At 34.6% G+C, this 72,089-nt stretch overlaps 1 protein-coding gene and 3 long non-coding RNA genes across 5 annotated transcripts; all 4 read right to left on the bottom strand.

Moving 5' to 3' along the window:
* Positions 1 to 24,948: 24,948 nt before the first annotated feature.
* LOC146948851 (uncharacterized) lies at positions 24,949 to 25,503 on the bottom strand. Its single transcript, XR_015027052.1, has 2 exons — positions 25,367 to 25,503; positions 24,949 to 25,242 (listed from the first exon to the last, which is right to left on the bottom strand). It is a non-coding gene; the product is annotated as an uncharacterized LOC146948851 (long non-coding RNA).
* Positions 25,504 to 25,964: 461 nt separating this feature from the next.
* On the bottom strand, positions 25,965 to 34,891 carry LOC146948850 (uncharacterized). 2 transcript variants are annotated; one of them, XM_085745039.1, is made up of 4 exons: positions 34,737 to 34,890; positions 34,568 to 34,636; positions 33,381 to 34,406; positions 25,965 to 33,247 (listed from the first exon to the last, which is right to left on the bottom strand). In XM_085745039.1, exon 4 carries the CDS (start codon positions 31,355 to 31,357, stop codon positions 30,149 to 30,151), a length of 1,209 nt encoding a protein of 402 aa, XP_085601165.1. In that variant the 5' UTR covers positions 31,358 to 33,247; positions 33,381 to 34,406; positions 34,568 to 34,636; positions 34,737 to 34,890; the 3' UTR covers positions 25,965 to 30,148. The 2 variants fall into 2 exon arrangements, with proteins under 2 accessions (XP_085601165.1, XP_085601164.1); XM_085745038.1 differs by having other exon boundaries at positions 25,965 to 34,406; positions 34,737 to 34,891.
* Positions 34,892 to 41,758: 6,867 nt separating this feature from the next.
* On the bottom strand, positions 41,759 to 42,973 carry LOC146948849 (uncharacterized). Its single transcript, XR_015027051.1, has 3 exons — positions 42,828 to 42,973; positions 42,650 to 42,727; positions 41,759 to 42,513 (listed from the first exon to the last, which is right to left on the bottom strand). It is a non-coding gene; the product is annotated as an uncharacterized LOC146948849 (long non-coding RNA).
* Positions 42,974 to 61,652: 18,679 nt separating this feature from the next.
* LOC146948848 (uncharacterized) lies at positions 61,653 to 62,404 on the bottom strand. Its single transcript, XR_015027050.1, has 3 exons — positions 62,281 to 62,404; positions 62,134 to 62,175; positions 61,653 to 62,005 (listed from the first exon to the last, which is right to left on the bottom strand). It is a non-coding gene; the product is annotated as an uncharacterized LOC146948848 (long non-coding RNA).
* Between the last annotated feature and the right edge of the window lie 9,685 nt (positions 62,405 to 72,089).

The following is a 72,089-nucleotide window of genomic DNA, read 5'->3' as shown; positions in this document are numbered from 1 at the left end:
ATTTAATTCTTCCTACTACTTTTCCTAAATCGAAATTCGCTATTTCCTTATTAGATTCATACTAACTTGCCCACTTCGTTCTATTTATTTTATACTCCCTCTATTTTCCCTACTAACTTGAATTTTAACTTGCTTGGTACTTTATTTTCTATGTCTCTACCCCCTCCTATGAAGTTAGAACTAAGTCTTCTGCTTCATTTTATTCTTCTATTTGGGTCCATTTTGTCTTCATCCTAACATGTGGCTATTAGTCTAATACTTATGTTTTACTAAGCATTAGTTTAGTTTGCAAAGTAAATGGTGCATAAAAGGGGTTCCCAGGAAAGAGAGGTGGGTCACCTGGACCACTTAAATACCAAGGCTTTCCTTGACAGAATCCCTTTTATGTGACCTTTTAACAATACTACACTTCACTTGTGCCATTGGGTACCTAGGATAGTTAAAGGGTGTTGTAATAATTCTGCTAGTGACAAAGGAATACTTATAGCTATTTTACTCTTGTTATTCTACTGCTAAATGAATTACGTCTTTTACTTAAGTATACTATTCTATTTTTTCTCGCGTTAAAGGGAACTATTTCTTCTACCTATATTTCTTATTCTCTTCTTTCTCATATTAAGTTGTGGCTTAACTCATCTAGTTGAATTGGAACTAACTCGCCCATTATCTTACTTCTTACTCCTCTTACACTCACTCGTCCATCAGAATAGATATGAAATATTGTTGCTGAAATAATAGATTAGCAAAGAATAATAATCAGGCAGTTGGTCGTCCATGTGTATGTACCAAAAATAATCTCCAAAGCAAATGAGGATGTCGATTCATACAACTAATATTTTTTCAAAGACATAAGGCACCAATTTGATTGGATAAATGAGTACTTTTGGATTACCTTAGTCATACAGTTTGTTCTACACTTAATGATCGGGAAGATGAAACCTGATTGTTAATTTCGCTCTTGAGTCTCGAGTGATGTTGCTACGGTTGCACAGTGTTCCCTTGGAGTGTTCATCTGAGTACAAATTAGGTGACTTGAAGCTGACACTTCAGACTTAAAACAGTAGCTTCCAGGTGGTAAAGTCCATTGTTCAGCATTCCTGATCGAAAAATTCATTCGGATGTAATTGGATTCATACGCAGGACGAGCAGCGTCGGCGGCTTCGACCAAATTCTTCCCGGCGAGATGAAAACTGAGGTTCGGGAATCGTTTTATGGGCCATCGTTTGGAGACAGCTGGAGGGGTACCTGAAAACATTACAATCGCGACCTCTCTCGCCCCTGGTGGACGAAATGAGAAAACAACTGCCGTAGTGGGTAGCGATAGTTACTTTGCCATGTATAACTTTGGAGGTGGTTACTCTGTGTGAGAACGAGATGAGGTGTTGACATGCGGCGACGAAGCAACTTCTTATCGCGGCGAGGTTGCTGCCATGCTTTCAAACTGATTTTCATCGAACGACATCGTGACCGGAGGATTGGGTCATCGTGGATATGGCCTGAGAGATTGAGAAAAGGTTTCTCCATCTCAGTGAGGAATGCGATATAGAGTTTATCGTTTGTGTTTTCTAAATAGCGATTAGAATAAGGGTGTGGGCTAGGTTAGTTTTACCGAGGTTCCCACAGACGGCGCCAACTGTACTTGCAGAAAAGTACGGTAAGGAATACTAGGATTCTAGGGTTTAGACTGATGATTAGATGCCTTGAGAATGCTCTCAAGAGTAGTATTTATAGCCTGTCATGGGCTTGGGTTTCGGTTGCTTGGTTCCCAAGCAACAGGGGTATTTATGTATTTTAGGCGGTTTCTAGAGGTTTCTAGAAGCCTAGAAGGGCGGTGCCTCAAGGCGAGCGCGCCAGAGTCTCAGGAGCCCTTCTGGAGGGCGCCTGAGCCATTCTGGAGGTCTTAGAGCAGCCTTTCTGGAGGGCTTCTAAGCCTTTAGGAATATTATGACGGTTCACAGCCCCCCAAGCACGAGTCTTGGGACAAGGCGAAGTGATGATAACATGGGACTGGACCTTCTAGAGGTCATTTAAGTCTTTAGGAAGGTTTTGGTGGTTCAATATATATATATATATATATATATATATATATATATATATATATATATATTTATATATTTGGGAGATGTATGAATTATATTCCGCTGTGACTGTTGAGATATTATATATATATATATATATATATATATATATATATATATATATATATATATATATATATATATATATATATATATATATATACACACACACACATGTATGTTTGGATTTTGAATTTTGTGTTAGACGTAGCGTCTATTTCTTGAATATTCGTTATATTCGCGTGTTTTATCGCTTTAATAGAAATAGGGCGTTACATCTGTAAAGTTCATCTTGCATATAACTTGAGCATCCTTCAAAGGCTTTGCAATGGTAGTCTTCATTCCTAGCACAAAGTTACATAGGAGGTTCCATATCCATTGTTCTTCGCAGAGGTTCTACCTGAGAATATTGACAATTAGTTGATGTCGGCCATAGTTACACGAATAAATCGAGTCGGAACCTCTCAACGTCATAAATTACACCTGCAATTGGAAACCAATATCCATGCAAACTAATCTTCTAGTTTTAATGTCAGAGAATCTTTTGATAATTCATATCAACGTCAAATAATAGCTCTAAAATCTACAAGAATATCTCTATAATAGCTTTCAAGGTTAACTTAGAACAAACATGAAGTCAGTGAATACTGAAGCACTTTAAAAAGGTTAGGAAAGGAACTTTGCACAGGAAAGTGCACATCTTGTGCCCAAAATTGTGTCTCTTAAAGTATGAGGCTGAATTTGGGAAGAATTTGGAAGATATCAAAATGGCTTCTTGCTTAACTATCTGAGGCTCACTAGGTGACAGTTATAAGCTAAGGGTCGTAAAGTAAGTGTCGCAAAATGACAAATTTCTTGTAGTGTAAATTGTATAGGTTTAATAAAGTTTTTCTCTTGTTTATTTTCAAATGGGTTTGGAATTCAATGAAAACTAGCTACAAACCCGTGCTTCGCACGGGGGTTCAGTAACGTATTTGACAAAATATTATATTGGAAGAATAAATTGCGAAATGACCGATAATTATAAACCATAATACAATATTTAGAGTACTCTTGCATTATGGATTACAAAATTAAATCTTCAAAATGGCTTGATCACGAGTAACAAATGAAAACATATTTAGTCAGCGGTAGAAACACTTTTTCAGTAATAATTGATATCTATCTATAAACCAATGAAAACCCTATTACCAAAGCTACCTGATTTATATCATTTTGACTTTCAGCTTCAACATATATAAATCCTTTCACATGATCTACAGCAAAGGCAGATATTAACTACAATTTAGTATCCAGTTCTTTCAGGTGAACAAACTTCTGCATCAGACAGATAGCTGAAAGCCTCTCTACCTAATTTATATCATTTTGTGTTTTAGCTTCAATGTATATAAATCTTTTCACATGATCTACAACAAAGACTAGAGATGTCAATGGATACCCATGGGTACGGATAATATGATATGTTGGAACAAAATGTGTTTAACAATGAACCTTAAAGAGTTTTGATGATAACAAAGTATTAAAAATTGTAAATTGGACTAGCTAATATTTGTTCAAGTGTACAGGACCATAGTTAAAAATTTACATCATATAAAGGTTCTGAAGAACAAATAGAGAGCTATGGACTAAAGAAAAGGAAGCTTGAAAGCATCTGAAAAGAAGTGCATCTGAAGTAATAAGTGCTACTGAAGAATGATGACGTCATCAGAATCTAAAGATCATCAGAAGCTGAAGATCATCAGAAGTTGAAAGTCATCAGAAGCTGAAGGCCATCAGAAGTTGAAGGTCAACAGAAGCAGATAGCCTTCAGAAGCGTATAGCCATCAGAAGCAGATAGTTCAGAAGCAACTTCATCAGAAGCTGAAGCTCATCAGAAGCTGATTATCACCACAAGCTGAAGATTCAAAGATCAACACTTCAAAAGCTATCTATTGGATTCGAAAACACTGCAGAAGATTAGTGGATGGTTGCAACGGTCATTTTGGTGAAGGTTTGAAGGCCTTGGAACCTTATCTTCAAAAAGCGTTGACATTGTACTTTGTACGAACTGTACAACCACCTTCTCCATTTCTCTGTTTTGTGTCCACGCTACAGGACAAGAAAACAGCTCCAGAATAACAGCTATGCCTGTAAAGATGTTCCTTCACAATGGGAATGGATTTCAAATTAGTTCTTCATAGGACAACAACCAAATCAGGCAAAAGATCATTGGTGAAAGATCAAGCTACAACAACGACTCTTTGATGTGCTAGCAATTTCACAACGTCTCGTTCACACCTCTATATAAAGGAATGAAGACTTAGAGAATTGGTAATGCTGAACGAAAGACTCACAACATTTTTACAAGTGCCAAACCTCTGCTGAAATTGTTCTGCATTCACTTAGAGTTTCTGTGTCTCAAAGTTTCATCTTAGAAATTCCTAAGTTATTGAGTCTGTATCTGATTTTTATTGTGAGCACCTCTGATTGTATATCAAGTGTTCAACCTTAAACAATTTTCTGTGTAACTTTGTTTAGTTAGAAGTCTCTTGCAGTTGTGCTTGAGCAGGGAAGTCTCTTGATTGTGTTCTTGAGCAAAGGAAGACTCTTGCAAAGTGTGCTTGAGCAAAGGAAGTCTCTTGCAGGTGTGCTTGAGCAATTGTAATCAGATATTACTCTTAGTGAAATCTCCTTGGAAGTGCAAGGGGGATTGGACTACTTCCGGATTGTGGAAGGAACCAGTATAATTGCTTTGTGTCGTTCTTCTTCTCTCTCTCTCTCTGTTTTACTCCGCTGCATTTAGATTCTGATTACCAGTTCAGAAGCTGTCTCACTTAGCTTCTGACCAGTGTGTTCAGTTTTTAGGAGAAACGAAGAATTTTCCAAAAACACAATTCAACCCCCCTTCTTGTGTTTTTCTCACCTTCAATTGGTATCTAGAGCCTTGGTTCTGTTGATAACACCTAACAGTGTAACAGTCCGAGATCAGAGAAAAACATGTCTGACGAATCTGTTTCTGGAAATGGATCTGGCAACAACAACAAAAGTGTTGCATATGATTACAATGTTGACAAGAAATCCAGTGTTGGAAAGATTCCAAAGTTCAACGGAGATGCTGAAGAATTTTCTTGGTGGAAAACCAACTTCTATAGTTATATCATGAGCTTAGATGAAGAACTATGGGATATTCTAGAAGATGGTGTTAGTGGCTTAGACCTTGATGAAGAAGGAGCTGCTGTGGATAGAAAGAAACATACTCCTGAGTTGAAGAAACTCTACAAGAAGCATCACATTATCAGAGGAGCTCTTGTCACTGCCATACCCAAAGCAGAGTACATGAAGATGAGTGACAAATCCACTGCTAAAGCTATGTTTGCTTCTCTCCGTTCTAACTACGAAGGCAGCAAGAAGGTCAAAGAAGCTAAAGCTCTCATGCTTGTACATCAATACGAGTTATTCAAGATGAAGGATGATGAAACTATTGAGGAGATGTACTCAAGCTTTCAAACCTTAGTCTCTGGGCTACAAATTCTAAAGAAGAGCTATGTTGCTTCTGACCATGTGAGCAAGATACTCAGAAGCTTGCCTGCTAGATGGAGACCAAAGGTGACTGCCATTGAGGAAGCTAAAGATTTAAACACTTTAAGTGTCGAAGATCTTGTTAGTTCTCTCAAAGTTCATGAGCTAAGTCTTAATGAACATGAGTCTACTAAGAAGAGTAAATCAATAGCTCTTCCATCCAAAGGCAAGTCATCTAGAGCTCTCAAAGTGATTGAATCTGAAGAGGAAGAACAATCTAGTTCAGATTCTGAACCAGATGTTGCTGAAATGGCCATGCTCTCAAATAGACTTCAGTATCTGGCCAAGAAGAACAGAAAGTTTCTAACCAAGAGGAGTAACTCTAGAAGCTCAAGGAAAGAAGATCAGAAGGGATGCTTCAACTGTAAGAAGCCTGGACACTTCATTGCTGAATGCCCTGATCTTCAAAGAGAAAAGTCAAAGGACAAGACAAAGAGGTCTACATTCAAACCAAGCAAATTTAAGAAGCAGATCAAGCAGAGTTTAATGGCAACCTGGGATGATTTGGGAAGTGAATCTGGATCTGATAAAGAGGAAGTTGATGAAGATGCAAAGGTAGCAGTTGGGTTGGTTGCCACAGCAACTTCAGAAGCTGGATCAGAATCAGATTCTGAAGATGAAAATGAGGTATATTCTAAGATTCTCAGAGATGAACTTGTTGAGTCACTTAAAGAACTTCTTACACATTTTGAAGTAAGAACCAATGAGTTGAAGGATTTAAAAGAAAAATATGTTGATTTGGTAAAACAGCAAAAATCAACTCTATTGGATCTGAAAGCTTCTAAACAAGGACTTAGGGGCTTTGACTTCATGTGTAAAACTTATGAAGATCAGCTCAGGTTCTTATGTCAGAAGCTACAAGAAAAGTGTAATGAAAAACCTTTAAGCAACCATGAAATTGCTCTTGAAGATTTTATCATATCTGGCATTGACAGAAGCAGAGTGGCTTCTATGATTTATAACATTTACAAGAACAATGGCAGAGGAATTGGTTTTCCAGAAGTGAAACTTCAGAAAACCAATCTTAAATCTTGTTGTGAATGTATCAAGGAAGGTCTGAAAACCTTCTTTGTACCTGAAGGTGTTGAGTTGAAAACTGTTGTTCAATCAGAACCTGAAACTTCTGGCTCTAAGGCTAATATTACTTCAAAGCCAAAGAACTCTAAACCAAAGGCTATGATCAAATCTGAATCCAAGACTTCAAAGATCATGATCCTGAAAAGATCAGAACTTGTTCCTCAGAGTCTGGTGAAACCAAAATCTGAGGTTCTGAAGTCTAAGTTTCAGAAGAAGACAGTTACTGCTTCTGAAGTACCAAAACCTAAGGTGATGGTTAATCAGAAGCAATCCAACTCACAGCACAAGGTACAGGAAGTGAAGAGTAAAGCCTCAAGTACTAACCTTTCAGGACCTATAGGACAATGGGTACCTAAATCTGAAAATGTCAATTATGCAGGTATGTCTAAGAGCAGCACCAAAGCAAAAATCATGGTACCGAGACAGCGGTTGCAAAAGACACATGGCAGGAGAAAAGTCCAGCTTCCTCAGTCTAACAATGAAGGAAGGAGGAAGTGTGAAATTTGGAGGCAACCAATCTGGCAAGATCATAGGTACAGGAACTATTGGTAATTCCTCTACCTCAATTAATAATGTATGGTTGGTAGATGGTCTTGAACATAACCTTTTGAGCATTAGTCAATTTTGTGATAATGGTTATGATGTGCTTTTTGAGAAAACCAACTGTACTGTAATCAACAAGGAAGACAAATTCATTGTGTTCAAGGGGAAGAGAGTTGACAATGTCTACAAAATCAATTTTTCTGAACTGGCTGATCAGAAGGTGATTTGCCTTCTATTAGTGAATGATAAGAAATGGATGTGGCACAGAAGGTTGGGACATGCTAACTGGAGATTAATTTCTAAGCTTAGTAAGTTACAACTTGTCAAAGGCCTACCAGACATTGACTATCATTCAGATGCACTCTGTGGTGCATGTCAGAGAGGGAAAATTGTGAAATCATCTTTTAAAACCAAAGACAGTGTTTCAACCTCCAGACCCTTAGAACTACTCCATATTGATTTATTTGGACCAGTAAGTACTGCATCCTTATATGGAAGTAAATATGGATTAGTCATTGTTGATGATTATAGCAGATTGACTTGGGTGAAATTCCTAAAGAGTAAAGATGTTGCTTGTGATGTATTCAGTAGTTTCTGCACTCAAATTCAATCTGAAAAAGAATCAAAGATTTTGAAAGTCAGAAGTGATCATGGTGGAGAGTTTGAAAATGAACCATTTGAAGCTTTTTGTGAAAAGCATGGAATTGTCCATGAATTCTCTTCTCCTAGATCTCCACAACAAAATGGGGTTGTAGAGAGAAAGAATAGAACTTTACAAGAAATGGCTAGAACCATGATTCATGAAAACAATTTACCAAAACATTTTTGGGCAGAAGCAGTGAATACAACATGTTATGTCCAGAACAGGATCTATATCAGAACTATTTTGGAGAAAACCGCATATGAACTCTTTAAAGGAAGGAAACCCAATATCTCTTACTTTCATCAATTTGGATGTACATGTTACATTCTAAATAACAAGCTCTACCTAAAGAAATTTGATGCCAAGGCCCAAAGAGGAATCTTTTTGGGTTACTCTGAAAGGTCAAAGGCATACAGAGTGTATAATTCATAAATACTTTGTGTTGAAGAATCTATGCACGTTAAATTTGATGACAAAGAGCTTGAAGATAAAACTTCAAAGCAAGGTGAAAGTTTTGCAGAGATACAGGTTCCTGAAGCTACTCCAGAACCTGATCAGATAGCTGAATCTGAAGAAAGTCCAGAAGCTGAACCCACATCAGAAGCGCAAGATGAAGCTGCTTCTGATGAAGCAAAAGATGGCTCACATCAAGCAGATCCTCCCAGAAACACATTCAAGCACAACTCTTCACATCCTGAGGAACTAATCATTGGAAACAAAGATAGTCCAAGAAGAACAAGATCATACTTCAGACAAGAAGAGTCAATGATTGGACTGATCTCAATGATTGAACCTACAACAGTTGATGAAGCACTTTCAGATGATGGATGGATCTTAGCTATGCAAGAAGAGTTGAATCAATTTCAAAGAAATGATGTGTGGATCTAGTACCCAAACCTCAGCACAAGAACATTATTGGAACAAAATGGGTATTCAGAAACAAGTTGAATGAGCAAGGAGAAGTAACAAGAAACAAAGCAAGACTTGTTGCACAAGGGTATAGTCAACAAGAAGGCATTGATTACACTGAAACATTTGCTCCAGTTGCAAGATTGGATGCAATCAGGTTACTTCTGTCTTATGCAGTTAATCATGGCATAATATTATATCAGATGGATGTCAAGAGTGCTTTTCTTAATGGTGTCATTGAAGAAGAAGTATATGTTAAGCAACCTCCTGGATTTGAGGATATTAAATATCCTGACCATGTTTTTAAACTGAAGAAATCACTATATGGCTTGAAACAAGCTCCCAGAGCTTGGTATGATAGACTAAGTAATTTCTTAATCAAAAATGATTTTAAAAGAGGTCAGGTTGATACAACATTCTTCAGAAGGACTCTTGGGAAAGATATTCTTGTTGTGCAGATTTATGTTGATGATATAATATTTGGTTCTACTAATGCATCTCTTTGCAAGGAATTTTCTAAGTTAATGCAGGATGAATTTGAAATGAGCATGATGGGAGAGCTGAAGTTCTTCCTAGGCATTCAAATTAATCAATGCAAAGATGGAGTCTATGTTCATCAATCAAAATATACAAAGGAGCTTCTGAAGAAGTTCAAGCTTGAAGATTGTAAAGTGATGAACATTCCAATGCACCCTACGTGCACCTTAAGCAAAGAAGATGAAGGAGCTAAAGTAGATCAGAAGCTGTACAGAGGTATGATTAGTTCTTTGTTATAGCTCACTGCATCTAGGCCAGATATTTTATTTAGTGTATGCTTGTGTGCAAGATTCCAATCAGATCCTAGAGAATCTCATATGACTGTTGTCAAAAGAATCTTCAGGTATTTGAAAGGAACAACTAATCTTGGACTCCTTTATAGGAAATCCTTAGATTATAAGCTAATTGGATTCTGTGATGCTGATTATTGATGAAAGTTGTTTTTAGCATCAAACAAGATAAGTAAGTATTTGTATCGTCTCCACAGGGATTAGTGCGACATCAACGTCAATTATCATTCCAAGTTAAAAGAGTGGTTGTTTGGTTGTTTCATTTACAACTAGGCTAACTAATATGCAAAAGTAAAAAGATGAGATTATAAGGTTTGAAACTTGTTAAGACTAGAGTTCCTTAACCAAGCATCACACATAACCAAATGATCCATACGAATTCTAGCTATATAACCAACATTATCACAATCACTTCGGTTATCGTTTAAACATTCGTGTCCAAATCCCTTAAACGATAACAAAGTCGATTGGATCACTCAACCGACCGTGTCCAGCCTGACTAAGTGTCCAAAAGCATTAAGTTCATGATTAAAGGTGACTATCAAAGATCTACAAACTTGTCAAGAGTGATATAACCTATGATAGATTGTCATTCTAGCTCTACAATACCCTTCGTGTCCAAAGTGATATCATCATTTCTAAGTTATCTTTCAAGCATTCGTGCCCTAACCATTCAAAAGATAACATAATCGATCGTGTCATAAAACGATATAGTTATTTCTAATGCATCTTTTAAACATTAGTGACCAAATCATTTAAAAGATAACAAAGTCGATCGGATAACTTAATCGACCGTGTCCAGCCTGATTAAGTATCCAAAAGCATTAACAACAAGAATAACAACTATATTGAATATAAATTGCTAGAAACATATTTTGCAAGATCAAAAGGATTACATGTTAGCAAAGATCAAGTACCTCTCATCCCAACAAAGGGTATTTAGCTACACATCATCATGGAAGCCTTGCAAGGATGGATTGAAAAGGAAGGAACCATTACACTTGTGATGTCTCAACAAAGGAATAAAGATCCAACTTCCAAAACCACTCTCACTCTATATGATCTACCTTACTTCTCTCTATAAAAAATCTAAAGCTAAAACCTAAGAGAGAAACTAAGAAAAATATCAAGCTAAGATCCCAACATAAAAATGTTCATGGAAACCAAATTTGTTGTTCCTAAAGTTCATGGAATTCCTACCAAAACGTAGGGTTTCGAAAGATGATGTGCTATCCGTTTCATTTTGGCCACCCTAACGGAAAAAAGCGTCGAGCTAACGACGTTAAACAAGCGCTTGTTGGGAGGCGACCCAATTTTGTAAGTCCATTTAGTGTTTTAATGCATAATTAGATATTAGAGTCATGTGCATGCATTACACCCTTTGTTGGGTGTAAAACTGAATCCAAAAACTGAATCCAAACAGAGAGCAAAAGTTTGAACCAAAAGTACTCGCAACTGCGAGTAAAACAGCTCGCAACTGCGAGCTGAATGGGTTTGACTGCGTTGACTGCCAAAACACTCGCATCTACGAGTAAAGCTCCTCGCACCTGCGAGTAGCTGCAGTTTTGGGCAGTTACGAAACCCAAGGCCATCAACTCCCATTATCTCACTTTAAACTCCCATTATCATCTTTTTTATTTCATTTTTCGGTTTTGCTTTCTCTCTCATCAAAAATTTTCTCCCTTCCTTTGTTGAACTCACGTGAAACACAAACCCTTAAGCTTCAAGGAGTCATTCAAGTCAATCCAAGTCATTTGCATTTCATTTTCATTTCTGCACTTGTATTGCTAAACAATCAGGTTTGTTTGTTTCTTCTCTGTTATCATTCTCTGCATGTTTCAAACCCTAGGGTAGAAGAGTTATGTTTAATCTTAAATCTGTGAAAATGATACCCATTTATATATTGCTATTCTAGCTCTAGATTCAAGAGTTTGTGTCCAAATCATCTTGAATCTTGTTGAAAGCATTAACACAAGAATAACAACAATATTGAATATAAATTGCTAGAATCATATATTGCAAGATCAAAAGGATTACATGTTTAGCAAGATCAAGTACCTCTCATCCCAACAAAGAGTGTTTAGCTACACATCATCATGGAAGCCTTGCAAGGATAGCTTGAAAAGGAAGGATTCATTACACTTGTGATGTCTCAACTAAGGAGTAAGCATCCAACTTCCAAAACCACTCTCACTCTCTGAAGAACTACCTTCTTTCTCTCTATAAAAATATCTAAAGCTAAAACCTAAGAGAGAAACTAAGAAAAATATCAAGCTAAGATCCCAACATAATATGTTCAAGGAATAGCAAGTGGGTGTTTTATAGCCTCTGCCCTGCCTGAACTCACAGATGCGAGCTACATCACTCGCAGATGCGAGTTGCTTCTCTGGACCAATGCAAAGTTGCCACGTCATAAATGAGGAGGTCAAACCGCCCTAACTCGCAGTTGCGAGTAAGGGAGCTCGCAGTTGCGAGTTGCTCGCATCTGCTACTCGCAGTTGCAAGTTTGAGTGCGAGCTGCTTCTCTCCTGGATCAGCTTTTGCCCAAATAGTGTTTTTCCATGGTTTTGGTCTTTAATCAGTGTCTTGAGGCTAATTTCTGCACAAAAGGATAGAGTAAGATATATAAAGCGTAATAAGGCATTTAACACTTATTTCTCGGCTTTTCCTTCAATAACTTGTAAAACAAGTAACAAAAAATGTATGAAATATAACATAAAAATAACACTTCTTGGCACTTATCAATTATGCTGGTGATAGGATTGAAAGAAAGTCAACCAGTGGCAATTGTCAATTTCTGGGTGATAATCTTATATCCTGGGCTAGCAAAAGACAAACAACTATTTCTATGTCTACAGCAGAAGCAGAATACATTTCAGCTGCAAGTTGTTGTACACAACTACTTTGGATGAAACATCAGTTGGAAGACTATCAGATAATTGCTAATAGTATTCCCATTTATTGTGATAATACTGCTGCTATTTGTTTGTCTAAAAATCCAATTTTGCATTCAAGAGCTAAGCACATTGAAATCAAACACCATTTTATTAGAGAATATGTTCAAAAAGGAATTTTAGATATACAATTCATTTATACTGAAAATCAATGAGCTGATATATTTACTAAGCCTTTAACTGTTGAAAGGTTTGATTTTATAAAGAAAAATTTGAACATGCACTTTGTGTCTGATTAAATGTTTGCTTGCTCCTGAATAGGATTTTAGGTTCTGAAGTTAGTTCAGAAGCAGTAGTCCATCAGAAGCTCTTTATTGAGGTTCTGAGGAAAACTCGCTTCTGATGATGACGTCAGCATCTGAAGTCCAGAAGCTGGATTTTATGCTTCTGAATAGTAGAGTTAGTGGAAACGTTGGGAGTTACTTTTTATGGTAACTTCTGTCCCACTAACTTGGTAGTTACTCTTAAAGTTTCTGACGTGGCCTGTCTGTATTGGTGTATAACTAAAAAGGGCAATGATGATTTAATAGCTTTGAAAAGTACTTTCACGAGCCCCCAATTGGTCATTAATGTTATGTTTGTTTGTCTCTTTTGAATTGCAATCGTTTTTACTCTTAACACTTTGACAATTCACACACTACTCACTTCACAAACAAACACTTTGCTTTCAAACCTATACTTGCGAAGTAAGCACATTCTCTCAACCTTAGAACCCTAAAATCATCATCTTCTTCAAATCTTCTTCAATCAATCAAATGGCATCATCAAGCTCAAAAGTTTCGGAATCTACTTCAAGCATGCAAGGCGCATCAGAATCTGGGTCAGTTTACAAAGAAAAGACTATGACTATTCCAATCAACTCTCTGATTGTCCAAATATAATCACCAGTGGACTTTGCTTCACTTAAGAAGTACGATGTGGACATGAAAGGTTTGGTAGATACTCAGAAGTTATCTGAGTACTTCGAGATGCTGAATGGGCCAACTTATGTGAACTTGGTCAAAGACTTCTGGTTAAGGGCTGAAGTCTTCAATGGAAAGCCTGCGAAGGTCGTAGGTAAACAAGCTGGGTCGAAGAAAGGGAAGATGACGGTGGAAAATAATCCCACCTCATTTAGTAGCTTAGAAATAAGGTCTGAAGTGATGGGCATTCCTATAACCATCACTGAGGATGTTATAGCTAAAGCATGTAGAGTGGATGCTGAAGGCAGGTTCCAAGAAATTGTAAAGAAAGATGACATCCTGCTGCAAAGCTACTTCAACTTGCTTCTGGGTGGAAACTCAGAGGGCAAGCCTTCAGAAATGGAAATTCACAACAGGATGTTGGTGAAATTCTGCACTGATTTCTTCTTTCAAAGAGCAGGAGGGTCTGATCAACCCAACAACCAACAGAAGCTAGCAGTCTATTTCATGGCTATGCTTGAAAAGATAAACTTCCCAAGATATGTCATGGATCATCTCTGCTGGGCTATTAATGAAGGCACTGTCAAAGGAAGGAAACAAGTGCCCTATGGAAGATTGTTGTCTGAGATCCTTTATCAGGGAAGAGTGCTGGAATTTCTGAAGAAAACAAGGGATGCTTCTGATAAATGTTTCAAGGCCTCTACTACTGAGAAAACCATCAGTAGCAAAACCTTACATTCTATGCATATTTTCAAGAAAGCCCCTCAAGATGAAAAGTGGTTGGAGATGACCACAGAAGAAACTGAGATTATTAGGGACTTTCCTTGCATCTTTAAGGAAAGTAATCCTGAAATCTTAGCTAAATCAGTAGCTGAGTATGTCTTGGAGGAAGATGCAAGCTCTCAGGAGGAAGCTGCTCATGTTAAAGTGAAGAAAGTCAAGGGTGCTACTGATAAGGGCAAGCAACAGAAGGTTGCTAAGAGAAAGAGAGGGAAAGCTGAAACTGTTTTCCATAAAGAAAAACTGGATGAAGCTCTGGATGAGCTAGAGAAAGAAGAGGCTAAGCCCAAGCTGAAGAAGAAGAAGGCACCTGTACAAATGAAAACCTCTATGGTTGAAATGACTTCTGCGAAGGCCGAAATGGCTAGGGAATATGCTGCTAATGAGATAGCAGATAGAAAGGAGAAGAAGAAAATTGATGTTGCTTCAATTCCTACGAAGAAGAGGAATAGAGAAGAAACTGATGTCAGCAAGAAACAGGTTGCTGCCCTCATCTTTACTCCAATGGTGGAAGTAACTTCTGATATGAAGATGGAGGCTGATGAGCAAGCTGTTCAAATGTTAGCTGAACTGAAAAGAAAGGAAACTCAGTACAATTTGGAGAGGGATCAAAGGCTTAAGGCTTCAGGACTTGAAAAGTGTGATGAATTCTTCAAGGAGAAGTTTGTAGAAGTCAAGGAAGTGGCTCATAAAGCTTCGAAGAAAGTTGGAACTTCAGAAGCAGTCCTAAAAGCACCAGATGCTGCCACTTCAGTAGCTGGAACTTCAGTCAAGGTATGTCAGATTCCAGTCACCTCTACCCCCATCTCACCCTCTTCACCACCAGCACCTGAGCAAGAAGAAGACACTTCTGTCTTGGATAATCTTGTCCAACACTACTCAGGTGAATTACATCTGGTCAAACCTAACTCAGAGAAAGCCTTTGAAACAACCCCAGAAGCAGATGATTCTGAGAAAATTGTTTCAGAAAACCCCCAACAACAAACACCAAAACCACACAAATCCTCATCACCACAACAACAACAACCACCAACTGTTATACCCTAATTTTGGACCTAAAAATACTAGCTCAATTCTTCTTTTCTTGCATTTCAAGTCATTCAAAATATTTTTCTTACATTCCAAGCCATTTGAATTTGTCTCTAATCAATTGCATCTTTCTCTGCATCTTATTTCAATATTGCTTACAAAATTCATAAAAAAGGGTATTTTAGTCATTTTCTGCATCCAAACTCATTTTAGTCCTTAAAAATTGTTTGAGTCTTTTCAAATGGTTTGAATAAGTCTTTATTTCAATTCCATGTCAAAATCCATTCCAAAAATTGCATTTAAAGTCATTTTGAGTCAGTTTAGCCCCTAGGGGCATTTTAGTCCTTTCATGTGTTAAGGCTCTGTTTAATTTCTTAAAATTGTCTTCGAGTCTTTTAATTTGTTTGTATAAACTCTTGCTTTAATCCCATGTCAAAAACCATTTTAAAATTGCATTTGAGTCGTTTTGAGTCGTTTTAGTCCCTAGGGGTATTTTGGTCTTTTCACACGAAATTTTGGCAGAGAGAGGTTACTTTGAAGTACCTCATTTAAGTAGTTGGTTCATTTTAGTCCTTTTTGTGTTATTTATTTTTGTTTCACTTTAAGTTTTTTTTCCAATTATCAAATTTTAATTCATTTTTAATATTAGTCCTCAAGTTTTTAAAAATTGCATTCAAGTCCTTTTTGTTTCAAATTTATTTTTAAGTTTTTTTTTTTTTTACAATTGCAGAGTAGTCCTATTTTGGTCCAGTTCATTTTTTAGTCCTTTTTTTTATTTGCAGATTGGCCCTTTTAATTTTTACAATTGCAGAAAGGCCCCAAGTCCAAATTTCAGTCCAAAGTTTAGTCCAGAGTACGTGGCAAGCACACATTGGCTATCAGGAACACATGTCAAGCTATAAAAGGTCCCAATCATCACAATCCCACTCAGATTGCGCCAACACATCAAAATCACAGAAACAGATCATAACTTTCTCTCTCTTGACAGTTAGATCAAAAATTCAACAAAGCCAAAGAACATTGCTGAAGTTCATCAAGAACTTCATCAATATTCATCATCACCGAACCCTAACCAATTCAATCCTTCACCAAATTCGTCACAAATTACACAAAATCAACACCAAAATCTAAAGATCGAAGCAAAAACACTATCAATTCAACAAAATCTTTTCGAATTTAGCGAAGTTCTCAGTGATTACTTACGTAATCATCATCATTGAACTGCTTCCTTTCTTCTTGCAATTCAAACCCTATGGCGATCACAAGAAGAAGGTTGGGAGAGAGAAGACGAAGAAATCGAAGTTTGAATTCGATCAGTGAAGAAGAAGAGGATCAAGAACTGATTTATTTTCAGTTTCTTTGCAAAACTTACCAGAAGCATCAAGAACACATCCAGGATTCAAGTTTTCCGAAGAATCTCATCTGAAACTCTCATTCAAATCCAGGTAAACATACAAATCCTTCTCGTTTTCACTCTAAATCATCATCGAAGGCTTGAAATTGAAAATGAACGGTGAATCGAAGCGAAAACTTCGAAAAGTTTTGTAAAAGATTGAAAACCGAACCCTAAAATGTAAATTCTCCAAGATTCACCGTTTATTTCATGAATCCAAGTTTATAATCATCATCGGCGTACAAAAATAGGTCGGGTTAGGGTTTAGTTTCGAAGAGATTAGAAAAAGATTTGAAACCCTAGAACGTAAGATTCAAGTGTAGATCTGTTCGAATCCAAGCCTTGTTTCAAAAAACGAGTTTCAAAATCATGAAGAGGAGTCAAAGACGAACACAACGACATAAGATTTTTCGGAAAAGAGTTCAGGTGCGGCGGCGCCACCGGCGAGCCACCGCACCTCCTCCGTTGTGTTCGTCGGAGAAGACGACCAGAGGAGAAGAGAGAAGTGAGAGTTTCTCTCACTAAGATGAGAGAAGAGAGAGAAGTGAACGTAGGAAATGAATTGGACCGGTAGGTTTGGGGTTTTATAGGCCCCTGAACCGGTCCGGTTCATTCTTGGTTCACCTAGCTTTCTTTCGTAGCCACAGGATCTAGGGTTTGATCCGTTTGGATCAATCCAACGCTCCATAGTCTCCCTTGTGATCCAGGATCCATACAGGTTTGGGTTTGGGCTTGGTTTTTTTCGTCTGTGTTGGATTTTTTGCTATGTACACCTGCTGTGTTGCTTCCTGCACCCCTATTCACTCAAAAATTCCATGAAATCTCCCATATGTTTTTGATATTTTTCTTGACCTTTTTGTGATGTTTTTATGTGTTAAAACTTGAGGAAAATATATGTAGTATGTTTTTGCTAATTCTTTACTATTTTTGTTAAAATTTGTGAGGTTTTGCATGTTCTTGAGTCCAAAAATCCTTTAAAAATTCTAAAAATTTTCATATATATTTCTTGATAATTTTGTAGTATTTTTGTGATGATTTTTGCATATTAAAATTTGATAAAAAATAATGTGATGATTTTCTTGCTATTTTGTGATATTTTATATTAAAAAACTTGTGAAAATTTGCTTGATTCTAGTTCCAATTCCTTGATGAATGTTTGTGATCTATACCATAGGATTTTGTGAAGCTTTGACTACTGTTTGTATGAGCTTTTGCTGCATGTATGTGAATTTTGCTTAATTGCTTGGTTTGCAAGTTATGTTTGTAAATAAATAATGCAAATATGTCTAAATTCAATCTAAAAATGTCAAGTTCATCATGTTGTCTTGATCCTCATTCTAAAACCTGAGTTTATGCCTTTAAAAAGTGTGTTGAATTGTGAGGATTATGAGTCATGTGGACCTTGCATTTTGTGGTATGATCTTGGCCATATTTTGCATCATTTTTGCTATGTTTTTGTGGTAATGTCTTTGCTTTTGTTATAGTAATTTTTACTTGCTTTTATTTCTTGACATTGTCATGTTCCACTAACCATTTCATTTCATATTTCATGCATCCCATAAGCTCCTCTCATCTCATATTCATCTCTATTTTTCTTGCAATTTAATTCTTGCCAAGATTTAGCATGTAAAAACTTAGGAACTTTGTAATTTCCTTTTATGCAATTTTTAATTTCTTGCAAGACCATAGAATGTATCTAGGCCAATGATGTAAAGGACAATGGACTCTAATGATGTACACTTACACAAGCACCGACACATGCACACACATCACATAGATATTTTTAGATGTATGACTTGGATATGCATGTTTAGATGTATGTTTAGGGTTTGAATGCTTTAGATGTATGCTTAGGAATTGAAACTTAACAAAAAAATCATTTTCCAAAAAAACATGAACAACGTCACTCAAATCATTTTCTAAATAAACCTTAGGATCAAAATCCCATTGTATTTTCTCTTTATTTTCTTAAATCAAATTTCAATGAAAATTAATCATATTTGACTATTTTCCAAAATCACTAATCAAACTCCACTTTTCTTAAACCTCAATGCTCATGAAGCCTCTCAATCTCCATTCTTCAAAATTCCATCTTCAAACTTAAAATCAACCAACAAAAACAAAAACCTTTTTGGAAGAGAACTACGGTGGATTTGATCCCTTAAAAGGGTACGTAGGCAAGGAACCAATATTCCTTCAATTCAGATAAAATAAAAATTCAAACGCTTTCTTCTCCCCCCAATTCTTCACTTAGAAAACTCTTAGGTGTAAATATCATTTTTCAAATAGCATTTAAAAATAAAGCGCGCGCGTAGAAAGTAAAGACGGTTCCTATAGGATACTATAGTCGTTATGGGTGCCTAACACCTTCCCGTAGCGAAAACAACTCCCGGACCTCGATTCTCAAGGGTTTTGCTTATTTTTTCCCTTCCCAAGAAAAAATGAGATATCACCGGTTAAAAAGGTTCAAACGTAATCAATGTTTGACACCCGAAAACCAAGATAAAACACCAACCAATACTGAAATTGACCCCCAACCCAACATTCAAACTCAACAAACTTCACCACAACAACCACCTCAATCTAACCCACAACCAGAGCATACTGAACCACAAGAAGAACAAACTTTACCCAAACCCACTCCCATGGATATTGACAATCATCAAGTCAATCTCCAAGCCTCAACCTTAACCTCACACATTGCTCCTAACCAACCATCATCCTCAACTCAATCTGAACATCTCACCATTCCAGAATCCAATCCTGTTCAAGACCTTTCCCCTAGTGCTTCTGACCAATCCTCAGACCTAGAAACCCTTGAACTACCACCCCTGGACATCCTGGAATCTGAGTACATTGATGTTGAGTTACTCAAGATCCTCTCAGAGATGCAAGATCTTGTACAGAACAGAAGGATGATTGATCTGCCATCAGCCTATGAGGAACAATGGGAATCCTTGCAGAAGAGAGCTACTGATCTGATAGCATCTGTAAGAAGAAAATGCATCAGAATCAAGACTTTTGCTGTAAGGAAGTTTTTGAAGAATGTGGAGTCAATCAAGAAAGGTCCTAGGCTGCTTCTGACAAATGAGTCATTCTACTCAGAAGCTGACTACATGACTAGAGAGGCCAGGATGTTCAAGCTACTAAGATAGAAGATGGCACAGCAACAGCAGGAAGCTAAAGCAAGGGAACTGGAACTTCTCCAGAGGTAACAAGTTCTTGAAGATCTGTTGAAGAAACAAGCAGAACAAATGGAGACGATGATGAAACAACAACAAACCAAACCTTAGTTGCACACCCTAGTGTTTATTTTTGTTTGTTGTTTGTTTTAACTGTTTCAGTTCTTGCTTCTGAACATCTTTTATTTCTGAATGTTAGTAACTTGCTTAGTTGGTTCTGATCCATCATGCTTGATATTCTGCTCATACATTGCTCTGAATTACTTTATATTCATGATTATATTTTTGATAAGTTTATAGGTTCTGATTATAGTTATACTCTCTTCATGTTTGAGTTTTTCTCAAATCTTTTTGTTTTTATTGCTTATTTGATTTTTTTTGCTAATGACAAAAGGGGGAGTATATGTGATAGTATTTAAAGGCTCTAAGCCCCATTAATAATATTTAAAAATTTTGAAAAAACTTTTATCCTTTCGTTTTACCTAAAAAGGGGTGTATCAAAAAGGGGGAGTATCAAATTTCAAATAAAAATTAATTGAACCATTCTTCTTATCTATATGTTAATTCTTTCAATTTTAAGCTCTGATATTATTATTGCGCGCTAAATGAATTTAATTAACCTGGATAGAACTTAGGGGGAGCTTACAAACCTCACCTTAAAGACTATCAGACTCAGGGGGAGTTTGAGCTTACAAACCTCAGATTCTGAGCTTACAAACCTCAGAACCCCAAAGTTAACTTGTTAATTAGATTAACAACAATTGATCAATTTTAAATACTATTGTTTGTCATCATCAAAAAGGAGGAGATTGTTGGAACAAAATGTGTTTAACAATGAACCTTAAAGAGTTTTGATGATAACAAAGTATTAAAAATTGTAAATTGGACTAGCTAATATTTGTTCAAGTGTACAGGACCATAGTTAAAAATTTACATCATATAAAGGTTCTGAAGAACAAATAGAGAGCTATGGACTAAAGAAAAGGAAGCTTGAAAGCATCTGAAAAGAAGTGCATCTGAAGTCTTAAGTGCTACTAAAGAATGATGACGTCATCAGAAGCTGAAGATCATCAGAAGCTGAAGATCATCAGAAGTTGAAAGTCATCAGAAGCTGAAGGTCATCAGAAGTTGAAGGTCAACAAAAGCAGATAGCCTTCAGAAGCGTATAGCCATCAGAAGCAGATAGTTCAGAAGCTGATTATCACCACAAGCTGAAGATTCAAAGATCAACACTTCAAAAGTTGTCTATTGGATTCGAAAACACTGCAGAAGATTAGTGGATGGTTGCAACGGTCATTTTGGTAAAGATTTGAAGGCCTTGGAACCTTATCTTCAAAAAGCGTTGACATTGTACTTTGTATGAACTGTACAACCACCTTCTCTACTACTCTGTTTTATGTCCACACTACAGGACAATAAAACAGCTCCAGAATAACAGCTATGCCTGTAAAGATGTTCCTTCACAATGGGAATGGATTTCAAATTAGTTCTTCATAGGACAACAACCAAATCAGGCAAAAGATCATTGGTGAAAGATCAAGCTTCAACAACGACTCTTTGATGTGCTGGAAATTTCACAACGTCTCTTTCACACCTCTATATAAAGGAGTGAAGACTTAGAGAATTGGCATTGCTGAACGAAAGACTCACAACATTTTTACAAGTGCCAAACCTCTGCTGAAATTGTTCTGCATTCACTTAGAATTTCTGTGTCTCAAAGTTTCATCTTAGAAATTCCTAAGTTATTGAGTCTGTATCTGATTTGTATTGTGAGCACCTCTGATTGTATATCAAGTGTTCAACCTTAAACAATTTTCTGTGTAATTTTATTTAGTTAGAAGTCTCTTGCAGTTGTGCTTGAGTAGGGAAGTCTCTTGATTGTGTTCTTGAGAAAAGGAAGACTCTTGCAAAGTGTGCTTGAGCAAAGGAAGTCTCTTGCAGGTGTGCTTGAGCAATTGTAATCAGATATTACTCTTAGTGAAATCTTCTTGGAAGTGCAAAGGGGACTGGACTACTTCCGGATTGTGGAAGGAACCAGTATAATCGCTTTGTGTCGTTCTTCTTCTCTCTCTCTGTTTTATTCCGCTGCATTTAGATTCTGATTACCACTTCAGAAGCTGTCTCACTTAGCTTCTGACCAGTGTGTTCAGTTTTTAGGAGAAACGAAGAATTTTCCAAAAACACAATTCAACCCCCCTTCTTGTGTTTTTCTCACCTTCATGATACTCGTCCTCGCCCCGTTGGATAAATATGATACCCGTGCCCGCCCCGTATCTTTGTGGGTACCCACTATACAGGTACCCGTGGGTATTGAGGTATCCATGGGTATCCATGGAGTTTTGAATTTATTTATCTTTTGGTACAAATAATAACTTTTTTTAATTACCAAAAAACTTCAACTTTTAAACATTCATACATAATCCACTTAAAATTTCATAAATAATACATAATTCATAGAAAATTCATGATTCTTATATAATATATATGTTTTATGATGTGAATGAAGTGGCAACGGTGAATTTAATAAGATGAATTAAGAAAATTTAAAATAAAAATAGGTTATTATTGAGGATTTTTAGGTGGGCAGTAAAATTTTCTTAATTATTGAATTACCAAATTGCCCCTCCTAATGGCAAATTTGTAAAAAAATGTTCCGAAGGAAAAATGAACAAATTAATGAATATTGCACAAAAATTATAAATATTTATCAAAATATTTATGAAAGCTTTATCAAGAGCATGAAAACATCATAAATTACATATTAGTTAAAATTATAAAAGTGAGCGCTTGTCATAGAGTTACCAAAAAGGGATTAACACCAATATTTACATGACACAGAATGAACGAAGGAAACACATTAAACTCTTTAGCATCTTGTGTAGGAACTTGGTTATTAATAATTTGACCGTTAAAAAATAAAAAATCTCTTTGATGTCAAAAAAGTAATATCAGCTGAGCAATATTCAGTCTCTTCACATATGCTTAGTAATATTCAGTCTGGAAGATTACATTGAAAGGATAGATGGTAAAATGACGGATAATTGTGAATCATTGTAATATGTCAAAATATAAACCTTAAAAACCATGAACCATCAACTTAGTTTTAAATAGTTAAAAATAAAAAATTGTAAAATAGTTAAAAGTTTTTAAAAATATAAAAATTGGAAAATAGTTAAAAAAAATTGGTGACGTAGCACTCAACCAAGCAACACTAAAAAAATTATATGCATTAGCGTAACCAAAAAACAGACAAACGGACATAAAATATTACTCTAAACGTTAATGTGTGTATATATTCGCGAGGTTGAAGAAAGGAGAGAAAAATATTTGGGATCATTAAATGACAGCGTGAATAAAAATATTTGTGAGATTGTGATGACTAAATGATATTGAAATTAAACATATAAGTGATAAAAAGATAATAAAATTCCTTTGAAAAAAAAGGTAATAAAATTAAATGGAACCTCCTTAAAAAATTAATGGAACGGTTAAAAATAAATAAATTTAAATGGAAGAAAAAAACATATTGAAATATAATATTAAAAAATAAAGAAAGGGTTCCCAGCGTGAGTTGAAAAGAGGTGCTTGTGAAATAAATTGTCGAGAAGTAGTTTTTTAAAGTAACATTCAACAGCTTCTGGTCAAAGCTCATTCCATTCAATTTTATGTGTTCAAAAATAGTACTTTTTTTAGTAAGTACTTAATTGATATTGTAAGAAAAGGTTCCCAGCGTGAGTTGAAAAGAGGTGCTTGTGAAATAAATTGTCGAGAAGTAGTTTTTTAAAGTAACATTCAACAACTTCTGGTCAAAGCTCATTTCATTCAATTTTATGCGTTCAAAAAAAGTACTTTTTTTAGTAAGTACTTAATTGATATTGTATTCGGCCTAACTTCTCCTTAAAATTGTAGAGAAGTTTGAAAAAATCGGGTCAAACGATACCTTAATCTCCCACAACGGTAATGTAGAAACAATTGAATTTGGGAGAAAAAATTGAAAAATAGTTAAAAATATAAAAATTGGAAAATAATTAAAAGTTATTAAAAATTAGAAAATAATTAAAAAAAATTCTTAGGAGCAAAAATGGAAATTCATAGGCCAACCCTAAAAGAAAAAACAAAAACCACACTCCAATAATTGAATTACCAAAATGCCCCTCCTAGAGGCAAATTGGTAAATTCAACGGACATTACCTTTAATATATATATATATATATATATATATATATATATATATATATATATATATATATATATATATATATATATAGTAGATTAAATGAGGAGCTTTTATATCGGATGACGATCTTGTCATATTACGATAAAATTATTATCAATAGAATTTATCTATACAATTTCAACATAACATGTAGAATCCTCCGTAGACAAATTTTCAAATTGACTTGACGACTTGAAGTGATGAAAAAATTGAAATCGCAGGGAAGTAATGAGAAGCAAATATTTTATGGTCTTGCTAACTAGTGCATTCAGAGAAATGGTTAAGGAAACTATAAATAGAAAATTTGTTTTGAAAATATAAGTTTTTGGCTTTTGATTAAGTAATAATTACACTACTTATTTTGGTTTCTTAACCAATGTTTGAGGGCATTGTTTAGCATTCTCCATATTTTATTTATTGAGATTAAATTGAAGTCAATTTCAATAATATTTTTTGCTACCTTATTTTTGGCTTGTTTGTTTGAGATTTTATTAAAAAAACATATTTTTTTAGCCAAAAGTTTTTTTTTGGTAGTATCTGTTTCAAATTTTTAAAAAATGCATTTTGTAAAAAAAACAAAGCTTAGTCTCAAAATGAAAAGCTATTCCTACAACCTTTTTTTAAAAAAAAAATTTCTAAAATTAAAGAACTCAAGTATAAAAGCTTCAAGTATTAAAAAAAATATTTTTATGTAAGTAAGCACACAAAAATGGCTTCATATTTTTTTCAAGTCTCGACAAAAATTTCAAATTCTCTTAAATCAAAATCTAATTTTTTAAAACTGAAACAATCGCTCCCTTTATTTAATTATTATTGTCTTAGAGTACAAAAGCGATACCGACAAGGGAAAAGAAAAGTAAATATAAAATCCATTTATTTCATACCACCACAATAATTAAATGACAATACACACTCATATAATATTCTAGCAGATGGGAAAAACATAGTATCTTTTCCTTCAAAAAAATAAAAATAAAACATAGTATCTTTTTTGATAGTGCAATATCTCATTCATCCCTGTAAAGCGTTTGTGTACTCTGATGAAGCTGGTACTTTTAGGGCGCATCTACACTTAAAACCAATACACTTCTTAGGAAGACCGCACTTTAAACCAATCGCACAATCGGCATCACTAAGACATCCTTTAAATGCTATTATGAAAAAAAAAATATAGAAAATGACGCAATCAAAAGAAGCTTATTGAAAACAAGAAAAAATATAGTGTATAAACAACAACGTAAAAAAGGACAATAAAAGGGTAAACAAATTATTTACCGTCAACTTTTGTTGTAACTACAAATAGGAAAATAAATATAAACATTGTATAAATAAACTTAATGATAGCCATATATATCCCCTCTTTTCTGTTACATGACAGGATAGGTTATTTTTCTTGTTGCATAATAGAACAAGCTTTGGTCATTTTATAGTGGGTAAAAATCCTAATGAAATACAAATATTATTGTCTCTTCAATTAATCAATTTGTTGTTTGTCTCTTCAGCACCTTAGTAAGTAGGTCACGTAAACCATTGTCTGATTATTATTTTTAACAAAGTTTAATTTTTAATTTTTTAACCTAGAGATTAACAGAGATAAATTTTGCAACAAAAATCTTCTTATCATGTCATTCAAAGACATTTGGGTCATACCAAAACTTCTACTTTACCTTTAGCAAATTGAAAATCATAATTCACTAAACTTACTTGTTTGCTATTGATAACGAAAATTAGGAAAATACTTTTTTTAAAGCAAAATTGGGGTTAATGCAATTATTTATATATTTATATATAAGTTTAAAGATATATACAAAGCATTTACCATTTTTACAATTAAACAATAGAATAATGTGGAGTGGCTTAAACTAACTTTTTTTTTTTTTTTTGTCATTGCTACTATCAAAAACCTTATATATACCAGTAAAAAAATAAGCTTCTAAGAAAATTTCATGTCATTGTTTATTAAATTTTTTTTTTTGACCGAAACAAAGTTAACTATTATCATTAATCAACCAATGTTCAATACAAGAAGGATAAGAATCAAAAATACGGTGACTAGCCCAAGAACAGGCCGCCCTAGCTAAACTATGAGCAACCTTGTTCGCTTGTCTCCTAACAAACTTCACCTCGAAGTTGGAATGTAAAGATAACTGATAAATAATACTGGAAACAATAGCAAGAATTCCGAATCACCATGGCCCGGAGACGATAGAGCTTGCACTAGAGTAGATGAGTCAGACTCGAAAACAACTCGATCCCATCTATTCGCATCAGCAAAGTGAAGAGCCTCGAGTAAGGCTACTGCCTCCCCCTCCAAAACTGTCATATTTGCCCGCTGCCATTTCGTTTGAGCCCGAATAAATTGCCCGCAGGAGTCTCTAACACAACACGCAAAAGATGTAATATGGTTACGGTCATGGAACGCGGACTTCAACCATGTCTCGCGTGGTTTCTCCCAAACTGAGCTATTACCTTGCACTCTATTCTGCTCGTGTTGCACAACCGGTTGTGGGGGATGTTTATGAACCTCCTGCCATTGCTGCCATGCATCTAGTGCCATCCTCCCAATGCTTGTTGAAGTATGATGAGTGGCATTCCAAATGACATCATTACGTGCAGCCCAAATTTGCCAAAGAAGTGAAGCCACCCGACCAGCAATGTCTCGGCTTTCAGAACGACATATATCAAAAACAAAATCTGCCAAACTGCTCACAGTTCCAACTCGCGGTTGCAGCACAGTCGAAAGCCCTGCTCAATACCAACTCTCACGTGCCACCGTACAACCCACAAAAGCATGCCAATCATCCTCAACAACCGTATCACACCAGGGACATGTCACCTCACATTGTACATGTCGTGATTGTAGTCGGAGACGGGTCGGAACACACCCTCTGCAAATCCTCCATAACAAATTACGTGCTTTGTGAGGGGAATTCACATTCCAAATTCTATGTCACTCACCTTCAACATGAAACTGATCAGTATGTAACAACTCCATCATAGCAAGTTTATAACCAATCTTAACAGTATACCTCCCGTTACGTTCCATCGTCCACACTATTTTATCATTCTGAACTTCGGCAAAGAGTGGTGTATCGAGAATAGCTTGCACCATATCATCAAGAAACAGAGATTCAAGCTTATCAATATCCCAAACTCGTTCCTCGTCAACTATCAAATCAGACACACGCAAACTATGCACACCCTGAATTTGTGGGGATTGAATCAAACTACCATGAACACCTCGAACCCATGGATCATTCATCACGTTGACCTGCTGCCCATTTCCAATTGTCCACCTACATCCATATAAAAGTAACTGACGCGAATTCCAAATACTCCACCAAGCAAAGCTCGAGTTATGTCCGAGTTTAGCACCCAAAAATGAGGAACGTGGAAAGTACCTCGATTTAAAGACTCTAGCAACCAGAGATTCAGGTTTAGACAGAAAGCTCCATCCTTGCTTAGCTACCATAGCGAGATTAAAAGCTTTGAAATTCCGAAACCCCATTTCACCAAATTCTTTGGGGCATGCCACACGTTCCCATGTCATCCATTTAATCCCTCGGTTGTTACTCCTTCCTCCCCACCAAAACGCATTGATCATCTTTTCAATATCATCTATGATTGAATTCGGCAAAAGATAAATACTCATTATTTATGAAGGAATAGATTGTAACACAGATTTGATCATAACTTCCTTTCCAGCTTTTGATAATGCTTGTCCCCTCCGTGCATTTATTCGTTTCCAAATACGATCCTTGATAAAAGAAAAAACAGACCTCTTATCTCTACCAATCATCGAAGGTATCCCCGAATACTTTCTGGTACCCATCACATGTCGGACACCAATAATGTGTGACAAATCCATCTGCGCCGCCTCACTCATATTGCAACTAAAAAACACCTCAGACTTTGATAAGTTAATTTCTTGTCCAGATGCTACCTCATAAGTGTTAAGAATAGTGAGTAAACGTTGTGCTTCCACCACATTGGCCCTACAAAACAAGAAACAATCGTCTGCAAACAACAGATGGGACACCACTGGTGCGCTGCGACATACTTGTACCCCATGAATATCACCTCTATTAATTGCCTTATGTATTAGAGTCGAGAGGCCCTCAGCCACCAAAATGAATAAATATGGTGATAACGGGTCACCTTGATGCAATCCTCGGCCGGGTACAATAGGTCCCACTCTGTCAAAGTTCATAAGCACCGAATAAGTAACAGAACTAACACACATCATTATCCACTGGATCCATTTCTCACTGAACCCCATTCGCATAAGCACACCACGCAGAAACCCCCAATCCACTCTATCATAAGCCTTGCTAATATCAATCTTGAGAGCCAATTCCCATCTCCATCCCTTCGTCTTCCTCTTCATTAAGTGGATTATCTCGGTAGCAATTAACGCGTTGTCCAGTATAGAGCGGCCCTCAACAAACGCTGACTGCTCCTCTGACACACATTTATCCAAACATCGTTTCAGTCGATTAGCGAGCAACTTTGACACCATTTTATACAACACATTACAAAGAGATATAGGCCTAAGATCTTTCATATTATCCGGGTCTTCGCACTTCGGAATCAAACATATATTTGTTTCTGAAAGGTTTGAAGGGAAGTAACTGCGATCCAACCATGAAACCACTGCCTGAAAAATATCATCACCACACACATGCCAAAATCTCTGATAAAATGCCGGATTAAAACCATCTGGACCTTGGGACTTGTCCGGTTGCATCTGAAAAAAGGGCTTAACGTAATTCTTCTTTTGTAATAGGTGTTGTAAGCATTATATTGTCATCCATCGACACACATTGACTCGTCTAATCCAGTACCGGTTCATGGACACCTGCATTCACAGCAAATAGTTGCTCAAAATAACTTTGTGCCATGGTACACATATCCTGTTGAGACGTAGCAATCCTCCCATCATCCGTTCGGAGCTTACTAACCTTCTTCACTTTGCCACGGGCTATCGCAGATGTATGAAAGAACTTGGTATTCATGTCCCCTTCCTTCAACCAGTTCATTTTCGCTTTTTGCTTCCAAAAGGCCTCCTCCTGTACAAGTAGTCGAGCATGCTTCGCCCGAGTTTCGACATATTGTGTACGCATCATACCATTCGACTGGGCACGAAGCTCCTCTAATATACGAACACACTGGTTAATTTCTTCCTTAAACCGAACTCTCTTCCTCCTACCCCAGCTTTGCAACTTCGTAGAACAATTCACAACTCTATCACCGAGCTCCAACCCCCTAGTACCACCCCAGCCATCCATCACCACATCCTCAATATCGTCCTCTAAGAGCCAACTGTTTTCAAATTTAAAAGAATAATTATACCTATGACGAACCGTAGGTATAGTATCAAGCAGTATTGGAGTGTGATCTGAGTGAAAAGTAAGCAAGTAAGTTTGACTTCTGGAAAACGTTGAAGTCATTCAGAGTTTCCCATAGCCATATCCAATCTTTCTTCCAGCACTCGATTGGTACCCGGACTCTTGATCCACGTAAATGGGTGACCATGCAATTTAATATCGGATAAGGCACAATCTTCAACCGCTTCACGGAAACCCGTACACAACCAATTAGGATAAGGATGAATACCAGCTTTGTCTTGTTGAGACAACAGATCATTAAAGTCTCCAATGATACACCACGGAAGAGATGACATATCCCGCAACTCTCGAAGTAAATCCCAAGCATCACGACGACGCGCATGTTCAGGAAAGCCATAATAACAAGTTAATCTCCAATCACCAGCTTCTCTATCCTCCACAATCAGATTAATGAAATTTCGAGAGTAATTTAACACACGACAATTAGAAACATCTTTCCAAAACACTGCCAGCCCACCGCTCCTTCCTTCCACATCAATTGCTAGGCATGAATCATATCCCAACATGACACGAATATTTTCCATGCTTCGTGTATTAGCCAACGTTTCAGATAGGAAAAGAATGTCTGGTTTGTGTCTTCGAGCCAGGTTTCGAAGATTTGGAACTGCACTCGGGCTGCCAAATCCTCGACAATTCCAACTCAAAATAATCATTGGTCCCGGCAGTTCTGGCTGCCAGGACGTGCCGATAAAAAATGCTGGTTTGTTTGATTTGTGGAATCCTCAACAGGTTGTTTGTCCTCTTGCATACGCTTTCTCTGAAACTGATATTCCATGTCTGCATTATTTTCCTCCTCACTAGGATTGTGCAGCTGGTTGTGGTTATCAATAGTCGAGGGAATGGCTGAACATGATGTACTCGCCCTCATATCATTAGTAAAAGTAAGTAAAGGAGCATTTACATGCCTTAACTCCTTCACGCCATCGTTGGCCCCATCTAAGATAAGCATAGAACCAGTCTGCTTACCCACCAGTACCTGACTTGTTGTCACCCTCTCCACAGAAGTCGGGGACGCCTGCTGCCTATGGGGCTTAGACTGTCCATCTGTTTCGGCTCTTCTCCCTCCCTCCTTTTCCATATCAACCTTAGAACCCCCATCTTCCCGTAACCATTGTGATGTCGCCTTCCCACCCAGCTTCCATGGATCTGCCCTAATAACGTTTGACCATCGTTTTGGAATCGTAACATCTGGCTGAGAGAACCTAACCTCACACTTATTCTCGCTGTGTTCTAGCACCCCACACACAAAACAGAAGGTTCCTAACCTCTCATACTTGAAATTCACCACACACCATTCTCCCCCATTCGCCTTGATCTTCTTGCCTATCTTCAATGGTCGTCTGATATCAAACCTCACCTTTAACCTCATATACTCACGCCAGAAGCTAGAATTGTTATTTCCATCATATTCCAAAAACTCTCCAATATAGTTCCCTAATCCCATTCCAACTTTCTCCTTCATCATACCAGTTGGAAAATTATAAACCCTAACCCAAAGATTCATATAGTTCAATTTTATATCCTTCAACGGCACCCCTATTTGCAGCTTTTCCAGAACCAAAGAGTGATTGTCATATGTCCACGGACCACCCTTCAATACCTCCTCCATATCAAGTTTGTGAAAGAATTGGAACAAGAATATCCCTGGTTGTGCTTCCTTCACCGCCACCCCTTTCACCGGTCGCCACACTTCAGACATCCGTATTTTCATCTCCTTAAGTCGACCAAGACGGTTGACAAGAAAATGGCCTACCAGACATAAGCGAGGATCATTCTCAGAACTCTCTTCCTCCTCAATGTCGAAATATAGTCCTTCATTATCACTTAGTGATAAGTCTTCCAAACTCACGTCTATCATCGTACCCACGCTAGAAAGAAAACTAGCACCGCAAACTCTTACAAGAAGAGAAACACAAAAACTCTCACAACGTCGGAGAGAAAACCTTCAACACTCTGAAACCCTTGCCGAGTGATTGAGAAGAGTGAAAAGCAGTATCACAAACCACACTTGTATGAATCGTAGTTTAGCGTTCTGTTGAGTATCGCATAAGACCCTTATTTTTTATAGTGACCGCAAATAGCTTTATATTTCAGACACAAATAGCGTTTTGATTCAATCGCAAATTAAGGAATCAATTTTAACAAAAGAATGAATTAGAGAGAGAATCGATTGATTTGTTGTTTGATTCTGCAACAGAGTCCATCGTTTGATTTCTAAGGAAACTTCAAAGAATTAATGAGTCGGAGAAATTGTCAACGCAGGGCGTGTTTTCGGAATCGCTTAATCGCATATCATGTTTTCCTGAATCGCTTATCGTGTTAGCTTTTGTTAATCGCAGATGGCGTTTGCTTTTGTTAACCGCATACCGCTTTTGCTTTTGTTAATCGCTCAATCGCTTTTGCTTTATCGTCAAAGTTTTTCAATTGAATGTTAGACACATGCACTCCATCGAATGAAGGAACTTGTTTATTAAATTTTTTATAAAATGAATGGTCTAGAACTAAAGTTGAATATAAAATTCAACTCAAAATTTTTATAGGGGGTGTCCCACATTAAAACCTATTTGAAGAGCCTATAGAATTTATAGGGGGTGTCCCACATAAAAAAATTCCAAGAATATTTTATTGAGTTGAAATTTTTTTCATTGTACTTCTTTTTTTGAAAAAAACAAGGCTAAATATGAGATGTTTTGTCAGATTCTTCAATATTTTACAGCTGCATATGGGCATCAATTATTTTACAACAATAAAAGCTCTAATTTTGTAAAGGACTAAAATTACAATTAAAATTTTATTCTCATCTTCTCAATAATGTCCTTACCTTTTTTATCAGGTATACTAACTTCTTCTTTCTTCCTAAATCTCTGTTGTTTATTTCCTTGCATTCTTACTGCGTCATGATGATGGAAGGGGTGATTATCCTTCATTTTGATAGTTCCTTTTAGAGTTTGTGTGGTGAGGAAGTTGATGAGATGTTTGTCTAATAAGTATGTATTTCTTCAATTCAACATAACACATCTACAATTTTTCATTGTCACTTTCCATCAAAGTCTAAAAGTGAAGGAATTTAAAATAATAATGACATTCTAAAACTAAATTTTAATATAAAAAATTAAACAAATGACATCCAAAAACTAAAAAAAAAACTAGTTCATCATAATGTTCTTACTATCGGGGTATCGTACATTGAGTTTGATCATCACTTTAGACTAAAAGAAACCACGTATGATATTGATACCACATATTCAGCCTAAATCTTAAAACATTAGGTATATTGGTCATATCACTGTTATGTTGCTCAACATCTACTCTTGTTTTCAATGTCAAACTTTTACTCACATTTAACACATGAACATCTCTCCCACTCGCGTTTCCGCTACAATGTCGAACGGGGTAATTGATGATGGGTCGGTCATCTTACGTTATTCTTAGCAAGTTTTTCAGTCATTTTTAGTAGGTTTGACCAGCAAAGCAGAGGAGTATTAGATCAATTGCCTGTGATTTCGAGACATTTGTATTGTTTTCTATATTCGAGTTTGTAATTATATTCTTCCCGAAACATAGCAATTTTAGGGTGTCCTTGATGTAATTCACGAAGAAATCATGTAAATCAGGCAAAACAAGACATCCAAAGATTTATGTGGTCATTGGAAAGTTGAAGAATGAATACTCAAGAGGCCTCAGAACACTTTACAGAGGGAGGAATTATGTTCTCATGTTCCAAGACATCTTACATTGAAGCAAATACCTAAAAATTGTAAACAAATAAAAATTAAAATCTCTAACCCTTAACTCTTTTATTAGTATATCGTCAAACAAAATAAGTTTCGCGAATTGTTTGGACGAAGTGAAAATCCATGAGGATACGATACTTTACTTACACTTTATTACTTGGTATATGATTTGGTAAACTTGCCTTATCCGACCATCAGTTATGCTGCGACCGTTGGGATTTATGGGGGAGCTAAGAGTGGTGTGGATCGATCCATTGGACCCAAAGCGATCATCCAAGTGAGAATGCTACCACATTTTCACCGAATATTTAAGGCATTAAGTACCGGAGTCTTCCAACTTATATGTTGTCCAACATTCACTATTCTTTTTAATATTAGAATGTAAATGACACATGACACATCACAACATTTTCTCTCTCAAGTATGACCAGATTCTAACCAGTGCTTAGCATGGGTATCCATAATAGTACCCTTTATTTAATATACATAGTAGATAGTAGATTATAGATCAACTATTTTAAAATTTACCAAAAATAAATTAGGAAAAGTTATTTTAAAAAAAAAAAAATAGGAATAGTTGTTAAAAAAAACATGTTTATCATCAAGCTAACCATATAATTGAGTCATGCATGAATATATAAACTAGATGAACATATATAAATCTAAAAATAAATGTATAAATAAATTAAAATTGGCCTCCCTACAACAAATAATTGGTTTAGTTTGTTATATGTTGAACCTATAAAAATAGAATCATTATTAAAAATAAAGAAACAATTAATTGGAGGGAAGTTGAATGTATAATAGTGTCATTTGTAAATTGTTGTATTTAGAAAAACCTTACTTTAATACATATAGTAGATAGATAGTAGATTATTGTCTGAGAGTACAAAAGCCATAACGGCAAGGGAAAAGAAAAGTAAATATATGTTTTTTGACAGTGAAAGAAAAGTAAATATAAAATCCATTTATTTGATATCACCACAATAACTAAATGACAATAGACATAGATAATTTTGTTGAAGCTGGTACTCATGAAAACCGAGGCGTCATGCATATACACTTAGTTCCTTCAAAAAATGCATATACACTTAGAATGACGACAAACTCCTCGGCAATTTTCGCCCTGCGGGCACTCCGGATGCTTACAATCGGCATCACTAATACATTCACCTAATTTATGAAAAAGAGGAATAAATTAAATTTGTTAAGCGAAAAAGAGGAATAAAAAAATTATGAAAAAGAAGAATAAATTAAATTTGTTAAGCGAAAAAGAAGAATAAATATTGTTAAAACAAGAAAAATATTGTGTATAAGTGGTGTTGATTTGAAACCTCGTAGAAGTGGTATTGGTTTGGAACCTGGGAGTGTGAAGCTTCTCAGGGTCTCATGTGTGATTATTCCTGATGTCAATTTAAGTGGGTTAATTTAACTTGTTCAAATAATATTGTGTATAAACAACAACTTAAAAAAGAACAATTGAAGGGTAAAAAAATTGTTTACCGTCAATTTTGGTTGGAACTACAAATAGGAAAATAAATAGAAACATTGTATAAATAAACTTAATGATAGCCATATATTTCCCCTCTTTTTATGTAACACACAGGACAGGTTATTTTTCTTGTTGCATTATAGAACAAGATTTGGTCATTTTATAGTGGGTAAAAATCCTAATAAAATACGAATATTATTGTCTCTTCAATTAATCAATTTGTTGTTTGTCTCTTCAGCACCTTAGTAAGTGGGTCACGTAAACAACCGTCTGATTATTATTATTAACAAATTTTAATTGGTTTTTAACCTTGCATAATTGGAAAGGGGGAAAATGTTGGAGGGGAATGATAGATGGTGCGAATGCATTATTGCATCGAATATCGACGAAATGCATTGTAATACATTGGAATACCGTGTTTGTAATACAATGTAATTATATATTTAAGCTATGCTTATCATGTTTTTATCGAGAATGAATCAAAGAATACTCTGTTTTCCCGAAAAATTTCGCAAAATGGAAACCTTGGCAAGAAAAATTTGGATTATATATTTAAATAGCACAGCTGTTCCTACCAAGTTTCACAACATGCTTATTCGAGAACTAGCTGCATTCATTTTTGCATTGGAACGTTTCCTCCAAGCTTCATACGAGGTAGCTATATATTTTACATTGGCTAACTCTAACCAAGCGCACAGTGACGGATCTATATATTTTACATTTGTTGCATAGTGGTATTCAAAAAAATTAAATTATCTTAAAAAATAATAATTTTTATCATGATAAACAACACAAAATAGATAATGATTTTTTTTAATAAAATCTTTAAAAAAATAATATCTAACTTGTTCAATGTAAAAATTATTTTTATTTTAATTCATATTAAACTGGCATAATGAGACAGTTTGTTATAAGTTTTTAAGAAAAAACTATTTTTTTTTTAAAAATCACTTTAAAGAGTATGTATATGTTTCTTACAACTTTTTTTAAAAATTATAATCTACAAAAAAAATCTAGAAACTGTTTCAAATGAAAAGTTGTTACGAGTAGCTTTAAAAAAATGTATTTTTTTAGATGGTTGGGAAAATAAGTGTCAAAAGATTGTTAAATGATAAGATATTAAAAGTAGATTTTCAAAAAAATATCACTTTTTTTAAAAAAAAATCTAAAAACAAATTCAATGAGAAGATATTAAAAGTAGATTTTAAAAATATAGATTTTTTTATTCTTTAAAAAAATATATTTTTTAAGATGAGAGAGAAAATACATGTCAAAAGATTGACGTAATTTTGTAATAAAAAATCTCTTTTATATAGTTGTATCCAAACAAACTAAACTATTTAAAAAATATGAATTTAATTACGATAAACAAACAAAATAAATTCTACTTTTTATAGAATCTCTGAAAAAATAATATCTTAATTTAACGAATATCAAAATCACATTTATTTTTAAGTGTAATAAACGAGCCCTATTCTTTTTTTAAAAAAAAAAGAGATGGTTTTTATCATGATAAATAATCACAAATTTTAAGGGTGATTTAAAGGACAATCTTTATTTAAAAAATTCTTGATGATTTTAAAAGACTGACTAGATTTACAATTTGGATTTCAACAGATTTACATCTTAATATTTTAAAGGATTTGAAATGATTTTATGAATTTATAAGATTAAAAAAAATGAATTTTAAAGACTCATTGAGAAGAAATGATTATAACACATTCTCCTTCACAATATTCTCAATACATAATCTTTTATTTATTTATTTTACAAGAGATAGAGAGTAGAGAGGAAGTGGGAGGGGGATAAGGGTAGAGAGAGAGGAAGAGAGAAAATAAAATCTTAGAAAAAACAATCTTGGAAAATCTCATGTTTTCATGAAAGATTTTTTAATGCTAAAATTTCAATATAAAATCCCACAGAATCCAATTTATTAAACAATTCTTGGAAATTTGAATGGTTTTGAATACAACAAGACTCTTTTTAAGTTGTCCGTGTGAGCATAGCTCAGTTGGTTTGGACAATGCATAATATATGTAAAAGTCCGGGGTTCGAACCCGGCCATCATCAAAAAAAGACTCTTTTTAAGTGATGAAGGTAAAGTCCGGGGTTCGAACCTGGCCATCATCAAAAAAAGACTCTTTTTAAGTGATGAAGAGTCTTGATTGAATACTATAAGACATTTTATAAGACAAAGAGTTGTGATAGAATACCACAAGATTTTTTCATAATAAAAAAGTCTTCTAAAATTCCGTAGAATACACAAAAAAAAATCCCTTAGAATGCTAATTCAATACACCCCTAATATAATTTTTTTATAAAATATATACATTACTGAATGTCAAAATCACTTTTTTTAATCCGTAAACTTTATTCCACATTGTGTTTCTAATAAAAATATTAACAAATACATTTCATTTATGAATAATATAAAATATATGAGAGAAATATTTTTTTTTACCGATACTTAACAAAACATGGGGAAAATGTTTTCACCGAGAAAAAACAAAAGAAAAGAAAAACATATGACTATTTCTCATTGATACATATTTTTGCAACTAAATTTATTCAATTATATCTGATTCAATGATCACAATTAACATAACTTTGGGAGAGTAACAAAATGTTTCTCATTTATAAATTATACAACTACATATCAAAAACTTACACATTTTCAAGATTATTTATTTTGCAAAAATGATTTTCTTACAATTGTTTTATCTCATTGTCATATTATAAAATTATTTTTTTTAATTACTATTCATTATTAATTATTATATATTTCAAAAAAAATTATTAATTATTATATCCTTTCAAAGAATGACTATAAAAAAAAAAGGATAAATGTAAGTCACTAAATCATATTACTATACAATTCATATATGGGACAACAGTGAGTCACAAATTAATTAGTTAAATTGATTTTTTAAAAGTATTATATCCTCTAAATAATAATCAAAGTAATTATAAATTATTAATATAAAAATCATGAACGGAATACATATTTATTATTTATAAATTTATATTTGATATATTTTCAGTTTATCACTCTATAATATCTAGTAACAACTATTCCAATGTTATTAATTAGTTAAATTAAGTATTTCTCATGCGTCTTCTAAATAATAATAATAATAATAATAATAATAATAATAATAATAATAATAATAATAATAGTAATAATAAGATTAATTATCATATAGTAATTACAATTTAAATTAATACAATCATGCACATGATACATACTTATTATTATATTATAAAAAATTGCTAAAACAAATTAAAACGCCTGAGAACAATAGGGCCACATGATCCTAAATGCGTCTCGCTTGATTTTGCATTACCAAATTCAACTTTGCAATCATTTTTAATCAATTCAAGAAAGTTAACAATACTTTAATGATATAATTTAATTTTTTGAAACCTTTGAAAGACAATATTAAAATTAATTTCTCTAGTAAGCCCATTTTCAACTAAAATATAATTTGTTTTGTTATAAAATTATCTCAATTTTCTCAGTAATGATGAAAACGATGACGAGTCTGATGAAAAAAGAAAAAAAAATAATCTCAATTTCTTGGATAATAAATATCACAAATATTTTTATTTAAATGACGCACATTATTACAAACAAAAGGCCCGAAAAATATCACAAATTTCTTCGATAATAAATTTTTTGGCAAATTTTTTTATAGGGTATATGGAAATCTTTGTGATATATGGGGGTATATATAGCAAATCACGCAAAAAGTGCTAAAAACATTAACATGCTTCAGCCCAACATTTCAGCATGTCAATATTTGGGGCCTTTCAGTGAACTTTGCTATATACATCTCCAAAAAAACCAAAAATTTCTATATGCACCCCCACCATAAATTTTTGTTTTAGGGACCCTACCGGCATGGGCCCTAGGCCGTCACACCCCCGCCCTATGCGTAGGGCCGGCCCTGTCATGGTGTGTCTACCGGACATATATATTATAAGTAAATCACTCTCATGAGAAATCACTATCAAACCCTTTTTGATGTATCTACCAGACGTATACATTAATGGTAAAAACTTAATTTTGGGGGGTGTAAAAGATATTGAGATGGCCTAAAAAGAAGTCTTCACAAAAGATTGTGTGAGCGTCGTTGTGGAGGTTGTGATGCCGAGATAGCTTTCAAATCCGTGAATTATTTACGGAATGTTAATGCTCCTATTCATCTCTGGCATGCCCCTATACACGAGTGCGAGCTGTATGAGGAATGTTGATTCTCCTATCCAAATTGAATGCAAAGCCTTCACACTCAACCATTACTTCATCAAATATTCTTTTAGAGAGGTCCATATCATCAAGGGTGTGAGCATAATGACTGAATGTCCGTTATAGTTCTCTAGCTGCCTTTTTGTTATGGTTTTGAGGATGGTCTTGGTAATGTTTTATTCTAGGTAGTTAATAGAAAATTGGTTAGTTATGTTAAATAACCCTAGCTAATCTCTGTCTTGAAATCATCTACAATAGCTACTCTTAAGTTTAGGTATTTCTTACTATTAAAGTTTTCTCAAGACTTTATGTTTTTAAAACACTAGATTCAATTTAGAATGTTTTTAAGAATCTTGATTCGATTCATTGCATTTATCGGGGTTTTCGTTCCAATCGTGTGATTTGATTCTGTTCTGGACCGGCCAAACGACCATTCCCATGGCAACACGTGAACTAAACATACACCGCCTCAAGGCTCGATGCCTGAAGAAACAAGCCAACATCAATGCACCACATCGCATCCAAGCACGCCTCCACGCAACGATCACCCTACATGTGTCCTCTAACCGCTCCCTAATCACAAGCCGCAATTCCCATAGACGGTTATTCTCGCATGAGACTATATATCGGTGCCTTAGTTTCACCCTCAAGGTACAATTCACTTTACACAACATTTTCTACACACTCTTTCTTAGTTCCATTACTGACTTGAGCGTTCGAGTACTAACGTGTCTGCAGACACCTTTCATCCCACCGCGAAGACTCATCGCCACCGTACCGGAGCACAGTCCACCACTGTTGCCTCTCATTCCCAATCTTCTGCAATGCTTAGACGAGTTCAAATCCATTGAACAACTTTTGAAAACTTTAAGTCTTGCATCTTCTGACGAACTGCAGCTTCTGGTGATTTTCAGCTTCTGATGAGGTTGCTTCTGGTGAACTTGCTTCTGATGACGTCATCACTTCTGGAGCACTTTGTCTTCAGGAGCACTTTTGACTTCAGGAGCACTTCTCTTCAGACACTTTAAGCTTCCTTTTTGTTGATTTCTTAGCTCTCTTTTGTTCATCCAGAACCTATTTAAGATGTAAATTTTTGTATATGGTAATGTACACTTGAACAAATGTTAGCTAGTCCAGTTGACAATTTTTAATACCTTGTTATCATCAAAACTCTCAAGGTTCATTGTTAAACACATTTTGTTCCAACAGTTGGTTCGTCGTGGTCTCATGGAGGGAGATTTATGTTTCTTTATTTCATGAGATAACGAAAATTAGTAGAAAAGAGAAAGCATATGAAAAAAGAATTTAAACATGAGAGAAGATAAGGGGAAAACAATAAGTATCATGTGTTTTGTCCTTGAGAGTATAGGGAATAGTTTAAGTTGCCGGTAATTTTATGGGTTTTTTAAAGAAGTTAGATTTTTGGATAACCATTTTACCAAAAATTAGAGTAAATTAAAAAAATGTCATACTTTGAAATGTCTAATAAGCATGTATTTCGTCAATTTAACAAAACACATCTACAATTTTTCATTGTCACTTGCCATCAAAGTCTAAAAGTGAAGGAATTTAAAATAATAATGACATTCTAAAACTAAATTTTAATATAAAAAAAATTAAACAAAAGACATCCAAAAACTAAAAAAAAAAACACTAGTTCATCATAATGTTCTTACTATCGGGGTATCGTACATTGAGTTTGATCATCACTTTAGACTAAAAGAAACCACATATGATATTGATACCACATATTCAGCCTAAATCTTAAAATATTAGGTATATTGGCCATATCAGTGTTATGTTGTTCAACATCTACTCTTGCTTTCAATCTTAAACTTTTACTCACATATAACACGTTAACATCTCTCCCACTCGCGCTTCCGCTACAATGTCGAACGGGGTAATTGATGATGGGTCATCTTACGTTATTCTTAGCATGTTTTTGAGTCATTTTTAGTAGGTTTTACCAACAAGACAGAGGAGTATTAGATCAATTGCCTGTGATTTCGAGACATTTGTACTGTTTTCTATATTCGAGTTTGTAATTATATTCATCCTGAAACATAGCAATTTTAGGGTGTCCTTGATGTAATTCACGAAGAAATCATGCAAAATAAGACATCCAAAGATTTATGTGATCATTGGAAAGTTGAAGAATGAATATTCAAGAGGCCTCAGAAGACTTTACAGAGGGAGGAATTATGTTCTCGTGCTCCAAGACATCTTACATTGAAGCAAATACCTAAAAATTGCAAACAGATAAAAATTGCAATCTCTAACCCTTAACTCTTTTATTATGATATCGTCAAACAAAATAAGTATCGCGAATTGTTTGGACGAATTAAAAATCCATGAGGATACGATACTCTACTTACACTTTATTACTTGGTAAATGATTTGGTAAACTTGCCTAATCCGACCATCAGTTATGTTGCGACCGTTGGGATTTATAGGGAGCTAAGAGTGGTGTGGATCGATCCATTGGACCCAGAGCAATCATCCAAGTGAGAATGCTACCACATTTTCACCGAATATTTAAGTTATTAAGTATACGAGTCTTCCAACTTATATGTTGTCCAACCTTCACTCTTCTTTTTAATGTTAGAATGTAAATGACACATGATACATCTCAACATTTTCTCTCTCAAGTATGACCGAATGAACGTATATGAATCTAAAAATAAATGTATAAATAAATTAAAATTGGCCTCCTAAAAAGAATTGGCTTAGTTTGTTAGATGTTGAACCTATAAAAGTGAAATAATAGTAAAAAATAAAGAAACAAAGTAAGTTGAATGTATAGAGTATCATTTGTAAATCATTGTAATTAGAAAATTCTTACTTTAATACATATAGTAGATAGATGTTCTCGTGAGCTTAATTCAATTGGTAAAGACAATACATAATATATGCAAGGTCTGAAGTTCAAACCTCAGTCATAAAAAAAAAATATATAGTAGATAGACAGCACATTATTGTCTTAGAGTACAAAAGCCATAACGGCAAGGAAAAAGAAAAGTAAACATAGAATTCATTTATTTGATATCACCGCAATAACTAAAGTGAACTCTTACATAAGAGATCATTCTTACATCCAACCAATTAAAATCAAACATCTCATTAAAATAATAAAAATAATTAATATCATAATTTTTTCTCATTATTTTTAATATTTCTCTCTCCTTTCTCCACTTTCTTTAACCAACAAAAACCACCCACCACCATTTATTGTTTCCATTTCCTTAATTAAAATAACATTTTTTTTAAAGTTAATAACATGTGTCATATTTTTATTGGTTGGGTGTAAGAATAATCTCTTAAGTAAGAGTTCATGCAAGAATATCTCATAACTAAATGACAATAAACATAGATCTTTTTCCTAGTGTAAAAACTCATTCATCCGTATATTGCGTTTGTAGAAGCGTACTCATAAAACCCGAGGCATCATATGGGGGGGCACATACACTTAAAACCCAGACAAATTCTTTGGCAACGACCGCACTCCGGATTCTTACAATCGGCATCACTAATACAATAGTTATCTTCAAAAAAAATAAAACATTCAAAAAATGCTATTATGAAAAAGAAGAATAAATTAAATTTGTTAAACGAAAAAAGAAGAATAAATATTGTTAAAACAAGAAAAAATATTGTGTATAAGTGGTATTGATTTAAGACCTTGCACTAGGTGTATTTTTTCTTTGAGGGAAAGACCTGGAATTAGGTTTATTGTCAAGGTCTCAAGTGCGTTTCTCCCTGTTATCAATTTAGATAGGTTAATTTATCTTCTTCAAAAAATATTGTTAATAAACAACAACTTAAAAAAGAACAATTGAAGGGTAAAAAAATTGTTTACCGTTAATTTTGGTTGGAACTACAAATAGGAAAATAAATAGAAACATTGTATAAATAAACTTAATGATAGCCATATATTTCCCCTCTTTTTATGTAACACACAGGACAGGTTATTTTTCTTGTGGCATAATAGAACAAGATTTGGTCATTTTATAGTGGGTAAAAATCCTAATAAAATACCAATATTATTGTCTCTTCAATTAATCAATTTGTTGTTTGTCTCTTCAGCATCTTAGTAAGTAGGTCACGTAAACCACTGTCTGATTATTATTATTAATAAATTTTAATTGGTTTTTAACCTTGCATAATTGGAAAGGGGAAAAATGTTGGAGGGGAATGATTGATGGTGCAAATGCATTGCAACAAAGATCGACGAAAAGCATTGTAATACAGTGGAATAACGTGTTTGTCCATCACTATTCTTTATAGTTACTATATCCACCCTTATTTTTTTTTTTGAGGGATATATCACCCTTATTTGGTCGGTTGTTTTGAACAATTGTCAAATTTTGTGGCTAACTTACCCGTACTGTATAATGTCGGGTGAAAATTGTAACATCTCTAAAAAAATTATTTAGGGAACTTAGTCTCCCTCCGTTTCAAAATGAGTGTTGCTTTATCAAAAATAATTTATTTCAATATGAATGTCACTCTCACTTTTCAATGTATTATTAATTACTTTTTTCCAATAGTACCCTTAATTATTAATATCCACACAACTTCCAAAGTATCATTTTGTACTTTAATTTATAATGATGACAAATGCACCAATAACTAGCGAGGCTATTTTAGTAAAAGTATCATATCTTTGGACAACATTATTGCATTCCTTAATCTGTGTGCAATTGGCTAAAGCGACACTCATTTTTTTATATCATAATACTGATATAAAGTTTTAACCTTTGTATAGTAGAGGCACATAAACTGTATTATACCTTTTCATTTGAATTTTTTTCATACGTTAGTCAAAAGAATTTCATAAAGAAGTTGGATAGTATAACCGCTGAGTTAAAAGTTAAGAAATTGAAGGTCCAAATTTCAAATTCTACAAAAGGAGAACAAAAATTAACATAACAATTAATATACTAACATTTCTCTTATAAAATAAATAAATAAATTCATTAATTAACAAATCACAAGATGCATCTAGTATAAGCTATTAAGTAATATTGATAGTGATGATGCACACAATGAAACCGGGGTGTATGAAACACAATGAAAGGAAATAAGAACAGGGTCGAAGAGGGAGAGACGTGTGCGACTATATATAATCTGGAGTGGGGATTTTTGGAGGACTGTTTTCTATTTTGCCTTACCAGTTGCATCCAAATTTCCTCTTCTCTATTTCCTACAATTATTCACGGTTTATTATCTCAAGAAATTACATTGATTTTAAAATTGGCATAAATATTAAGTCAGATGGTTAGTGAGTTGATAGGCTAACTCACATTATAAATAAGTCTCTTCTGATTGCATCATTACTCATTCTTTATTTTATTTTTTGACAAAAACAAAACGATATTTATTCATTCAGATCGATAAAGTATATCATTCAACACCGCTAAAAACGTAAAAGATGAAATTCATCATTACTCATTCTTTTATCGATTTATATTGTTGGAACAAAATGTGTTTAACAATGAACCTTAAAGAGTTTTTATGATAACAAGGTATTAAAAATTGTAAATTGGACTAGCTAATATTTGTTCAAGTGTACAGGACCATAATTAAAAAGGTTACATCATTTATTAGTTCTGAATGAGCAAATAAAGAGCAAAAGGAATCAACAAAATTGAAGTTTAAACGCTCCTGAAGGCAACTTGCTCCTGAAGTAAAGCCGCTCCTGAAGTTAGTAAAGTGCTCCTGAAGAATAGTGCTCCTGAAGACAAGAGGTCCAGAAGCTGCATCATTAGAAGCTGCGTTATCAGAAACTGCCTCATTAGAAGCTGTGTTATCAGAAGTTGCCTCATCAAAAGCCATTTCACCAGAAGCTGAAGATCAACTGAATTTGAGGAATTCAAGGATTCAAGAGTTGTGTCATGGATCGAAATTCATCAAAGGACAACAAAAGATCAGTGAAATTTTGCAACGGTCATTTCAAAGGTGTTTGAAGACATGTACTTGCAATTTTGGACGAAAGCGTTGACATTGTACGAACTGTACAACCACCTTCTCCACTACTCTGTTTTGTGTCCACGCTACAAGACAAGAAAACAGCTCCATAATATGGCTTCGCCTGCATAGATGTTCCTTTGGATAAGGAATGGATTTCAAATTGGTTCTTCATAGGACAACAACCAAATCAGGCAAAAGATCATTGGTGAAAGATCAAGCTTCAACAACGACTCTTTGATGTGCTGGCAATTTCACAACGTCTCTTTCACACCTCTATATAAAGGAGTGAAGACTTAGAGATTTGGTAATGCTGAACGAAAGACTCACAACATTCTTACAAGTGCCAAACCTCTGCTGAAATTGTTCTGCATTCACTTAGAATTTCTGTGTCTCAAAGTTTCATCTTAGAAATTCTTAAGTTATTGAGTCTGTATCTGATTTGTATTATGAGCACCTTTGATTGTATATCAAGTGTTCAATCTTAAACAATTTTCTGTGTAATTTTGTTTAGTTAGAAGTCTCTTGCAGTTGTGCTTGAGCAGGGAAGTCTCTTGATTGTGTTCTTGAGCATAGGAAGACTCTTGCAAGTGTGCTTGAGCAAAGGAAGTCTCTTGCAGGTGTGCTTGAGCAATTGTAATCAGATATTACTCTTAGTGAAATCTCCTTGGAAGTGCAAGGGGGACTGGACTACTTTCGGATTGTGGAAGGAACCAGTATAATTGCTTTGTGTCGTTCTTCTTCTCTCTCTGTTTTATTCCGCTGCATTTAGATTCTGATTACCACTTCAGAAGCTGTTTCACTTAGCTTCTGACAAGTGTGTTCAGTTTTTTAGGAGAAACGAAGAATTTTCCAAAACACAATTCAACCCCCCTTCTTGTGTTTTTCTCACCTTCAATTGGTATCTAGAGCCTTGGTTCTGTTGATAACACCTAACAGTGTAACAGTCCAAGATCAGAGAATACATGTCTGACGAATCTGTTTCTGGAAATGGATCTGGCAACAACAACAAAAGTGTTGCATATGATTACAATGTTGACAAGAAATCCAGTGTTGGAAAGATTCCAAAGTTCAACGGAGATGCTGAAGAATTTTCTTGGTGGAAAACCAACTTCTATAGTTATATCATGAGATTAGATGAAGAACTATGGGATATTCTAGAAGATGGTGTTAGTGGCTTAGACCTTGATAAAGAAGGAGCTGCTGTGGATAGAAAGAAACATACTCCTGAGTTGAAGAAACTCTACAAGAAGCATCACATTATCAGAGGAGCTCTTGTCACTGCCATACCCAAAGCAGAGTACATGAAGATGAGTGACAAATCCACTACTAGAGCTATGTTTGCTTCTCTCTGTTCAAACTATGAAGGCAGCAAGAAGGTCAAAGAAGCTAAAGCTCTCATGCTTGTACATCAGTACGAGTTATTCAAGATGAGGGATGATGAAACTATTGAGGAGATGTACTCAAGGTTTCAAACCTTAGTCTCTGGGCTACAAATTCTAAAGAAGAGCTATGTTGCTTCTGACCATGTGACCAAGATACTCAGAAGCTTGCCTGCAAGATGGAGACCAAAGGTGACTGCCATTGAGGAAGCTAAAGATTTAAACACTTTAAGTGTCGAAGATCTTGTTAGTTCTCTCAAAGTTCATGAGTTAAGTCTTAATGAACATGAGTCTACTAAGAAGAGTAAATCAATAGCTCTTCCATCCAAAGGCAAGTCATCAAGAGCTCTCAAAGTGGTTGAATCTGAAGAGGAAGAACAATCAAGTTCAGATTCTGAACCAGATGCTGCTGAAATGGCCATGCTCTCCAACAGATTTCAGTATCTGGCCAAGAAGAACTGAAAGTTTCTAGCCAGAAGGAGTAACTCCAGAAGCTCAAGGAAAGAAGATCAGAAGGTATGCTTCAACTGCAAGAAGTCTGGACACTTTATTGCTGAATGCCCTGATCTTCAGAAGGATAAGTCAAAGGACAAGTCAAAGAAGTCAACGTTCAAACCAAGTAGATTCAAGAAGCAGATCAAGCAGAGTTTAATGGCAACATGGGATGATTTGGGAAGTGAATCTGGATCTGATAAAGAGGAAGCTGATGAAGATGCAAAGGTAGCAGTTGGGTTAGTTGCCACAGCAACTTCAGAAGCTGGATCAGAATCAGATTCTGAAGATGAAAATGAGGTATATTCTAAGATTCCCAGAGATGAACTTGTTGAGTCACTTAAAGAACTTCTTACACATTTTGAAGTAAGAACCAATGAGTTGAAGGATTTAAAAGAAAAATATGCTGAATTGGTAAAACAGCAAAAATCAACTCTATTGGATCTGAAAGCTTCTGAACAAGGACTTAGGGGCTTTGACTTCATGTGTAAAACTTATGAAGATCAGCTCAGGTTCTTATGTCAGAAGCTACAAGAAAAGTGTAATGAAAAACCTTTAAGCAACCATGAAATTGCTCTTGAAGATTTTATCATATCTGGCATTGACAGAAGCAGAGTGGCTTCTATGATTTATAGCATTTACAAGAACAATGGTAGAGGAATTGGTTTTCCAGAAGTGAAACTTGAGAAAACCAATCTTAAATCTTGTTGTGAATGCATCAAGGAAGGTCTGAAAACCTTCTTTGTACCTGAAGGTGCTGAGTTGGAAACTGTTGTTCAATCAGAACCTGAAGCTTCTGGCTCTAAGGCTAAGATTACTTCAAAGCCAAAGAACTCTAAGCCAAAGGCCATGATCAAATCTGAATCCAGGACTTCAAAGATCAGGATCCTGAAGAGATCAGAACCTGTTCCTCAGAGTCTGGTGAAACCAAAATCTGAGGTTCTGAAGTCTAAGTTTCAGAAGAAGACAGTTACTGCTTCTGAAGTACCAAAACCTAAGGTGATGGTTAATCAGAAGCAATCCAACTCACAGCACAAGGTACAGGAAGTGAAGAGTAAAGCCTCAAGTACTAACCTTTCTGGACCCATAGGACAATGGGTACCTAAATCTGAAAATGTCAATGATGCAGGTATGTCTAAGAGCAGCACCAAAGCAAAAATCATGGTACCTAGACAGCGGTTGCACAAGACACATGACAGGAGAAAAGTCCAGCTTCCTCAGCCTAACAATGAAGGAAGGAGGAGGTGTGAAATTTGGAGGCAATCAATCTGGCAAGATCATAAGTACAGGAACTATTGGTAATTCCTCTACCTCAATTAATAATGTATGCTTGGTAGATGGTCTTGAACATAACCTTTTGAGCATTAGTCAATTTTGTGATAATGGTTATGATGTGCTTTTTGAGAAAACCAAATGTACTGTAATCAACAAGGAAGACAAATCCATTGTGTTCAAGGGGGAGAGAGTTGATAATGTCTACAAAATCAATTTTTCTGAACTGGCTGATCAGAAGGTGATTTGCCTTCTATCAGTGAATGATAAGAAATGGATGTGGCATAGAAGGTTGGGACATGCTAACTGGAGATTAATCTCTAAGCTTAGTAAGTTACAACTTGTCAAAGGGCTACCAGACATTGACTATCATTCAGATGCACTCTGTGGTGCATGTCAGAGAGGGAAAATTGTGAAATCATCTTTTAAAACCAAAGACATTTTTTCAACCTCTAGACCCTTAGAACTACTCCATATTGATGTATTTGGACCAGTAAGTACTGCATCCTTATATGGAAGTAAATATGGATTAGTCATTGTTGATGATTATAGCAGATGGACTTGGGTGAAATTCATAAAGAGTAAAGATGTTGCTTGTGATGTATTTAGTAGTTTCTGCACTCAAATTCAATCTGAAAAAGAATCAAATATTTTGAAAGTCAGAAGTGATCATGGTGGAGAGTTTGAAAATGAGTCATTTGAAGCTTTTCGTCAAAAACATGGAATTGTCCATGAATTCTCTTCTCCTAGAACTCCACAACAAAATGGGGTTGTAAAGAGAAAGAATAGAACTTTACAAGAAATAACCAGAACCATGATCCATGAAAACAATTTACCAAAACATTTTTGGGCAGAAGCAGTGAATACTGCATGTTATGTCCAGAACAGGATCTATATCAGACCTATTTTGGAGAAAACAGCATACGAACTCTTTAAAGGAAGGAAACAAAATATCTCTTACTTTCATCAATTTGGATGTACATGTTACATTCTAAATAACAAGCTCTACCTAAAGAAATTTGATGCCAAGGCCCAAAGAGGAATCTTCTTAGGTTACTCTGAAAGGTCAAAGGCATACAGAATGTATAATTCAGAGACACTCTGTGTTGAAGAATCTATGCACATTAAATTTTATGACAAAGAGCTTGAAGATAAAAATTCAAAGTAAAGTGAAAGTGTTGCAGAGATACAGGTTCCTGAAGCTACTCCAGAACCTGATCAGATAGCTGAATCTGAAGAAAGTCCAGAAGCTGAACCCACATTAGAAGCGCAACTTCTGATGAAGCACAAGATGGCTCACATCAAGCAGATCCTCCCAGAAACACATTCAAGCACAAGTCTTCACATCCTGAGGAATTAATCATTGGAAACAAAGATAGTCCAAGAAGAACAAGATCATACTTCAGACAAGAACAATCAATGATTGGACTGATCTCAATGATTGAACCTACAACAGTTGATGAAGCACTCTCAGATGATGGATGGATCTTAGCTATGCAAGAAGAGTTGAATCAATTTCAAAGAAATGATGTGTGGGATCTAGTACCCAAACCTCAGCACAAGAACATTATTGGACCAAAATGGGTATTCAGAAACAAGTTGAATGAGCAAGGAGAAGTAACAAGAAACAAAACCAGACTTGTTGCACAAGGGTATAGTCAACAAGAAGGCATTGATTACACTGAAACATTTGCTCCAGTTGCAAGATTGGAAGCAATCAGGTTACTTCTGTCCTATGCAGTTAATCATGGCATAATATTATATCAGATGGATGTCAAGAGTGCATTTCTTAATGGTGTCATAGAAGAAGAAGTGTATGTCAAGCAACCTCCTGGATTTGAGGATATTAAATATCCTGACCATGTTTTTAAACTGAAGAAATCACTATATGGTTTGAAACAAGCTCCCAGAGCTTGGTATGATAGACTAAGTAATTTCTTAATCAAAAATGATTTTAAAAGAGGACAGGTTGATACAACACTCTTCAGAAGGACCCTTGAGAAAAATATTCTTGTTGTGCAAATATATGTTGATGATATAATATTTGGTTCTACTAATGCATCTCTTTGCAAGGAATTTTCTAAGTTAATGCAGGATGAATTTGAAATGAGCATGATGGGAGAGCTGAAGTTCTTCCTGGGCATTCAAATTAATCAATGCAAAGATGGAGTCTATGTTCATCAATCAAAGTATACAAAGGAGCTTCTGAAGAAGTTCAAGCTTGAAGATTGTAAAGTGATGAACACTCCAATGCACCCTACGTGCACCTTAAGCAAAGAAGATGAAGGAGCTAAAGTAGATCAGAAGCTGTACAAAGGTATGATTGGTTCTTTGTTATACCTCACTGCATCTAGGCCAGATATTTCATTCAGTGTATGCTTGTGTGCAAGATTCCAATCAGATCCTAGAGAATCTCATATGACTGTTGTCTAGAGAATCTTCAGGTATTTGAAAGGAACAACTAACCTTGGACTCCTTTATAGGAAATCCTTATATTATAAGCTAATTGGATTCTGTGATGCTGATTATGCTGGTGATAGGATTGAAAGAAAGTCAACCAGTGGTAATTGTCAATTTCTGGGTGATAATCTTATATCCTGGGCTAGCAAAAGACAAACAACTATTTCTATGTCTACAGCAGAACCAGAATACATTTCAGCTGCAAGTTGTTGTACACAACTACTTTGGATGAAACATCAGTTGAATGACTATCAGATAATTGCTAACAGTATTCCCATTTATTGTGATAATACTGCTGCTATTTGTTTGTCTAAAAATCCAATTTTGCATTCAAGAGCTAAGCACATTGAAATCAAACACCATTTTATCAGAGACTATGTTCAAAAAGGAATTTTAGATATACAATTCATTGATACTGAAAATCAATGGGCTGATATATTTACTAAGCCTTTAACTGTTGAAAGGTTTGATTTTATAAAGAAAAATTTGAACATGCACTTTGTGTCTGATTAAATGTTTGCTTGCTCCTGAATAAGATTTTAGGTTCTGAAGTTAGTTCAGAAGCAGTGGTCCATAAGAAGCTCTTTATTGAGGTTCTGAGGAAAACTCGCTTCTGATGATGACGTCAGCATCTGAAGTCCAGAAGCTGGATTTTATGCTTCTGAATAGTAGAGTTAGTGGAAACGTTAGGAGTTACTTTTTATGGTAACTTCTGGCCCACTAACTTTGTAGTTACTCTGAAAGTTTCTGACGTGGCCTGTCTGTATTGGTGTATAACTAAAAAGGGCAATGATGATTTAATAGCTTTGAAAAGTACTTTCACGCGCCCCCAATTTGTCATTAATGTTATGTTTGTTTGTCTCTTTTGAATTGCAATCGTTTTACTCTTAACACTTTGACAATATCATCATCTTCTTCAAAACTTCTTCAATCAATCAATGGCATCATCAAGCTCAAAAGTTTCAGAATCTACTGCGCGAAAGGTTCCTGAATATGACTATAAAGGAAGAAGCATGAAACTAGAAGAATGGGAACTACAGGTTCAGATAGAAAATCCAGTGGATTTCGGATCACTAGCTTTTCATAAGTGTTGGATCAGAAGCTACTATGAAAAGCAAGGACTCATGCAATACTTCAAGATGTTGAATGGACCAACATATGAAGCATTGGTTAGGCACTTCTGGGTAAGAGCAAAAATCTATGACAAAATAGCGTCTTTAGCAGAAGAAAGTCAAATGATGTTGATTTATCCAGAACTGGAGGGGAAGACGAGAGAAGAAATGGGACTTGAGCCTTTTACCGGTGTTGAAATCAGGTCCAGTATCTGTGGAATCCAGTAAGGATTGCTGAATGGCAGATAGAAGCTGTACTTGGTATAGAAGCTTCTGGAAAGTATTCTGGAATTGATCTTTCAAATGCTGCTGAAGAACGCATTTGGAAAGAAAAAGCTAATTTGGTCATATATAATTCCACGAAAGAAGGAAAATATGCTGACTTAAACATGGAAAAGAAGATGCTTCTGAAGATTCAGAATGAAGATTTACTTCCATGTGGTGGAAATGAGAAACCCAATTTGGCTCAAAAAGTCTTTCTCCAGCACTTCATCAAACAGGAAAAGGTGAATGTGCCAAAATACATGTTCAAGTATTTGATAGAATGTCTGAAAAAGAGTCAGCTACAGAACAGTCCTTGGGTTCCTTATGGAAGACTCTTATCAGAAATATTCTATCAAGGAGGAATTTTGGACAGGCTAAGCAGTGTTGAAGCCTTCGCAGATAAGATGATTGACACTAAGACTGGGAAGTTCATCAATGCTAATACACTCGTGCATATGAAGCTAATCAGTGAGGTCACCAAGCTTCAAACTGATTTAAGTGAATCTCATGTCAGGTCTGATCTTATGAGAGATTTTCCACCCATCTGCAAGAAGGACCCTATTGATGTGCAGATGTACTACATCAAGGATCACTACGAGGCAACCAACAAGGTTATCAGGTTGGATGAGGTACCTGAGGAAATGTATGGTGGTGTGGTGCCTCTAGCAAAAGGCAGAAGATCAAAAAGAAAAATGACTGCAGAAGAGTACATGGAAGTTGAAAAATCTGCAAAGAAGGCAAAGGTCACTTCTGATAAGCTTAAAATTGGTGGTTCTGCAATGCCATCAATTGAAGAAGCTATTGAAGACATGGATTCAAGGTTGATTCTGGATGTTGGTATTGCTCTTGATCAACCTGCAATACCAAAGAAGAAGAGGAAGCCAGCAGTAAGGAGAACCAAGGACTTTCCTCATGTTGCTGAGAAAGCAGAAGCTGCTACTACTGCTTCTGAAGCTATTGGAAAAGCTTTAGAGATTGCTTCTGATCTTCAAGAGATGGTTATGACAGAGGCTTCACAACTTCTTAACATACTTGGTACTGCTGAAGATGATCAGAAGAGAACAGCTGAACATTCAGAACCGGTAATACATGAGATATCCAGTGACTCTCCTTTAACTTCCTTAGAAACCCCATTATCATCATCTTCTGATTCTGATGATGATATACCCATAGGAATTCTTTTTCGAAAACCAGTAAAAATCCATCCAACATCAACCAAGACCAACACAAAACCCTCTCAGTCAAGCTCTTATGAACCAGTTGGTCATATAATCAATCAGAAGTTAGAAGAAATGGCTGAGCAGAGAGACAGAGTCATTGATACTATCCTCCGCCATAACCCCCAACCTCTTAACATTCAACCGCTCAACATGATCATACCAGAAAATGTTGAACCCACCTCAGAGAAAGCCTCTGATCAACTCCATAAGCAGCTGCTTCTGAAAATGTTGTTTCAGAAAGCCCCCATCAACAAACACCTGAACCACATAAACCCACATCACCCCCATAACAACAATCACCATTAGCTGACATTGACCCCCAACCCAACATTCAAACTCAACAAACTTCCCCACAACAACCACCTCAATCTAACCCACAATCAGAGCATACTGAACCACAAGAAGAACAAACTTTACCCAAACCCACTCCCATGGATATTGACAACCATCAAGTCAATCTCCAAACCTCAACCTCAACCTCACACATTGCTTCTGACCAACCATCATCCTCAACTCCATCTCAACAAATCACCATTTCAGAATCCCACCCTGATCAAGACCTTATCCTTAGTGATTCTGACCTAGAAACCCTTGAACAACCACCCATGGACATCCTGGAATTTGATTATATGGATGTAGAGCTACTCAAGATCCTCTCCGAAATGCATGATCTGGTGGATCAAAGAAGGACAATTGATCTCACCAATGCATATGAAGAAGAATGGGCATCACTTCAGAAGAGAGCTACTGAGATGATAGAGGCGGTAAAAAACAAATGCATCAGTATCAAGGGAGCTACTGTCAGAAGATTGCTAAAGGATCTGAAGCAAAGGCTTAGAGCTGGAGGTCCTAGACTGCTTCTGGCAAACAAGCCATTCTTCTCAGAAGCTGATTACTTGACCAGAGAGGCAAGGATGTTCAAGCTGCTCAGGCAGAGGATGGCACAGCAACAGCAGGAAGCTAAAGCAAGGGAACTAGAACTTCTTCAGAGGCAACAAGCTCTTGAAGAACTGGTGAAGAGGCAAGCAGAAGAATTAGAGAAGATAAAGAAACAACAACAAACCAACCCTTAGTTGCACACCTTAGTGTTAATATTTTGCTTGTTGTTTGTTTTAGTTACTTTAGTTCTTGCTTCTGAACATTCCTTGTTTTATCTTTACACTGCTTCTGATGCTTAGTTGGTTCTGATTCATGAATGCCTGGATATTTTATTTATTTTACTCAGTTTTTTTTATGCTCTGATTATATTTTTGATGAGATTATAGGTTCTAATTTTAGTTATACTCTCTTCTTGTTTGAGTTTTTCTCAAATCTTTTTGTTGCTACTTCTTATTTGATTTTTGCTAATGACAAAAGGGGGAGTATATGTGATAGTATTTAATGGCTCTGAGCCCCATTAATGATATTTGAAATTTTTTTGAAAAACTTCTATTTTTTATTTTACCTAAAGAGGGGTGCATCAAAATGAGGGAGTATCAAATTTCAAATAAAAATTAATTGAACCACTCTTCTCATCTATAATTCATTTCATTTAAAGCTCTGATGTTATTATTGTGCGTTAAATGAATTTAATTAACCTGGATAGAACTTAGGGGGAGCTTACAAACCTCACCTTAAAGACTATCAGACTCAGGGGGAGTTTGAGCTTACAAACCTCAGATTCTGAGCTTACAAACCTCAGAACCCCAAAGTCAACTTGTTAATTAGATTAACAACAATTGATCAATTTTAAATACTATTGTTTGTCATCATCAAAAAGGGGGAGATTGTTGGAACAAAATGTGTTTAACAATGAACCTTAAAGAGTTTTGATGATAACAAGGTATTAAAAATTGTAAATTGGACTAGGTAATATTTGTTCAAGTGTACAGGATCATAATATTTGTTCAAGGATTCAAGAGCTGTGTCATGGATCGAAATTCATCAAAGGACAACAAAAGATCAGTGAAATTTTGCAACGGTCATTTCAAAGGTGTTTGAAGACATGTGCTTGCAATTTTGGACGAAAGCGTTGACATTGTACGAACTGTACAACCACCTTCTCCACTACTATTTTGTGTCCACGCTACAAGACAAGAAAACAGCTCCAGAATACGGCTTCGCCTGCATAGATGTTCCTTTGGATAAGGAATGGATTTCAAATTGGTTCTTCATAGGACAACAACCAAATCAGGCAAAAGATCATTGGTGAAAGATCAAGCTTCAACAACGACTCTTTGATGTGCTGACAATTTCACAACGTCTCTTTCACACCTCTATATAATGGAGTGAAGACTTAGAGATTTGGTAATGTTGAACGAAAGACTCACAACATTCTTATAAGTGCCAAACCTCTGCTGAAATTGTTCTGCATTCACTTAGAATTTCTGTGTCTCAAAGTTTCATCTTAGAAATTCTTAAGTTATTGAGTCTGTATCTGATTTGTATTGTGAGCACCTCTGATTGTATATCAAGTGTTCAATCTTAAACAATTTTCTGTGTAATTTTGTTTAGTTAGAAGTCTCTTGCAGTTGTGCTTGAGCAGGGAAGTCTCTTGATTTTGTTCTTGAGCATAGGAAGACTCTTGCAAGTGTGCTTGAGCAAAGGAAGTCTCATGCAGGTGTGCTTGAGCAATTGTAATCAGATATTACTCTTAGTGAAATCTCCTTGGAAGTGCAAGGGGGACTGGACTACTTCCGGATTGTGGAAGGAACCAGTATAATTGCTTTGTGTCGTTCTTCTTCTCTCTCTGTTTTATTCTGCTGCATTTAGATTCTGATTACCACTTCAGAAGCTGTTTCACTTAGCTTCTGACAAGTGTGTTCAGTTTTTTAGGAGAAACGAAGAATTTTCCAAAACACAATTCAACCCCCCTTCTTGTGTTTTTCTCACATTCATATATTTATTCAATATTAATCTCAATGAGTATCTTCTGCGTACTCATATGCTTTCTTTCTTTCTTTCTGATCATTTAGTTTTTTAATGGTAAAATTTGTTAACACTAGATCCAAACTCCTATTCTCCGCTACTTGCTACCCCTCCAGAAAATCAACCAATCGACCAAAACCATACAACAACACCTCACGTGTACTTCGTGAGCTGAGCCAAATAAAACATCTGAAAATAACTTTATTTAGACACTCAATCAAATACCAATATTAATTGACCTTTGATGGTCTGCCTAAGAATACACCATGCAAGCTCCAAAAACTTGAGTCTCGGTCTCGAAGCAAAAACGATTGGTCCACCAAACTCCATAAACAAATCATTACGACATCCCTAAAAACTCTCAATCCACCGGAGAATACACCGCAACTAGTTTAAAAACTTGAAACTAGACACTAATCCTTGATCTTAAAGCAAAAGCAATCGGTTTACGAGAATCTAAAAGACAATCTCTTAGGCAGTCAACATTCGAGGGATTGCACAAACAAAACCAGCTTAATCATTTTTATGTATCAAACAGACCTGACAATATTTTTTTCCAAAAGAAAGAAACAACATATGTTATTTCCTGTATGCCTTTATTTTACTATTTTGATGCAAATTGTATCTTTTAAATTTAAACACTCCGCTCAACTGTATGCTTTAATTGCATAATTTCTCCTATCATAGTGTTTATATAATGCATTACAAGATATATGTGTAAATTTCTCATATAAGTCGTAATGTATTATATAAACATAAAAAATAGTCATCTTTATAACTAACACAATATTCATAGGCTAATCGATAACATAAAAATATAATTTATCAACCTTCAATCATTTTAAAAAGAGTCACCATTCTCAAACTTTTTAGGTTGGACTTATCAATTTCTTTTTAAGCACCCTAAATATAACTCAGGCCTCAAAAATTCAGTTTGTACCATTGATATATATATATATATATATATATGGCATATCAAGTGAGAGCACCTTTTAAAATGAGAGATGAGAGGGTTAAATCCTCACCATTAGATCAATCTTTACCATGATACTTAATTTTTATAGCTGCATGGGAATGTTAGCAGCTTTATCCTCTTGCTGTCTTCATTCTTCTCTCTCAGACTTTTCCCATTTTTCTCACAAACTCTTAGCTCACTACTCACCATCTTCCAACACCTCAAATCCTCTGATTCCATACGCCAATTTCTGGAAATTCATGTGTCGAAGATGAACAAACACCGACTCAGTTATAAATATTCTGCAATTTTCCTCTGATTCCATTTGCACATCACATTCTTTGCAATTTACACGCGTTTCATCTTCCTTCTTTGGCCTCTGAACAACACCTGGTTTTCTTTAGGTTGCAAATTTTGCTTGGATTAGACAAAATTTTGAATAGAAAATTTCCTAAGCTCTCATGCAGTCTTTGGTTCACAAAAACTCTACACTTTCTTTCTTTTCTTTCTTTTTCTCAATATATATTAAAAGCACAGATTCAAGATTTGTCTTATTGGATGAGTATGGAGTAATTATCAACCCAACTTTTAATTTTTTGACACAAGTTCTTCCTTATGAATGTGCAGCTGCCTGCAAAAATTAGTTGATAGATTTTTCTAACCACAATCAACGGACAATCTGGATTTCATACCCATCATGATTTTTTTTTAACAACAAAATCATGGTTTCAATTTTATTTTTGAAAGGAAATCATGATTTCAATCAGATATGATCTAATAATTTAATAATTAAAAATTAAAAACACTAAGGTTAGAAATTTATTTTTTCTGAGAAATTCAGGGTAGAGCTCTGCCTCAATCAATGGAGATGATTTTTTGGAAAGGGGCTTCTTCCCTAAAGCTTTGCGTTAAACTATGGAGATGATATTTAGGAACAATTGAGACTGTTTGTATTGTTTAAAGTTGACAGTACCAAAATTATGGAAACGTTTTTGGGAATAGAGAGGAAGAAGATGAAGTTTAACATTGACCCAGACTCGGTGATAGAAAGGAGAGTGAAGAAGGAGTTTGGTTCAGGAAAGCAAAAGTCACGTGAGTCACTAAAGATTGAATTTAATCACAACCGTACGTCTTAATCTAAGGGTTATCATTTAATCCTCTCATCTCTCACATTAAAGCTTCTCTCATTTGATATGTCATTGAACCGTCATAATATTCCTAAAGGCTTAGAAGCCCTCCAGAAAGGCTCTAAGACCTCCAGAAAGGCTCAGGCGCCCTCCAGAAGGGCTCCTGAGACTCTGGCGCGCTCGCCTTGAGGCACCGCCCTTCTAGGCTTTTAGAAACCTCTAGAAACCGCCTAAAATACATAAATACCCCTGTTGCTTGGGAACCAAGCAACCGAAACCCAAGCCCATGACAGGCTATAAATACTACTCTTGAGAGCATTCTCAAGGGATCGAATGATCAGTCCAAACCCTAGAATCCTAGTATTCCTTACCGTACTTTTCTGCAAGTACAGTCATCTATATATATATATATATATATATATATATATATATATATATATATATATATATATATATATATATATATATATATATATATATGGGTTTTGCTAGAAGACACCTTTTATGAAGGTGTCTTTTAGCAAGTTATTCTATGAGCATTTGCTAAAAGACACCAACTAATTTTTTATGAACGTGTCTTTCAGCAAAGTTATAACTGAAAAGTAGAAATCACGCCTTGAGGTGTGGATTGCTAAAAGACACTTTCATGAGTGACTTCTAGCAAAACACTATATATATATATATATATATATATATATATATATATATATATATATATATATATATATATATATATATATATATGGGTTTGCTAGGATACACCCACTAGTTTTTATTAAGGTGTGTTTTAGCAAAGATATAACTAAAAAGTTGTTAAATACACCTTAAGGTGAATGTTGCTAAAACACACCTTCTAAAAAATAAGTGGGTGTATGTTAGCAACTCCTATAGGCATTTGCTAGGATACACCCACTTATTTTTTAGAAGGTGTGTTTTAGCAAGTTATAACTAAAAAGTAGTTAAATACACCTTAAGGTGTAGCTTGCTAAAACACTCCCACTTAAAAACTAGTGGGTGTGTTCTAGCAAATCCCATATATATATATATATATATAGACACACACGCTATGTATACATTAGGAAGAGTTTGGGTTGGGAGGATTTGTCTCGGACAGATTAGGAAGAGTTTGGGAGTAATCTGCCTCCGACAAATACATCCTGAAGGTTCCAGAAGTTATCTCCTGAGGATTAAAAATGTGCTATGTGCAGGGTGAGTTAGCCAAACTTGTAAGGAATCATAGCTTGTTTATTTTTGACTGTTTATTTTAACGCTAATGCTTAATATAGCGAAAAGATTTATCATGAAAGTTTCACAAAATGCTTATGCTTATCATGTTTTCCCGACAAATTTCGCAAAGTGGGAACCTTGGCATGAGAAATTTGGATTTTCCTACGAAGTTTCACAAAATGCTTATTCGAGAACTAGTACATTCATTTTTTGCATTATCATTTAACAAAATAGTTGAGATTATAAACACTATGTTCTTGGTGATCTTCAGACTCTAACATTCAGCTTCTGGGTAGTCTTCAGACTCTGACTTCTTCAGATTCTAACTTGTAACTTGGCTTCTTCTGAAAACTCTTTTGCTCTAATTTGTCCTTTACAGAACCAATATTTTGTTTGAAGACTTATAAATTTTAGTCTATGGTCCTGCACACTTGAACAAATATTAGCTTATCCAATTGAAACTTTAATATTTTGTTATCTTCAAAACTCAAGAGACATTGTTTAAACTCATTTTGTTCCAACACGATCCTCTTTTTGTTCCCTCTTATTTGTTGATGATTGTTTCCTATTTTTGAGAGCCAATGTGAACCAAGCAAGTAAAATGTGAGCTGTTTTATTAACCTATGAAAGAGCTTCTAGTCAGGCTGTGAGCCTCCAAAAATTAGAGATTTTTTGTAGATGAAATGTTCTAACTACATATCATAGTAATATTGCAAGCATTTTGGACTTGCATGCAGTTCTAGGTACTGACAAATATTTGGGACTCCCTTCTATGATAGGCAGGAGCAAAAAATCAACTTTCAGCTTTATTAAAGATAGAATTTGGAAGAAGATAAATTCTTGGAGTAGTAAAAGTCTTTCAAAAGCCAGTCGTGAAGTTCGCACTAAATTTGTGCCTCAATCTATCCCTACCTATTTATGAGTTTGTTCACTTTCCCTGTCTCTCTTTGTGATGAAATTGAAAGAATGATGAATTCCTTTTGGTAGGGTCATTCAAGAGGTCAAAGTAGAGGTTTTAACTGGCTTTCTTGGGATAAATTGTCTATGCACAAGAATGATGGAGGTATTAACTGGCTTTCTTGGGATACATTGTCTACGCACAAGAATGTTACACTTATCCCACATGCTGATGGAGATTTTCCTCTAGCTGATCTAAGAGTCTAAGATTGCATGCTACATGAACGCAAGGATTGGAATCTACCTTTCTTTAAGTCAATTTTTGATCACCACCTAGTTGAATATACAGTAAACACACCGCTCTACCCATCAGTAACAGAAGACTCTTGGAATCTAATTTGGAAGCTCAAGATTCCTCCAAAGGTAAAAAAAATTTATGTGGCGAATTTGTAGGAATTGCTTACAACTCGTGTACGTCTAAAAGATAAAGGAGTCACATGCCCTATGAATTGTACATTGTATACGGTGGGCAATGAAGATACACTTCATTTATTTTTTCAATGTCCAAGTAGCTTAAATGTTTTGAGTATGCTTCCTTTCTTTTCTTTTATTTCTAGTTTCCTACAATAAGATATGGATAGCAAGAATATTAGGTTCAAAGCATTACAAGATTTATCTAAGGGCGATACGACTTTATTTTTTTGTGTGTTGTGAAGTATCTGAAAACAGAGAAACAACAGAGTGTGGAATGAGGTAATTGATCCTCAAGTTTATGTTGTCGAGAGAGCAAAAGTTATGCTTCATGATTGACAAGATGCACGTATGATTTGTAATACATCTTGTGCACAGCCGCGACAAGAAGGAAATGTGAAATGGATCAAACTAGTTGAAGGAAAATTTAAGTGCAGTATTGATGCTTCTTTCTCCAAGCTTTCTATTAGAGTGGGAATAAGAGTTTGTATTGGGGATGATACAAGCACTTTTGTTTTGGTAAAAACTGAATGGTTTACTCCAATCTGTGAGCTACATGTTGGTGAAGCTCTTGGATTGTTATCAGCTTTAGAATGGGTTCATCACTTACACTTAGGACCTATCGATTTTGAGTTTGATGTCAAAAAAGTGGTGGATAGTTTTTCATCTGCACATCATGATGTTACAGAATTTGGGATGATTATCTAGAATTGTAAAACTATCTTTGAACATTACTATGTCAACTCTAGTGTTGAGTTTGTGAAGAGACAAACAAATGAGGTATAGCCCATAGATTAGCTAAAGCGACCACATCCTGAACTAGTTTCCAAACTTTGATAGACACACTAGATTGTATTGAACACATTTTAAGTAATGAAATGATATAAGCTTATTTCCTTAAAAAAACCAACTGGAGGAAAGTTGAATATATAATAGAATGTGACGTAAATTATTGTAATTAGAAAAACCTTACTTTAATACATATAATATATATAGAAGATTATTGTCTAATACCAAAGCCATAACGGCAAGGAAAAAGAAAAGTAAATATAAATCCATTTATTTGATATCACCGGAATAACTAAATGACAATAGACATAGATCTTTTTGCTAGTGCAAAAACTTATTCATCCATATAAAGCGTTTGTTGAAGCTAGTAGTCATAAAACCAGAGGCATCATATGGGACATTGACACTGAAAACCAACACACCGTTTACTACAACCAGGACTGCACACCTCTTCCACACAATCGTCATCACGAAGACATTTACCCAATCCTCCTTCAAAAAACAACATTATAAAAATGCTATTATGAAAAAGAATAAATTAGATTTGTCAAACGAAAAAGAAGAATAAATATTGTTAAAACAAGAAAAAATATTGTGTATAAGTGGTATTGATTTGGGACCTGAGATTGCACTCCCTGTTGAGGGCTCACGTGTGATTCTCCCTGATGTCAATTTAGTTGGATTAATTTAGCTTCTTCAAAAAAAAAAAATTGTGTATAAACAACAACTTAAAAAAGAACAATTGAATGGTAAAAAAAATTGTTTACCGTCAACTTTGGTTGGAACTGCAAATAGTAAAATAAATAGAAACATTGTATAAATAAACTTAATGATAGCCATATACTTCCCCTCTTTTATGTAACACACAGGACAGGTTATTTTTCTTGTGTTACATAATAGAACAAGATTTGGTCATTTTATAGTGGGTAAAAATCCTAATAAAATACCAATATTATTGTCTCTTCAATTAATCAATATGTTGTTTGTCTCTTTAGCACTTTAGTAAGTCACATAAACCACTTTCTGATTATTATTTTGAACAAATATTAATTGATAATCCACTTGAGTTGTCCTGGTATTAAGATCTAGGAGTGTGCTCCTCTTCGAGGTCTCAGGTTCGATTCTCTTCAGTGTCAATTTAAGTGGGCTAATTTAACTTCTTTAAAAAAACAAATTTTAATTGATTTTTAACCTTTCATAATATGAAAGGGGGATTTAATTTGTTTTTAACCTTTCATAATAGGAATGGGGGAAAATGTTGGAGGGGAATGATGGATGGTGCAAATATTGCAACGAATATCGACGAAAAGCATTGGAATACTGTGTTTGTCCATTATAATTACTATATCACCCATATTTGATCGGTTTTGAACAGTCGTCTGTGGGCTAATTTAACTTCTTAAAAAAAACAAATTTTAATTGAGTTTTAACCTTTCATAATATGAAAGGGGGATTTAATTTGTTTTTAACCTTTCATAATAGGAATGGGGGAAAATGTTGGAGGGGAATGATGGATGGTGCAAATATTGCAACGAATATCGACGAAAAGCATTGGAATACCGTGTTTGTCCATTATAATTATTATATCACCCATATTTGATCGGTTGTTTTGAACAGTCGTCAAATTTCGTGACTAAGGTGCTGTTTGGCCTGTCTTTTATTCAGCTTCTCTATATTTTTAAGGAGAATCTAAGTTAAACACAATATCAATTAAGTACTTACTAAACAAGAACTTTTTTTAATGCATAAAATTGAATAAAATTACTTCTCGGCAATTTATTTAACAATCACCTCTATTCAACTCACGTTGGGAAATTTTTCGTTTATTTTTTAATATTATATTTTAATATGTTCTTTTCTTCCATTTAATTTAATTTTATTGTTTTGAACATGTCCATTTAATTTTATTATCTTTTTTTGAAGGAATTGTATTGTCTTTTTATCACCTATATATTTAGTTTCAATATTATTTAATTATCACAACCTCGCAAATATTTTTATTCACGTTGTCATTGAATGACACCGAATATTTTTATTTCATTTCTTTAACCTCGCAAATATATACACACGTATTAGCGTTTAGAGTAATACTTTATATCCACGTGTCTGTTTTTTTTATTACGCTAATGCGTATATTTTTTTTTTATAAAATTTTGATTTTAATTAAAAGTAGAAGTATAGATGCCTAAAAAAATTATGCATACCTTTTTCTTATTAAATAAAACTAAACATATCTTTTTTACTGACACCAACAATGTAACAAATATAATATTATATAATATAATATAAATTCTTATCTTTTTGAATGACACCAAAAGTATGGTATTCTTATAACAAAATTTGTTATAGAGTATAATTGAAAAAGAAAAACCAACTATTCTCCTTACACACACACACGTACAAGAGTACTCCACGGCTTTATTCGAATGTGGGGAGTTGAAGATGAAGAGTTTAATAAATGTGATGTTATCTCTAACTATATGATTGAGCGTGACAAAGAAGGCAATATAAATGTAGAAATCAGTTCATATAATCCAGGAATAGTACAACATGAAGGCTACATAAATAGAGTTAGAAATCAATTAGGAGTTGCATTGATGGAGAGTATAAATGTTTGAGTTTGTGATGATTTATATTTTTTTTTTTTGAACAAGATGATTTATGTTTTTAATTTTTCAAACTATTTTGATATTATTTATGTTATTATTTGAGCCTCCTTAAATTATTTCTCGTGTTCAAATATTAACAAGTCCTTTATATGATGACACGAATTTGTATTCTTCTTACACAAAATAAACGTCATTGAGTAAATATAGTATTTGTAAAAAAAAATTATATTTCAAATGTATTTTCCCTTCAAAAAATAATTTAAACATTTTTTATTTATAATGTTAATTCATAACAATTTCACAGTTTTGTCCTCGTGAGCTTAGCTCCGTTGATTGAGGCAATGCATAAATATATGCAAGGTTCGGCGTTCGAACCCCAAACACCACAACAAAAAAAATTCAAAGTTTTGTACAATATTTTGCCAACTTTTAACTTAAAAATAACATTAAAACTAAAAAAATAAAATAAAATAAAGAAACCAAACAACTTTAACTTCTTCCTTAAAGGCCTTTATTTTAACTTTATTTTAAAGTAGTTTTTAGGCTGTAAAAAAGTTTGGCCAAACGGTACCTAACTTACCCGTACTATATAATGTCGGGTGAAAACTGCATCTTAAAAACTGATATCATGATACTGATTTAAAGTTTTGACCGTTGTTTAGTAGAGGCGCATCTGTATTATACTTTTTCATCATTACTCATTCTTGTATCGATCTATATTTATTCAATATTAATCTCTCTTTCTTTCTGATCATTTATTTTTTTAATGGTAAAATTTATTAATAACTAAGTTTTTGCATAAGACGTGCATAGATCGGCAACACAAAAAAAAAAACCAAAAGATGCCGTATATAGACGGAACACTCAAAAAAACAAATATAAAAATTAACCACCAATAGCGACGCCAAAACCAAAATCAAAGCATAACCTCCTCACAAAAGAATATAGCCAAAATCCTCGCCCTCCATCGTGAAGGGCCATATTTCCCGCTACTTGCAACCCCTCCAGAAAACCAACCAATCAACCAAAACCATACAATAACACCTCACATTCACTTCCTGAGATGAGCCAAATTAAACATCTGAAAATAACTTTATTTAGACACTCAATCAGATTCCACCGTTAATTGACCATCGGTCTGTCGGAGAATACACAAAGCAAGCTCCAAAAACATGAGTCTAGAAACGGAGTCCCGGTCTACTTCAAAGATAATTGTGGGCGTTGTTTCTAAAACATTCAGGGTAGGAGCATATGTTTTTCAACAATACACATCAACATGTAATTAACTACTTGTTTTAAGCATTTTTTGATGTTTCTTGCCAAATAAATACAAATAATTTAATTCTTATTTCTTACAAGAAACAATTGACTTTTGAGTACTCCCTCTGGTCTTTTTTACAAGAAACAATTGACTTTTGAGATACATTAAATAATTTATGTATTTGGTTTATATTCTAGACCAAATACATGAATTATTCAATATATCTAAAAAAATCAATTGTTTCTTGTAAGTAGGACCGTAGAGAGTACCTTTTAAGGGCACATGTTAGTATTTCCCTATTTTTAATTCTACGTTAAAATGGTTTTACGGTTAATTTTTTCATGCAACCTGATGACATGTCATCTTATGTTATTCTTAGCATGTCTTTTAGTCATTTTCAGTAGGTTTTTCATCTCAAATAAAGGAGTATTAGAGCAATTGCTAATGATTTCAGGACATTTGTAATTTTTTCTATATTTGAGTCATGTAATTCTAAGATGAACCTCTATTTTGTTTGTTGTATATTTCATTTAATATAAAAAAAAATATTCAATCATTTTTGGTTACTTAGGAAGGTGACATACTTAATATTGTTGCATACCTCCCCTAATTAGGAAGTAACTAGGATACCGAGTACGTTAATTAGTGAAACACAATGAATTCATGACTTAAATAAGCTCAGAAACTTCATTCTTCTTTCATTCTTGGTAAGGAAGATGAGATAGGGTTTCCCGTTGGCAAAACTACCGAGAGGGAGAGTGTGTTGATGTACTTTTAAGATTCAATAGACAAGGGCACATTTATTACACTAAGAATTTAGGAACCCTAATATCTGACATTGTTTCAAATACCTCTGACAAAGTAAGAACTTACACGTACCTCTACGTGCGTAAGTGTATCTGCCTACATTACTGAAAATCCTAAACATTGAAACACGTAGAAATTCCGGTGGAAGGTTGCAACTGATAGCTAGAGGGCGATGAACCCAAACCTTTGAGAGAGTAAAACCCCACACGTACGTACACGTGTGATCAGCAGGTGCAACTTGACAGCTGATAGGTAGTTAAATCCCATGAACTCGTCACTTAGGTAGAAAATGCTAAAAACTGAATAAGGATCGACTGTTAGCTAATTCCAACAAATGAATAGAGTAGATTTGAAGAATCCTAACTACCGATAACATTCTGCAATCAAAAACCAAGTTAACTTCTAAACTCTTGATATGCTGCAAACAAACTAAATTGCAAACATCTTTACCCTCTTTATCTTTATTTATTTTTTTAACTTCTTTTAATTGTTCCCAAATAAGAAACGTGAATTGTCTAGTTGGAACAACAATCCCAATCCATGTGGATATGATACTCTGCTCACTTTATTTAGGGGTGTAAGTGGTTCGGACAAAACCAACGAAACCGAAAATCCAAACCGAACCAAACCGAAAAAATATCTGACGGTTTGAAACCGATCCGAACCAATCGAAGCCGATCTAGTTTGGTTTGGTTCATGGTTTTTCATTTTGAGATCCGTGAAACCGATCCAATCCGATGATAACCACACTCCTTATTTTACTAATATTATCCTACCCCACACAAACTTATGGCTAGGCCCAAAATTAAACAAAAAATACATTTTCTCTCATTCTCATCTCATCTCTTCAGTCAGACTCTTTCATTTCTACTAAAAAAGAAACCTTAGCCTTCCACCACACCAAACCCATTGTTCATTGCCACCGGTCATCGTTGAAATCGTTCATCTCTTGGTTAGTTTTATAATGTTTATGCCATTGATTTATACTCATTATATTTCATTGTTTTCCATGTTCATTTTCTATGCCATTGATTTATACGTGTTACGTTATATGTCATTGTTTAGTAAAAATTAGAAAAAGCCACTCAAAAAAGAAAGCATTTGCGATTTGCGTAAAATTTTGATCGCTTGTGATGTCACTGAGTTGTATTGATAAAAATTGAAATAAAACTATAATATATATATATATATATATATATATATATATATATATATATATATATACTGCTCAATAAAAAGTGCATCCTAGAAAATTTTCAAATTTTTTATTTGTTGGTTCAGAAATAATTTTATAAGTTTTAGAGATTTAAAAATATTAGAGATTAACACTAGTCAATTCTAAACTGATTCACGTCGGAATTTGATTGATTTAGTTTGGATGTTTTTATTTAATTTTATGGCGACCATAATTTCATGATGTTTAAATTTTAGGATTTTTTAATTTCAGTTTGCATGGATTTGTTATTTTGACTATGTTTTAATTTTAGGATGTTCTTTTTGGAATTTTTCTGTTTGTTGATGAATGATGCATATATGGATCATGAATGATTGAAATATTTGAGTTTGATGAAGTTGTTTTTGAAGAATGATGGATGAATGAATCTTGGATCATATGTATGAAATATTGAGTAAGCTTAGTTATAAAAAGTTGTTTAAAAAATAGAGAACATGAAAAAACAAAATTTGAAATACAATTATACAAAGTTCTATGAAATATTTTGTGAGAATATGATTTTTTTATTGTATTTTTAAATAAACCGATCAACCGAACCAATCCAAACCGAACCAAACCGATTAGTTTGGTTCGGTTTCTTTTTTGGAAAATAATGAAAACCGAACCAATCCAAACCGATGAAGGTTCATCGGTTCAGACATTTTTTTTGACTGAAAACCAATCCAAACCGAACCGTATTACTTGATAAACGATTTGGTACATTTGCCTAAATCCGACCATCACAATTCAATCAATACATTAATGATGATTATTCTTGGCTAGACCTTCCTTACCTCATGGACAAACTTCGGAGTACCAGTGACCCTTTCCTTGAAGCATATTAACGCAAACAAACAAAAAATTACCACATGTTTATGGTGAAATTAAATATTTCTACATATGCTGCACATTAAAGGAATATGATTCTGTTAGTTACCCTAGACTCACTTGATTAAAAATTTGTTTTCAATCTTGGTGACTTGGGATTGAAAATTTGTTGTGTAAACTGGGTATCCTCCACACATAACTGTGAAGACTAATCCCAATTTGTTGTGTAAACCGGGTATCCTCCACACGCAACTGTGAAGACTAACCCTTGGATCTGGAGCAATGTGGGACTCAAATAGGTGGCAAACTCTTCCTAAGAGTTTTTAACGTCGCTGCATGCCCAAGGCTGGATTCGAATCCAGAACTTTGGTTAAGTTAGAAGAGACTCGTTCCATCTCATATAAGATAGAGATAGGATATGATATAGAACTGAATAATGATAGGAAAGGATATTGACAGGATAAATATATATCATATCACATGTTTGATGCACACATGATAACAAACATAATATCACATAAATCATAATGAAATGCCAAAATTACCCTTATAATTAATTATATATTTTAACCCTTTTTAATTAAATAAAATTAAGCTATTATTAATTCTGCAAAGTTATCAAACATAATTATTAACCTTCTTCTTCTTCTTCTAAAAAAAAACCGTCTTCTTCTTTATTTTTTGTTGGAAATTGGTGAAGGATAGCAATGAAATTGGTTTAGAAGAAATAAAATCACGATGGCTGAAATCCGTTTGTTAATCTTCTTCTTCTTCCATAGTCAAGGTTGAAATAAGTTTGTTATGGTTGAAATAAACGGATTTTGATTATGGTTAAAATCACGAAATTGGTGTAGAAGAAATAAAATCCATTCGTTAACCTTCTTCTTCCTTATAATTAATTATATATTTTAACCCCCAGTTCTTAAACATGTTGTGTAGAAGAAATAAAATCACGAAACGGAGACGTAAACGACGGCACGTAGTTTTGTACAATGTTTGTAAGAACGGCGGCAGTGAAGGAAATGGTCAGATCCATAACAGATAGAAGAGATGGTGCTGAAGATTTATGGAGGAAGAGGTAGAGAACGATGGATGAGCGACATGAGCGATGAATTGAGAGAAAGGGCAAAATAAGAATTCTAGTGCTAATCATAATAGGATAATTCTAACCCACCAAAAACTAAGGATAAGAATAACAAAGGAGGAGTGGGATAGGATTAGAAATAGGTTAAACTTATCCTTTCCTGTTGGTGCACCAAACAACGGATTAAGACAGGATATGATAATCTAATCATATCCTGTCTCCTTATCCTGCGCACCAAACGGGCCGTAAAGGAATATGATTCTGTTAGTTACCCTAGACTCACTTGATTAAAAATTTGTTTTCAATCTTGGTGACTTGGGATTGAAAATTTGTTGTGTAAACCGGGTATCCTCCACACATGACTGTGAAGACTAATCCCAATTTGTTGTGTAAACCGGGTTTCCTCCACACGCAACTGTGAAGACTAACCCTTGGATCTGGAGCATTGTGGGACTCAAATAAGTGGCAAACTCTTCCTAAGAGTTTTTAACGTCGTTGCATGCCAAAGGCTGGATTCGAATTCAGAACTTTGGTTAAGTTAGAAGAGACTCATTCCATCTCATATAAACACTCTTGGATACTTGGGATTAATTGATACTTTGCCACACCAGGAAAAAAAAAACCTATTTAAAAAAATTTATGATATGCAATCAAAACCTTCATTTTAAAAAATAAGGTAACTACATTAAAAAAATATATATTTTAGCAAAAATTGTAACTACATTTTAAAGGGAAAAAATAATAGAATTTGCTTTCATTCGCATTTAATTTTAAATTGTAACAGCATTACAAATATATTTTAGCAAAAATTTGATTCTATAAAAATTACACACTTATCTTAAAGGGAAGTAAATAGTTTAAGGAAAATGCTAACAAGTGCCCTAAGGGTATTGTTTAAGCATCTAAAAGTGGCAATTTATGCATTGGAAATTGTACGGTTATGACTTTTAAAAGTGTTTGACTTGTATTTTCAAGACATAGTTTCTTTTTTTGGGTTCCTTAAACAATGCCCTTAGGGCACTTGTTAGCAAGACCCATAGTTTAAAAGGAAGTAAATAGTTTTAGTATATCAAGTAATCAATGTTAATTATATGTCATGGGTTTTAATACATCAAAATCATGCGATCATAGTTTTTTACCAACGTCAACCAATCAAATTGTGTCATGACTCACATTTTAATTTGTAAACCAATCCACACGTTCACGTCTTAATTCGTAAGCCAATTGGATTTTAACATGTGTCAATTTTCATCATCATATCATATTACATGTTAGGGTTACGGGTTCAAACATAATTTGATGTATATTTATCCTATTGGTTTATTTCATTTTTATCTGCTTATTTCATTCATACATCGTTACGAAATTCGAAAAAGTTGTCTTGGCACCAAACTACGAAAACATATTTGAGATCAATCCAGTAAAAAAAATTTGGAGCATAATCGTGCAAATTTTATAAACCGTGACACAACCTTTCTCATTGGATATGGTTGTGCTGCATGATCCCCATGTAAACAATAGAAAACATGTTTTATACGGATAATTGGTTCTATTTAGCGGTGCATCATATCCACTTAGGCTTTATTTGCTAGTTTGGAGGAGAAGAGAGGGGAGAGTTTAGGAAAAAAAGAGGAGCAAGTGAAAGAAATAGAATACATTGGGAGGGGAGGGTTTTGGGAGGGTCATTTTTCTTCACAATACAAAACTCTCATCACTTGGGAAAACTCAAAAATTGTATTGGAATAGGGTTTTAAGGACTTTTGGAGGGTTTATATGAATTCTTCAAATTTAATCTTTGTTGTTATAATATTTTAAAATTCAAAATATATTAATTATAAGCATCAATTTATTATTCTCTAAAAACCGCTCTTTCAAAAAATATGAAACATTTCTCCATTTTCTCCAATATTTTCCACCTTCCTAAGCCCTCCACTACAAGAAAAAACTAGATTTACTATGGAAATTTGCTATAAACTGAATTGGTAGTTAATATTAGATCAATTGGCTACCATTTGGATACGCAGTCTCTAACTATTTAATTTTAATTTATTTTTTATAAGTCACACGTTGAAAATTTACTATTTTCTTTTTTTTCCTCAAAAAAAAAACGCCGAAACACACATCTTTCTCTCTCGCGCGTGCGATACAAACTCTTCTCTAACCTCTTTCTCTTCCGCGATTCTTCGCCGCCGTCACCGACCTTCACTCTCCACCACCGTAACCTGATTCATCATTCTCCCTTCACTCTCATCTGCACCAAACGCTCGAATGGAATCCTCTTCACTCTCAATCGATTGATTCTTCACATGTTTATTGGTTGATTGATCGATTCTGAATTCCATTCCTGATCCAAGTTTTCTCATAATCGATTCGTGATTCCAAAATCGATTCTGAATCATTCTCCATTCTGAAGTCGCGCATTCCCTTTTGAATCTCTCGCGATTCCCTCTAAATCTCACAAATCAACGGTATGTAGTTCCTCTGGATCTATTTTTCTTAATTTCAATTCAATTTTTCTGGTTTTGAACACATTAGGGTTTTGATTTTTTGATTTGATATTGTGCTTGTTTAGATTTGATATTTCTGATTTAATTACAAGTTGATTCTTAACTTTGATCACTGATTCTGAAATTCGATATTTCTAGCATGTATCGTATGCACTACTCCAGCATGTATTGGACTGTTTGAGCATGTTTAGGCTTCATTGATCGAGCATGTAGATTCAACTTCAAATAGGTACTCTAGGTTATTTGATTTAAGCTTGGTTTCAGTTT

Source organism: Medicago sativa, chromosome 2, assembly GCF_051527215.1.
Source record: "Medicago sativa cultivar Bolivia chromosome 2, Bolivia_mono, whole genome shotgun sequence".
Classification (NCBI taxonomy): domain Eukaryota; kingdom Viridiplantae; phylum Streptophyta; class Magnoliopsida; order Fabales; family Fabaceae; genus Medicago; species Medicago sativa.
The sequence above is the reverse complement of the archived record's forward strand: the minus strand, read 5'-3'. Positions and strand labels throughout refer to the sequence as shown.

Bases quoted from the DNA above. Each gene is read 5' to 3' on its own strand.
- LOC146948850 (XM_085745038.1), bottom strand. From the start codon at position 31,357: ATGATAGACGTGAGTTTGGAAGACTTATCACTAAGTGATAATGAAGGA.